This window comes from Salminus brasiliensis, chromosome 25 (assembly GCF_030463535.1).
Source record: "Salminus brasiliensis chromosome 25, fSalBra1.hap2, whole genome shotgun sequence".
Lineage (NCBI taxonomy): Eukaryota > Metazoa > Chordata > Actinopteri > Characiformes > Bryconidae > Salminus > Salminus brasiliensis.
This window is the reverse complement of record NC_132902.1, coordinates 23,566,277-23,638,365: the sequence shown is the minus strand read 5'-3', so window position 1 is coordinate 23,638,365 and position 72,089 is coordinate 23,566,277. Positions and strand designations below refer to the sequence as shown.

Below are 72,089 nucleotides of genomic sequence, written 5' to 3'. Positions count from 1 at the left end.
GTCCAAGTTCACACACAGGGTTTTACATAGCACAAGCACAAAAAGTTCACATTACATGATAAAAGTGGCACAAATATGGGGCACAAATCAGATTTTTTCCCCATATAGAGATATGGGGCACAAATCAGGATTTCGTGGCCTATAGCGATATGGGGCACAAATCAGATTTTGTGGCCTATAGAGATATGGGGCACAAATCAGATTTTGTGGCCTATAGCGATATGGGGCACAAATCAGATTTTGTGGCCTATAGAGATATGGGGCACAAATCAGATTTTGTGGCCTATAGAGATATGGGGCACAAATCAGATTTTGTGGCCTATAGCGATATGGAGCACAAATCAGATTTCATGGCCTATAGCGATATGGGGCACAAATTAGATTTTGTGGCCTATAGCGAGAAGGGGCACAAATCAGAGTTCGTGGCCTATAGAGATATGGGGCACAAATCAGATTTTATGGCCTATAGCGAGAAGGGGCACAAATCAGAGTTCGTGGCCTATAGCGATATGGGGCAGAAATCAGATTTTGTGGCCTATAGCGAGAAGGGGCACAAATCAGATTTCGTGGCCTATAGCGATATGGGGCACAAATCAGATTGTGTGGCCTATAGAGATATGGGGCACAAATCAGATTTCGTGGCCTATAGCGATATGGGGCACAAATCAGATTTCATGGCCTATAGCGAGAAGGGGCAGGTTTTAATATATATAAGAAAATAGGTTTTAATCAAATTACAGGTTTGAATAGTACAAATAAGATATTCACACTGCAGGGTTTAAGTGGCACAAATCAGATGTTTTGGCTTATGGCTATGTTCACATTACAGGTTTAAAATAGTACAAATTTAACTTCCTTTAAAACTATGTCCACATTACGGTGCTGGGGCCGCAGAAATCTTTATTGCTGTATATATTATATACGTTCATATTTTAGGATTTTTGGCATATGTCTAAGTTCACATTACAGAATGTAAAGGGCCCAAATCAGATTTTCGTGGCCTATGGCTACGTTCACACAAAGGGTTTGTAAAAATCTGATTTTATCCGGAAATATGTTTCACATTACCGGGTTCAAGTGGCACAAATAAGATTTTTTGCTGTAGGGGGTTTTAAGGTTTACATTAAAACACTGAGACGGCACACAAATTGTGACAATATAGTGTCCCAGAAAAGTCTAGACATGAAAGTCTGTATGGACAGCACATGAAGGCAACGTCTTTGCACGACACAATGCAAAGAAAACAACCTGCAATAGCTGGTCACAGCCACAGTGTAATGAAACCTGTGACTAGAACTTACTGCCGAATATCTGTCACTGCATCTTGGCTGCAGACCTAAGACTCTTTCCAAGACACACAAAAAAATCCCATAATATATTTAAACCAACTGACAAATAGAAGGGTGTTCATTCAGAGATTATAAGCATGGTTTACTAAAGCTGTCACACGGCATTACTGCGTAAAATGACACAGAATCTAAAGGACGATTGGAAAGCGTAGCCGCTGACTAAGCCTTCAAAACAAGCCCGGATCAAAGTGTGCAGTACATCCACATAACAAGAAGACTCATATGGAGTTTGACACATCAACCACACGAGTTCTTACCCAGACAAAAACTCTCTTCTCTTTGTCCCCTGCATTATCTTTTATGCTCCAGCTTCTCTATGTGAAGTTCTCCTTTTCTGATTATATCACTGGGAGGGCTCGGCGGTGGGGTCTGGAGTGTGAAGACGCAAAAGAGCCTTTAAGAAACTTTACTTTGCAAGATGTGGGACTGTTTCAGAAAACAGAGCTGCTGCAGGATACTAAAACATTTGTATTACAGGGTCCAAGTAGAACACATCTGATGAGGTAGCTAAAATGTTTTTTATCCTAAGACTATTTTGACATTACAGGGTTTAAGTGGCACAAATCAGATTAAGAAATCTTAGAAAACGAACAAAAAGTTTTTGGCTCATGGCTACATTCACATTTTAGGATTTAAGGTTTTTGGTCTATGGCCTGTTCATCCATTCACACACCGGGTTTGATAGAGATAGATATTTTGATCTATAGCTACATTCACTAAGTTTAAGTGGAACAAATCATTTTTTAAGCCTGTAACTGTGGTTTAAGGGTATAAATAGCGCAAATCAGATATTTTGGTCTAATGCCACAATTCACTCTGCAGGGTCTAAATGGCCCAAATCAGATTTTTGGTCTATCCCCATGTTCACATTACAGGGATTAAATTGTATAAATCAGATTTTTCATATTATAATGTTTAAGAAGCACAAATCCAACTTGTCCACATTGCTGAGGCTGCAGAACTCTTTATCGCATAACGTTTTCAGCTTATAGCTACATTCACAGTTTAGGATTTAAATGGCATAAACCAGATTTCTGGCATATGTCTAAGTTCACATTATGGGGTTTAAGTGGCACAAATCTGATTTATTTTGTTCTATGGCCACGTTCACACACAGGGTTTAAATCAACAAATCAGATATTTTCTACACTTTCTAAGAAAACTAAGTTTTTGGTCTATGGCCACGTTCACACACAGGGTTTAAATAGACAGATATTTTGGTCTAATGCTACATTCACTAAGTTTAAGTGGAACAAATCAGATTTTTTACATTACAAGAGTTAAGCAGCACAAATCCAACTTTCTTTAAAGCTGTGTCCACATTACAGTGCTGAGGCAGCAGAACTCCTTACCCCATAAAGTTTTTTTGGCTTATAGCTACAATCACAGTAGAAGTTCACATTAGAGGGTATAAGTGGCACAAATAAGATTTTTTGGGGTTTATGTTTATGTTCACACACAGGGTTTCAAGACAATAGCATAAATTAGACATTTTCATTTTCAAGTTTCTGGCTCATAGCTACATTCACATTTTAGGATTTAAGGTTTTTTGGTCTATGGCCACGTTCACACACAGTGTTTAAATTGCACAAATTAGATATTTTGTAAAACATTTTCTAAGAAATCTGAGTTTTTGGCTTATTGCTAAGTTCACATTTTAGGATTTAAGGTTTTTTGGCCTATGGCCTGTTCACCCGTTCACACACCGGGTTTGAATAGACAGATATTTTGGTCTATAGCTACATTCACTAGGTTTAAGTGGAACAAATCAGATTTTAGGCCTGTAACTGTGTTCAGGGTTTAAGTGTATAAATAGCGCAAATCAGATGTTTTGGTCTAATGCTACAATTCACAGAGGTTTTGGGGTTTAAGTGGCCCAAGTCAGATTATTTGGTCTGTGGCTATGTTCACATTACAGGGTTTATGTTATATATATATATATACATATATATATATATATATATATATATATATATATATATAAACCCTGTACCTTATATATGTGTATATATATATATAAACCCTGTACCTTATATATATATATATATATATAAACCCTGTACCTTATATATATATATATATATATATATATATATATATATATATATATATAAAAACCCTGTACCTTATATATATATATATATATATATATGTATGTATGTATGTGTATGTATGCATGTATGTGTATATATATATATATACACACACACACACACACACACACTAGAGAGATATGCTAAGGGGTTATGTTAAGATCTTAAAAACCCTAAATTGGTTAATTAAATAAATGAATGATTAAATAAACAAACAAACAAACAAACAAACAAATTTACATTCTCTTCTCATTCACACATCCATTACAACCATGGTTCTGTTTTGGGCACTGCTTAAATAACCCCCTCATCCACATTTTAAGAGTGCTGTATATATAATAATGGCTTTGGATTACCCTCAAAAACATTTTAATGGATGATTCTTTACAAAAACAGAAAAGCATGCTGACACTGCCTCTAGTGCTGCTAGCTCTCCAGCTAGCTAACGGCCCTTCACAGCAGGCTTTGGGGGAAGCTGGTTCTCTGCTGCATCAACAGATTCATCCAGGAATCATAAACACTTCTCATTTTTAAAGCTCAGGCTGAGTAGAGTAAGACCTTTTTGGTTTAAAACATCGTAATATATTAATATGAACAATAAAACTTAATAAAGATTTCTCTCCGACTATTTTCCAGGCGAGTGAAGGGCAGGGCAGGGCAGGGCAGGGCAGGGCAGGGCAATGTGCTAGGTAGCTACAGCTGGAGGCTACAGCTAGCTAGTGCTAGTTAGCTATCTAGAACCATTACTGGGTTTAATACAGACAAGCGGTGATTAACTCAAATTAATTAATAAATTAATAAATACATAGCTACATGTCTTTGGGGTCCTTCTTGTGAACCAGCTTTAAACCACGTCCATATTTGAGTATTAAAATGATCATGCAGATATAATGCACTTTATTCATCTAATTAATAATTATATATATATAATATAATAATAATATTTTTAAGTATGAAATGAATATATTTGGTATATATGAAATGGCCAATGAATAATTTTATGTTAAATACTATTTTAAATATGTTTGTTTTAGTTATCCGTAATAAAAAAAACAAGATATGCCACATATCTGTTATTAATATTTTCCCATAATTTGATAAATGATTCATGTACCTATATATCTGTATATCTGTACCTATATATCTGTATATCTGTACCTATGTACACGTATATCTGTACCTATAATACTTTTTTGTTGCAATATTTAATTTTAAGATATGCCACATATCTGTCTTTAATATTTTCCCATAATTTGATAAATGATTCATGTACATATCTGTATATCTGTACCTATGTACCAGTATATCTGTACCTATAATACTTTTTTGTTGCAATATTTAATTTTAAGATATGCCACATATCTGTCTTTAATATTTTATTTTATTTTATGCGTTATACTTGATTAAATTATTCATTTTTAGAATTATTTTTGTCTCACAAATGTGCACTACATCGCCAAATGCTATAAAATAGTCACCATTTTCACTTTTTGACATCATTAGAATCTGGCAACATTTCATGATGAATGGACCAATGGAAATGCTTCAAAATAACCAAATTAAATAAAATATTTTTTACATTGACTTCCACTGATATAAATAACAATTTATGACGAGAAACTATGAAATAATAAATTAATCAGATTTAATTGTATTATTCAACCAAGCATGATCGTTTGTGTTTCCAGTGTTTGTGAGAAAGTTGGTCTGGCCGTGCATTCAGGGCCTGCTGGACAGATATATAGGCCTGGTTTATTGTACAGACTGTTGGAGAGGCTTTATTTGATATCCTCACACTTTATACGTGATCCGCACAGCTGTGGGTTATCAAATAAATTAAACGTGAGTGTGAAAAACCTCTGTAATGTTACAAAAATCCCTTTTTACATCACTAAGGAATCTCCATATAATGTAAAGGTTAGATACCAATTAAAATTTATGTTCTCTTGACCCTCACAGCCAAGCCAAGAGCCATTTAGGAGTCTCTTTATTTTTAAATGTGTGAGGAATTGCTTTAACAATAGAGGATTATTGTCTAACAGCCCTTTATACCAACACACACACACACACACACACACACACACACACACACGTATACACACTATATTCTCAGGCACACATAACCCCTCCAACTACACATATACACAGATACACATCCTCGTAAACACAGATACCCATAACACACAATCCTTTTGAACCCGACACACACACACTCACACACACATTTACACATTTCCTAAGAGAGCAAGGTGTTAATTTCCTTTCTCAATGTGCTTTCACTTCCAGCTCCATCTCCTCCATGTTTCTGGACTGAATGGGCACCTCCACCGGTCAGCGCTGAGCATTCACGCTTCAGTGTCTGTGGGAGTCGCTGCGTGGGCAATTATGTGGATGGAAAATGCAGCACAATGACCAAAATTGAGCAATCCTTATGTTTGTAAAATGGCATCCACTACCACACCCTGGGGAGTCGAGAAATGAGGGGTGAGGTTAGTTAACAATGACATAGAACATTTCAACATCATGCTCTACATTAACAAAGAGCACTTAATGAGAGAGAGAGAGAGAGAGAGAGAGAGAGAGTCTAGTAGCACAGGATAGGAGAAACTCCAGCCAAGACGAAGGGCCAGTTTAAGGGGTGTCAGCGGTGACCAAAGAAATGCTTTATAGCCCAGATGAAGTCCAAACTGCTCTATTTTGGCATCAGATCGGTCGGTTGTTCTCTCACCCTGCCTGGCGAACTGCAGGGGTGGAAAAGGTCCAGAGAAACTATGCTTTAGTAAAAGTATGTATGAGTGCTGTGTCAGAACTTTATTCAATTAAAAGCAACAGTATGGGTCCAAAAACAGAGCTGAGTTAAAATCAACAAGCTGCAAAAAGTAAATTACACAAAAAAGCCCCATAGAAGATCCAGTGAAGACATTTACAATAGATGGATCTTTAAGGAGCAATTGTCTGAATGAAGTGTGAGAACCTTTTTACATGTTAAAGAACATCTACATAACATAAAGTACAGCTATAAAGTATAACTACAAAGTGCAACTACAAAGTACAGGTACAAAAAAATACTTACAAAGATTACAAAGTACAATTTACAAAGTACAAATACAGGTACAATTATGAAGTACAATTTACAAAGTACAGTTATGAAGTACAATTACAAAAAAAGTAAAATTACAAAGTACAATTCACAAAGTACAAATACGGGTACAGTTACAAAGTACAATTTATGAAAATGTATTAAAAATTACAAAGTACAGTTCTGAAATACAATGACAAAGTACAATTACAAAGTACAGTTATGAAGAATAATTAGAAAGTACAGTTCTGAAATACAATGACAAAGTACAATTACAAAGTACAGTTATGAAGAATAATTACAAAGTACAGTTACACAGTACAGTAACAATGTACAATTACAAAGTACAAGTATGATGTACAATAACAAAGTGCAGGTACAGGTATAATTAAAAAGTACTACAAAGCCCAATCCTGAAGCACAATTACAAAGTACAATTACAAACCATAATTAAGAAGTACCAATTACAGTTACAGTTAAAATTACAAAGTACAATCACTCCAGTATTTTTCCATCCTTGCGAGGTGAAGGTTAGCTTGAGGCTGAAGCTTAAGAGGTACACACACACACACACACACACACACCAATTCTCCCCTACACTCCTAGCAGAGCCCCCCTGCCGACATCCTTAGTGATATGCGAGTGGACAGGGATTGCTCTTTAGCCTAATGGCTGGACGCATTGCTCTTCTGTCCTCACTGCAACGTCTGGCCTGTGCAGTTAATCCAGAATATTCATCATCACTTTGCTTCAGTGCATTGAAACGGACACACCAGCACTCGAACCTCCACACAGGCCAAATGTATCATCTAAATTAGAGCCAAGAAACTGCAGTAATGACTCAGGCGGTGATTAAGTAAAGATGTGTTTTCAGCCCGCGAGTGTAGTGTACATCTGAGGAGCGCCACTAAGTGGACAGATGTTTGATGGATGCTAATTTGCGCTGATGAGATCTTTTTTTGTGGCCTCATTTCCTGTCTCAGGCTCTCAGGGCTATTTATTGTAAATACATACATTGTTTTCTACATGTGTTCCCCTTTCTCTCTCTCTCTCTCTCTCTCTCTCTCTCTCTCTCTCTCTCTTTCTCTCTCTCTTTCTCTGTCTCTCGCTTCCTTTTCTCTCTAACAGGAAAACTAACTGCTGTCCACTACAGTCATGAGCAACACACACACACTCCATTCCTGGACCCCCTATCCCTCCATGGCCCAGGCCTATGCTCTCTGCACTGTAAATCCTGATGCAATGGCTTGCAGGTGTCAGCATTAAAGAGTACTCACACAGGACCTCCCTCCAGCCGGGCCACAGCTGGGATCTCCTTCTGCCAGTTCCTGCTTGGCTATTTGTTTTGCTCTCTCTCTCTCTCTCTCTCTCTCTCTCTCTCTCTCTCTCTCTGTCCCTGTCACCCATTGATTAAACAGTACCATTGTCATCGTGGAGAAGTCAATGGTACAGACAGAGAATTATACATGTCCAAATATTTGTGGACACCCCTTTTGATGAACGCATACAGCTACTTTCAGTTGAAACCATTGCTGACACAGATGCCCATGATCATTGAGCGGTAGAGCAGTGGAGCTGTGTTCACTGGAATGATGGATGGTGCTCCATCCAATACTTTTGGAATGAGTTGGGGATAAGGTTGGGTGGGGATGATCCAACACACTGACCTCACTAATGCTCTTGTCGCTGAATTCAATCAAATCCTCACAGCGAATCTCCTCCACAATTTAGTAGAAAGCCTTCTTCCCTGGACAGTAGAGACAGTTACTCCAACAATAGCCTTAATTGATGAAGAAACAATGAATTAGCAGGTGTCCCAATACTTTTGCCCATTTAGCATACTTTATTTGGAAGACCTGTGCACCTTCTACTTATGCAATTATCTTATCAGCCAATCTAATCGGTCTAGAACCGCTGATTTTCTGGAATTTCAACTCAACAGTCTCTAGAGTTACTCAGAATAGTGGAATCGAGAAAACACAGCCGGTGATTAGCAGTTCTGCAGACGGAAACGCCTTGTCGATGTGAAAGGTCAACCGAGAATGGCCAGATTGGTTGAAGCTGACAGACAGGCTGCAGCAACTCATATAACCACTGTGGTGATTAGAACAGCATCTCAGAATGCATAACAACGCGTCCAAGCTTGAGGTGGATGGGCTCAAACAGTTGAAGACCACGCCAGGTTCCACTTCTTTCAGCCAAGAACAGAAAGCTGAGGCTGCAGTGGCTCAGCACAGGCTCACCACACCTGGACAGCTGAAGACTGGAGAAACATGGCCTGGTCTGGTGAATCTGGATTTCTGCTGAGGAACACATATGGTAGGGTCAGAATGTGGCACCAACAGCATGAATCCATGGAGCCAACCTGCCTTGTACCAACAGTCCAGGCTGGTGAAGGTGGTGGTGTGATGGTGTGGTGGTGTGATTTCTTGGCTCACTTTGGGGCACTTTGTTGAGAAACACTGGGCAAGACGACTGGGTCAGAGCATCTCCAAATGATCAGGCAGGTCTTGTAGGGTGTTCCTGGTATGCAATGGTCAGTACCTACCAAAAGTGCTTCAAGAAAGGTCAACCTGTGAACCAGCGACAGGCCCATTGATGCAATCTATGGACATCCAAACCTCACAACGTACATAACTTACAGATCTGCTGCTAACACCTTGATGCCAGATACCTCAGAACACCTTCAGAGATCTTGTGGAGTTGTGGTGGCACAAGGTGGACCTTCTCGACCTTCTCGATGTCCGTCCGGTACTAATGTTATGGCTGATGGTGTATATTATGTTTAAAGAGGTTTATGCATCAGCGCCCTCCCTCTAATCATCATAATCTACACATGGCCTTCCCACCGGCCTGCACAGAGCCAGCGCTGGCTGAGCTGACCCTGGCCTGAAGCCAGGCATGCTATGATTGATAAATCCCCACTGTCACCTTCACACACACTGCAGAAACGCAGAGAAACACAGATTGTAAAATGAGAAATCAGGACAATAATCTTTATGTGTCCCCTGAGCAAAACACTGGGTATGCGAAAAGTCTGACAGTTAACTGCTAACTAGGCCCAATCCATGTTCTAATACACAGTCTGAGGAAGAACCCAGGCCTAAATCATCTTAAAGCTGTCACCAAAGCGCTCTAATACCTGTTTACTCAAGCGTAAAACGGCACAAGAGGGAGGGAGGCAGGCTGAAAGACAGGGGGCAGTGAGCCAGAGCTAGTGGTAGTTCAGCCAAAAATCTAATTTACACATATTTCCTGTTAGCCTAAATGTAGAACATCAGCCAAGACACGTTTGGTGTCGTAAGTTTGCTCTGCGCTGGAAACACGAGGCTAATGTAGCCTTTAACTTATAGCTATCAGTTAGTGTTGTGCAAACTGCAAGCCTAAATCATCACGCACTCGCCTTGAAGCATGGTGGGTTCTTCAGTAATCTCTAATAGACGCCTTTATGCAACTTCTGACACTGTATGTATATATGTATATATATATATATATATATATATATATATATGTATATATATATATATATATATATACATATATGTTGTGGAGCTCAAAACAGTACTAGCAGCTACCTTCAGCTGGAGTCTGCATGATGCTCATTGATGAGGTAGAAGCGTTCCCTATTAGCTAGCTCTTGACTGGAGAATGGACCAGACCCTCCGTACTTGAGGGCGATGGTCAAAAGCCGATCTGCACCAAGAGCCCTTCCAGCTTCAAGTATGGCTCGGCTCGACCCCGCCATCCCTCAAAATCCATGGAATTCATTCACAAGCGTCCAGGCTTTTTTCTGTCCTGCACCAAAGTGGTGGAACGAGCTTCCCCTGGGTGTCTGAACAGCAGAGTCCAGCGCTCGCTGTCCTCAAACCCAGACTGAAGACCCTCCTCTTCTGAGAGTACTTAGGTGAAGAGTAGAGTACTATGGTCTCCATATTGACTTGTGTTTAGTAGTATCAAAGCTTTGAGGGATCTAGTCTATTCAAACTATCTGAGGTTCTTCTTGAGTAAACAGTGAAGCACTAGAGTGCTAAATGCCTTAAATGTAAAGGTGTGATTTAGTTGAATTTGATGGTTAAGCTGGTCTACCTGCCTGACCGACCTGACCAAAACGGTCAAGACCAGTATGACCAAGTTTCCCAGTTAACATGCTCATCTGGGGCTCAAAGGGTTGGAATGTGAGCTATGTAGGCTCCAGGTGAGAATGGGCTGTGAATGGGTCTGTACATATGTTGTTACTGGGACCCAGCTGGGCTTCCCAAATGGGTCCCATCATTACAGCTTACTCTAATCTCAAATTGGTCCCATCTAGACCCAGAGTAGGCCCATGTTTTACCCCCTTCTGCTCCCAACACTGACCCTGGTGGGCATCCATATGTATGGCCAACATGGAAGCCGTGGATAAAACTTTCTGGCTCTTTAATAGTTGAGTGTGCTTGCCCAGCATGACCAACTTGACCATGCTGGTTGACCAACCTGACCAACATGTCAACAAGCTTGGTCATGCTTGTCATATTGGTTGACCAGTGTGGTCAGGCTAGTCATTCTGGTTGACCACACTGGTCAACCAATATGACAAGCATGACCAAGCTTGTTGACTAGCATGACCATCATGACAAGCCTGATCATGCGGGTCCATCAAAACGGCCAGCTTGATGACCAGCTTGGTCCAGTTAATCACGCTGATAGATTGACCAGCTAGTCTATCACCTGGGTGACCAGCTTTTTTAGCCAGCTTGACCAATAAAGACCAGCTGAGACCATCTAAAATATTGAGCAGATTTTTTTTAGCAGGGTTATAAGCTACGTCCAGTCCAGTGTAACTGGTTACCAGCACTTTGTGTCGTACTGTAAACTGTAAAACTGGACAAAAGTCCAGACAAACTTCTGGCAAAATAATATATACTAACCTAATGAACCTAGTCTGACAGCGTTTGTCGCTATGTGACAAGCTGTTCATTGTTGTAAGCTAAACTAGCTGCTGAGACTGAAGACACAGAGACAGGAGCCCCCACGCTGGGCGACTCTGAAGTGTCTCTGAGGAGCTTCTCTTTTGTCACATGAGAGAAGCTCCGGGCGAGGATGAGACAGAGAGACACTGGGTTCTGAAGGGGGATTTTTAAGAGCCAGACTAAAAAACAACAATAGAAAATCTGCCTAGCCGTGTCTTATTCCCAGCGAAGTGACAATCAGCAGTCGTTCCAGCTTTAATGGCATCAAAGGCTGTCAAAACATAGGCCCGTCAGACCGCAGGAGCCGCAGGATGAAGTGGCCTCGGGGGAAGCGACTGAAGACATCATCATCAGTGGAGACATCACCAAGGAGAACAGCTCAATGATGTTCAAAGCAATGATACGGACCCAAGCGCTCAATCGTGGAGCATCAAAACTGTGTAGAAGAAAGAATTCAGTTCCACTGTTTCAGACCCACCGGTCCAACCTTCATAGTTACACAAAGCAGTGCAGGACAGTCCATCTCTAAAGCCTTACTGGAACAGGATTAAATGTACATGGGGTACTGAGGCAATTTCCTCTATAACAGGTGCTTCTTGGTGATTTTATATCCATTCGGATCTGCTGTCTGTGTTTTTCTTCTGCCTCCCTTGAGGAAATTACAGACTGAATCACCTACTCAGCGGTGCTCTGATCGTTTTGGCCCCATCTGGATACACATGTCCATGATTCTTTAAGCAGATATTGCCTCAGGTTAAAAAAACGAAGCTTTTCTGACTGTGCAGAGAAGAGGTTCTACCCCCCAGGTCAAGCAAACTGGTTGAGAGACTTTTCTAAAGCCATGCTTCCCAATCCTGGTCCAGGAAGAGCTCCTGACCTGCACTTTTTTACTGTTTAGCCCTGCCTGAGTTGGAGGTGGTGTGCTAAAGCAGGAATCCACTAGTCCAGGATTAATAAGCATGGCTTTAGAAAAGTTGAACCCCAGTCTCCCACATCGTGTGGTAGCTTAGTGGCAGGTAGTGGCATTATCTGTTGCACCACACCAACCACACAGTGGTTACATACGTGGACAGAATTGTTGGTACCCCTCGGTTAATGAAAGAAAAACCCACAATGGTCATAAAAATAACTTGAATCTGACAAAAGTAATAATAAATAAAAATTCTATGAAAATTAACAAATGAAAATTATTAACAAGCATGTTAAAGGTAAAGGTTATAAGACCGTCTCCAATTAACTTGATGTTCCTGTGACTACAGTTGCACATATTATTTAGAAATTTAAGATTCATGGGACTGTAGCCAACCTCCCTGGATGTGGCCGCAGGAGGAAAATTGATGACAAATCAAAGAGACTGATAATAAGAATGGTAACAAAAGAGCCCAGGAAAACTTCTAAAGAGATTAAAGGTGAACTTCAAGCTCAAGGAACATCTGTGTCAGATTGCAACATCCGTCATTGTTTGAGCCAAAGTGGACTTCATGGGAGACGACCAAGGCCGAAAAAAGCATACAAAAGCCAGACTGGAATTTGCCAAACTACATGTTGACAAGCCCCAAGCTTCTGGGAGAGTGTCCTATTGACAGATGAAATGGAACTTTTTGCCAAGGCACATCATCTCTATGTTCACAGGAAAAATTAAGCATATCAAGAAAAGAACACTGTCCCTACTGTGAAACATGGAGGAGGCTCTGTTATGTTCTGGGGCTGCTTTGCTGCATCTGGCACAGGGGGTCTTAAATCTGTGCAGGGTACAATGAAATCTTAAGACTATCAAAGGATTCTAGAGAGAAATGTGCTGCCCAGTGTCAGAAAGCTTGGTCTCAGTCGCAGGTCATGGGTCTTGCAACAGGATAATGACCTAAAACACACAGCTACAAACACCCAAGAATGGCTAAGAGGAAAATGTTGGACTATTCTAAAGTGGCCTTCTTTGAGCCCTGACATCCTATTGAGCATCTTTGGAAGGAGCTGAAACATGCCATCTGGAAAAGGCACCCTTCAAACCTGAGACAACTGAAGCAGTTTGCTCATGAGGAGTTGGCCAAAATACCTGCTGAGAGGTGCAGAAGTCTCAGTGACAGTTACAGGAATTGTTTAATTGCAGTGATTGCCTAAAAAGGTTGTACAACAAAATATTAAGTTAAGGGTACCACCATTTCTGTCCGGGCCTGTTTATGCATAAGTATTTTTAAATAATTCTGTTGAAGCATGGTTGAAAAGCAATGTCTGACTTTCACTGGTTAATTTTCATAGCATTTTTATTTATTATTACTTTAGTCAGATTCAAGTTATTTCTGTGACCATTGTGGGTTTTTCTTTCATTAACCAGGGGTGCATAGGGCAGGCCTATAGGACACAATCAGCAGATCTAGACTGCGGATGGGTGGACCCCTGATGAAGTGTGAATTCAGCAGGGCTTTCAGGATGGTCTTGTGTAATTAAGGTCGCCACTAAGAGTCATTCTGGGTTGGGTGTTAAAGCACACATGTTAAGATGAATCAAAAAAACTGTAAAAGATAAACCAGAGCAGGTCATTCAGTGTGAAAATTCAAAGAGCAAAGATGGTTAAAAAATTCCATGAGACGAATGAAGGCTGCATGGGGAAGACATAGAGAGTTTATATGAAACCTATTTGAGCAGTTCAGGGAATAGTTGAAAAGAATAAGACCGGGGTGATCAGTTTTGAATGAGCAAAGGGAAAAACAAAGGCAAACAGAAAGAGATGCAAAGTTCAAATGAGGCAAAGAAAAACTATAAAAAGAGAAGAGAAGTTAGAAAAGGAGAGGAAATGAGAGGACAGCAGATAAGACGATGTGAGAGGAAAAGGTGTGGTGTTAGAAAAGAAAACTTGAAAAAGAGAAATGAAAAAGATGACAGGAAAGAAAAGGAGATGAGAAGACAAAATTAAAAAACATGCAAGGAGTGCAGAGGGAAAGAAAGGATAGGAGAAGAAAAGAGAGGAGAACAGCAGAGAGAAGAGAAAAACAGCTGAGAGAAAAGAGGAGAAGAACAGCAGAGATAAGAAAACAGCAGAGCGAAGAGTAGCAGAGAGAAAATAGGAGAAGAACAGCAGAGATAAGAAAACAGCAGAGCGAAGAGAACGGCTAAGAGAATCAAATGAGAGAAGAACAGCAGAGAGAATCAAATGAGAGAAGAACAGCAGAGAGAAGAGAAGAACAGCAGAGAGAAAAGAGGAGAAGATCAGCAGAGCAAAGAGAACATCAGAGAGAAAAAAAGAGAACAGCAGAGAGAATCAAATGAGAGAATAACATCAGAAGTAATAAGAGCAGCAGAGAGAACAGCAGAGAGAAGAGAAGAACAGCAGAGATAAGAAAACAGCAGAGAAAAGAAAAGAGAACAGCAGAGAGAAGAAAATGAGAATAGCAGAGAAGAACAGCGGAAGTAATAAGAGCATCAGAGAGAACAGCAGAGAGAAGAGAACAGCAGAGAGAATAAAAGAGAATAACAGCAGATAGAATGCAATCAAAGAACAGCAGAGAGAATAAAAGAAGAGAACAACAGAGAATAAAAGAGAAGAACAGCAGACAGAGGAAAAGAGAAGAACAGCAGAGAGAAAAAAAGAGAACAGCAGAGACAATAAATGAGAAGAGCAGCAGAGAGAATAAAAGAAGAGAACAACAGAGAATAAAAGAGAAGAACAGCAGACAGAGGAAAAGAGAAGAACAGCAGAGAGAAGAAAAGAGAAGAACAGCAGAGACAATAAATGAGAAGAGCAGCACAGAGAGAGGAAAAGAAAAGAACAGCAGGGAGAAGAAAAGAGAAGAACAGCAGGGAGACGAAAAGAGAAGAACAGCAGAGAGAATAAAAGAAGAGAACAACAGAGAATAAAAGAGAAGAACAGCAGACAGAGGAAAAGAGAAGAACAGCAGAGACAATAAAAGAGAAGAGCAGCACAGAGAGAGGAAAAGAAAAGAACAGCAAAGAAAAAAAAGAGAAGAACAGCAGAGAGAAGAAAAGAGAAGAACAGCAGAGAGAATAAAAGAGAAGAACAGCAGAGAGAAGAAAAGAGAAGAACAGCAGGGAGAAGAAAAGAGAAGAACAGCAGAGAGAATAAAAGAGAAGAACAGCAGAGAGAAAAAAAAGAGAAGAACAGCAGGGAGAAGAAAAGAGAAGAACAGCAGAGAGAATAAAAGAGAAGAACAGCAGAGAGAAGAAAATAGAAGAGAAAGCAGAGAGAAGAAAAGAGAAGAACAGCAGAGAGAAGAAAAGAGAAGAACAGCAGAGAGAAGAAAAGAGAAGAACAGCAGGGAGAAGAAAAGAGAAGAACAGCAGGGAGAAGAAAAGAGAAGAACAGCAGAGAGAATAAAAGAGAAGAACAGCAGAGAGAATAAAAGAGAAGAACAGCAGAGAGAAGAAAAGAGAAGAACAGCAGGGAGAAGAAAAGAGAAGAGAGGAAAGAAGAGAGGAGGGAGATATGCTTTCTCCTCCAGCTGCTCTGCTTTCTATTACTCTAAATCGTGGCACCTGTACGGCGAGTATTACCATCCGGAGGCAATGAGCGATTGCCAAACTGTGATGCATTCTTCATTTGTCACGGTCCTGTGTGTAATTCTATTTAGTTTCACATTGGCATCGAACAGAAAAGCACAGGAAGGCAAACATCCCGTATAAATTTGGTTAAAAGGCTAGACAAACACCCCGCCCTCTGAGTCACTGCCGACCCCCCATAACAGCGACAGCACGAGCTTCATCAGAGACCTTTCCCTTTCAGTCTCAGTATGTGCTGAAACCCCAAACTCTGACTATCCATGGGGGCAGGAAGTGTCTGGGTCTATAGCTGTCACTGTCACAATCAGAACCACGTAACCCAAAACGTTCCAGTTCTACTCTGTACACTCTTTACACGGGACACTGCTTCAATGGTAGGGGTATTGGGTATTGGGAGGCTGGGCTGGTTTCTTGGGAACACTCATAAAAATAAAGGTGCTTCAGACGGTTCTGTGAGTGATGCTGTAGAAGAACCACTTTAGATCCTTCAAGGACCATTTCGCTGCTGTCCAATGAAAAACATGTATCTCCATTTTTTCTGTTTTTAGTTTTCTCAGTGGTTTGAATCCTGTAGCTGCTTCTGGCATATCACTCCACTGCTGCTTTCTCTTTACTGGCTTCCCGTAGCTGCTGCCCGCATCAGATTCAAACCCCTGACTCTGGCCTACAAAGCCAAGACTGGACCAGCCAGCGCCTCCGTACTTGACAGCAATGGTCAAAAGCCTGATCTGCACCAAGAGCCCTTCCAGCTTCAAGTACGGCTCGGCTCGACCCGCCATCCCTCAAAATCCACGGAAGACGAGCGTCCAGACTTTTTTCTGTCCTACACCAAAGTGCTGGAACGAGCTTCCCCTGGGTGTCCGAACAGTAGAGTCCAACGCTCACTGTCCTCAAACCCAGACTGAAGACCCTCCTCTTCTGAGAGGACTCAGGCGAAGAGAAGAGTATTATGGTCTCCATATTGTCTTGTGTTTAGTAGAGTCTAAGATTTGAGGGATCTCTATTTAAACTAGCTGAGGTTCTTCTTGGGTAAATAGCAAAGCACTTTTGTAAGTCGCTCTGGATAATAGCGTCTGCTGGCAAGTAATTCTGAATAAATGGACCAATAGAAATGCTCTAAATGACTTGGAGTAAACTCTTGTTTACACTGACTTCCATTCAAAGTTCAGACATTTCCACATTTTGGAGATACATGTTTTTTTATTGGACAGCAACGATAGATAGAGATGCGCAGGTGAGAAGAACCTTTACATTAAATGTAGCTTTTTTAGACCTTTAAAAGGGTCTTTAAAAGGTTCTCACGCTCACATCTCATCTCCAGCACAAACCAGCTATCTCTCCTGGCCGTCTCAGAGAAAGTGGGCTTTCCCTTTCTGTGTTTTTCATTAAGCACCGCACAGAAGCTCTCGCTGACTTCAGCGAAATCCTAAATCCTCAGGTCAAACAACGTCAAAAAAGGCCGAAAGCGCGGCACGAAGCAGCCGCAGAGTCTACACAGTAGGTTAAGAGCGGCATGAAAGCAATCAGGAGAACTGTAAATTAAACACCATTAGCAAATCTGAATCTCCACAGCTTTCAACAGCTTTAGATGATTATGGCTTGGACCGCACTTCGCTCCTTTATTGGAAAAAGATGGAGCGTGCGCTGAGAGGAGGGGCAAACACTGAAAGTCACTTCCTGTTTTTATGACAGAGGTTTGGAAACAAGATTTATGTAAACAAATAAACAAACAAATGGGTGGATGCAACACCCAACGACACACACACACACACACACACACACACACACACACTGTATATCAGTACATGCGCCTTGCAGTCTCCCTTGACACACTACACCCTAGTGAAGCTATCAACCACCCAGAGCTACAAACATATACACAGACGTGTTGGTTTTCATACCATGTCAGGCCATATAGTAATATAATATTTATATATATATATATATATATATATATATATATATATATATATATATATATATATATGCTTTGTTGAAGCACCTTTGGCAGCCGTGCTGTTCACCTGGATTTGGGGATTTTCTGCCTTCTTTCTCCTCCGCAGACCCTCTCAAGCTCTGTCAGGTTGGATGGGGCCTGTCAGCGGACAGCTATTTTTTTAGGTCTCTCCAGAGTTGTTCCTAAGCCACTCCTATGTTGTCTTGGCTGCGTGGAAGACAACCCTTCGGCCCAGTCTGAGGTCCTGAGCACTCTGGGTCAGGTTTTTTTTTAAATTAGGAATATCTCTGCTTTGCTCCATTCAGCTTTCCCTTAACCCTGACCAGTCTCCCTGTCCCAGCCTCTGGAAAACACCCCTACAGGTGATGAGCAGTGCCTGGTTTCCTCCAGACATGATGCTTATAATTGAGGCTGGAAAGTTGTTGGTCAATCTTGTTTCTCACAGTCTTTCATGTGTGTTTCACTCAGAAGAGGCTTCTGTCTGCTCACTCTGCCATGAATCACAGATTGGGGGAGTGCAGCGGTGATAGTTGACCTTTGGGAAATATATATATATATATATACAGACAGAATTATATACTGGACACACAGTGACCCTGACCAGAAAGAAGCGGATAAGGGAAAAAAATATATATATACACAACATCTTATATTTCAAATATCAATGTCAAATCAAAAAGATTTTAGTTATTTTGGAGCGTTTCTATTGGTCCATTCATCAACTCATATTATACCAAATACATATTTATAGTGTCCCAATACTTTTGTCCATATAGTAGTACAGACAAACCTTCCAAAAAACTTTACAGGAGAAGGTAAAAAACAGAAAATTGGTCCAGTCATCATAAAATTGGAAAACTACAGAGATAGAAGGTTTTTGTATGCCAGTGATGATATATTTGCTTCATATTAGATCACGTTATGAATATATATTTCTATACTGAGAATTTCCCACACTAAGCCTAGTTGGAAACCCACCTCTATTGTTAACATCAGCACTCAAAACGAGATGCTGGTATTGTAGGTTAGCCCTGTTTTTCCCTAGATTTCTTACAAGGTCTGGGCATATTTGTCTTGGAGACATACTAAAACACACACACACACACACAAACACACACAAGCCTCAATCAGAAACACCAGGGCTTCCAGCTCTCACAAGGCTGCTTTGGCATGAGCACAAGACTATAGTACATAAACAAGCATTCAGTTCCATATCGAGGCCCCATAATCGCTCTGAGCTGCGTTTTTACTGTACACTTTTATCATTGCTGCAAAACACAGGCTCTACACAGAGCGCTGGACAGGCCGTGACTGTGTTGCTCATTTGTTGCTCACTGATTCTGAACATTAAAAAAACAGTAAAAACCAACAAAAACAAAAGTGTAGTACATCTCGACACAGTATCCACTGAAACGAAGGGAAACTGCAGATCCTCCACTTTCACTTTACACCACATTTGTATTTATAAATAATATATGAGACGTTTTTTTATGATCATTTGAATTTGATGAAGATGCATCGTTATGTACTTACGTTTTGTATTTATTTTTTAATTCCTCCCCAATTACCACATAATCCTCCTGAGAGGGTGAAGACTGACACACGCCTCCTCCAACACATCCAGCACAACCAGCCACCGCCTCTTCTCGAACTGCCGCTGATGCAACATCACAGGAAAGCGCTGGGTACCCAGCTCTTATGCATCGGCTAGCAGACGCCCGTGCTGACCAGCCCAGCATCACACTGGAGTGATGTGGGGAGATAGAGATAGCCCTGGCTGCTGATGGCAGGCAGCATGACCTGGGATACGAACCAGCGATAATAGGGGCATAGTGGCAGTGGCGTAGTCTGCTAGACCACTCTAAGCCTAAATATTATTTTAAATAATTTTATTAAACAATTTTTCTTGGTTTTGACTTTTTTTAATGGAAGGTGCTGGGTACCCAGCTCTAATGCATCAGCTGGAGTGATGTGGGGAGATAGAGAGAGGAGATAGAGAGAGGAGAGAGAGAGAGAGAGAGAGAGAGGGAGAGAGGGAGCCATCTCCCCACCTGGAGAGAGCAGGTTGTGCCAGTTGTGCTCTCTCAGGCTCTGGCTGCTGATGGCAGGCAGCATGACCTGGGATATGAACCAACGATAATAGGGGCATAGTGGCAGTGGCGTAGTCTATTAGACCACTCTGAGCCTTTTTAAATCATTTTATTAAATAATTTTCTTGTTTTTGACTTTTTTTAATGGAAAACTGTAAAATAAACTGTATGTGTGAGAGAGAGAGACAGAGCAAGTGGAAAATGGAGAGAAACAAAACCCAGCCTCCACATTTTGCCATGTTTTTGTTATTACTGGACATTGAAACAGATGGGAAAACATCTAAAGTGCAGCCTCCAACCTGCCAATGCAGCATCGAAATGAACGTTAATGTAGTTCCTTACGTAACTCCGCCGCTCATGCAGCTATGCTCTTACAGCACTGTCATCATACAGACCCTCCAGGGTTATTTACAGACAGCATGCAATTCAAAGAGTCTGAAGTCTGGCCTTCAACTTGTCCCTCAAACCCCCATCAGCTCCTCGCAGGGTCTCCTCTCTCACACCTGGAACGCAATAAAGTGAGCGGGCCGTAATGATATTTGACATGTCGGTGGTTGTATTTCATGACCCTTTAAATGAAGTTAGCACTCTCCATTTGTAATGGCTGGCTCTGTTCCCCGAGTAGCTGCTAATTCACACTCCTGGTGCTTGTCAGTTGGTGCATTCACTAATGAGGAAGCATGATTTCACTTGAATAGCACGAAAATAATTAAAACCAGCATTTACATTGTGTTCGTCAAGCCTCACTCAGTGACAGCTTTGGACTGACCTCATGTACACATGCAGCAGGCTGAGCGGCCCATTGCTTGGAAGTGCCACTCGGAGCCTTGGAAACCGGAGCGGGTTTCTCTTAGGCGCGAGGCGGAGGGCTTTTCTGAAATTATGCATGGATCTTCTCCCTCTCTTTTGTACGAGCTATGGACTAACCTACCTACTGGTGTGAACTTAAAGCCATAGTTTGGGCTAAAGAACTCATTTACATAATTCAGCCCTTTATCCAAATTGGTAGACGATGAACAGCATGACACATTTCTACCTAAACATGGAGGAAAAAAAGACATGGCAGTGCATGGCTAACAACCAGTGGTGGTGCTTCAGTTGGGCCTAAAGTCCCAGTTTAAACCAGTTTAAGCGTAACTATGAGTTGTGTGCTAAGCAGCGCTCCCTCCTGAGCCTTCAACACACTCTCTAACACATCTAGGAGATGTTTATTCTTCTTCTTTTGGACCCAACCCCCACCCTGAGGAGTGAGATTTGAATTCGGCCCACCCGCCAAATTTGTCATGCCCATCCAAAGCAGCAGTCCTAGCACTGCCACTGGAAATAACCACTTTGCTGCTCTATTTTTGTCCATTTTTAGAAATAATAAAAAGTCATTTTCAGAAACAACATAAGCAAGCCTGATAGGGGTTACTGAACATCTGCCCACAGTTTAACTCCTTATTATTACTAAGAATCACGATTACTAATCGGTGAGTAAATGAAAAGCAGTGCAAACTGGCTGAGTTGTTCCTAAGTTAGTTAAACCAGTGGGGAAAAGGCCAGGAATTACTGGTGGTTCCGAGGAGTTTAAGAGTTTAGAAGAGGAAGATGTGAAGATGCTTATTTTACCATGAGGATTTCTAAGTATTGTGCATTTTCATATATATGGGTATATAAGGGTGGGATGGGACAGGGTAGGATGGGATGGGTAAGGGTTGGGTGGGATAGGATGGGTAAGGGTTGGGTGGGATGGTATGGGACTGGTAAGGGTTGGGTGGGATGGGATGGATAAGGGTTGGGTGGAATGGGATGGGACTGGTAAGGGTTGGGTGGGATGGGATGGGTAAGGTTTGGGTGGAATGGGATGGGACTGGTAAGGGTTGGGTGGGATGGGATGGGATGGGTAAGGGTTGGGTGGAATGGGATGGGTAAGGGTTGGGTGGGATGGGATGGGACTGGTAAGGGTTGGGTGGGATGGGATGGGTAAGGGTTGGGTGGAATGGGATGGGACTGGTAAGGGTTGGGTGGGATGGGATGGGTAAGGTTTGGGTGGAATGGGATGGGACTGGTAAGGGTTGGGTGGGATGGGATGGGACGGGTAAGGGTTGGGAGGGATGGGACTGGTAAGGGTTGGAAGGGATGGGACGGGTAAGGGTTGGATGGGATGGGACGGGTAAGGGTTGGATGGGATGGGACGGGTAAGGGGTGGGTGGGATGGGATGGGTAAGGGTTGAGTGGGATGGGATGGGTAAAGTTTGGATGGGATGGGATGGGTAAGGGTTGAGTGGGATGGGATGGGTAAAGTTTGGATGGGATGGGTAAGGGTTGAGTGGGATGGGATGGGTAAGGGTTGGATGGGATGGGTAAGGTTTGGGTGGGATGGGATGGGATGGGTAAGGGTTGGATGGGATGGGTAAGGTTTGGGTGGGATGGGATGGGATGGGTAAGGGTTGAGTGGGATGGGTTGGGATGGGACAGGGTAGGTTGAGATGGGACAGGGTATGATGGAATGGGACAGGGCACGATGGAATGGGACAGGGTAGGATGGGATGTGTGGGATGTGTAAGGGTTGGGTGGGATAGGTAAGGGAGGGATGGGATTGAAAAGGGTGGGTGTAGATGGAGGTTAAAATAATAATTTTGTATATTTCATTTTATAATGTTGTATATTTGATTACAAAATAAATAGGTTATAGTGAATGTGGACACGATTTAGGCCTGATACCTCTATTTTTTCTCATATTCTCTTAGTTTGGTGCTTACATTTATGGCATTTTATCTGACACTCTTACCCAGAGCGACTTCCAGGGTTACTCGTATTACAGAGGAGGGCCAATGTAGTGTTAGGAGTCTTGCCCAAGGCCTCTTATTGGTGTAGCGCAGCATACAGTCACCCAGACCGGGAATCAAACCCCAGTCTCCCACATGGTATAGTAGCTCACTGGCAGGTAGTGGTGTTATCTGTAGCGCCACACCAACCAAAGCGTAACTATGCACTACGAATGGGTCTTAACACATGTCTCCTTTGATACATGTAAAGCCAGCCACGCCTCTTTTCGAACTGCTGTCGACACACCGACGCAGCTGACCCACTTGGAGGAAAGCTCCGGGTCCCCAGCCTCAGCTAACAGACTCTTAACAGATTTGAGGGGAGAGATCGCCATCTACCGACCCGGAGAGAGCACGGCCAATTATGCACTCTCGGAATCTGGATACTGGTGGCAAAGTGGCAGGATGGCTTGGCTTGGGATTCGAACTCATGACCCCCACATCATAGTGGTAGCACATTAGACCACTGAGGTTCTACAAGGTTCTACAAATGGCTCTTTGAGCAGTTCCATAGAACGAGCTGTGAGTGTGAGGAACCTTTAAGGCGGCTTCTTTAAACATTTACATGGTTCTTCACAAAACTCTATCACTTAAAGAACCCTTTGTAGCACATTTTTACCACAACGTTAAGAAAGTCCATTCAGGAAAATGTTCAAAACCATCTGCTGTATTTGATTTAGTGAAGAATATCACTTTAACCACCCTCTCCACAGCTGATTTGCAAAAACAAAAAAAAGAGTGAGAAGGGGCTCAAGTAATACAAAGAGGTGGGAGGTGAGGGAAGGGTGGAGGGTGGATATATAGAAGTGCATTGTTGTTACATTAATCTGGATACAAGAATGGGAATTTTCCTGCTCATTATGGCCCTGCTGCTGGGCAAGCGGCTCGGGTTTCTCTCCCCCACCGTGCCCTGGCACCCTGGCACCTCCCCGCTGAGACGGCTTCCTCACAGTGATGAGTTTTTGACAGGTCTCAGAGCTGCCCGCTTAAGGCTGTGCCAGGCCAGACGCTGGGCGGCTAGAAAGATGGCAGCTTCTTGGCCACCGTTGTACTCCACACATTTCTGCCCATTTTCTCCTTTGCTTTTCCTGGTTCTCTCTCTCAAATCTCTCTCTCTCTCTGTTTTCTGGAGATCGAGGAGACAGAACAGCCGCCACGTAATTGTTCTGCAAAGTTCTCAGAGCAAGTGCTTGCTCAGGCCCAGATGTGGACTGTGGTTTGAAAGCGGGGGATATCCCTGGATTAGGGAAAGCTCTGGATTTTGTCTGGAGAGATTGAGATTTAGGTTTATCTGATGTAGACTGCAGGTGCTCCTCTCCAGCTATTCCTCCTGTCGTGTAAGACGGATGACGAAGAAAACGAAGCAATAAAGAGATCATCAACGTCTGCTTGAAGGAATACTCCCGCATCTGTTCAACCTAATCTCAATCTGCTGCATCTGTGGTGTACAACACCCAGCCAACATGCTAATGTGGGGCTCACGTGGGTGGAATGTGGGCTAGCTGGGTTCTGAGAGCATGCGTTTTTACTGGGACCCAGTCGGGCTTCCCAAATGGGCCTCATCGTCACAACCCACCTCAACCTCAACATGAATCCCATCTAGACCCTGTATGCAGTGTACAACCCAGATGGGGCCCATGTTTAACCCCTCCTGGTCCCATCGCTGACCCTGGTGGGCATCCATTTGTGGAACCCAAGGACAAAACCTAGTCATACAGGCCGCTCATGGACATGTTAGCTGGGGCAGATTAGCATGAACAGTAATCGTGAAGACATTCTCTGTATTTTATTTTCTGGTTATTCAGTAAATTTAGAAATCACTGCCTGAGGGAAGTGTGTCTCTGAATCCAGATAAAGAACAGTGAAACAGAACAGCTACCAAACAGTGTTTTACTTCAAAGTTGGACCTCAGGCTTGGCTAAGGGCTAATTCTTACTGCATGGAGTACAACGAACACACAAAGATAAAGCTGTTGCTGCCATCTGGTGTTCATAAAAGGTACATGCTCTTCTAAAAATGATCAAAAATATGCCATGAGCAAACTGAGAATCTTCAGATATTACAATTATGGCTACCATTTGTACTTAATTAAAAATTACATGAATGAATAAGGCCTAAATTTGCCTTACTGCCTTACTAATGTGACTACCCTCACACATGGCTGGACTCCCAGCCTTTTAAGCCTAGGCCAACATTTCACCACTGCCATTGCAATTTAGTCCAAGACTAGGCTTAATCCATATCCAGCACATTTGGTAGGTACTGACCACTCCATAAGTGGTCTGATGTTTTAGAGATGTTCTGACCCGGTCGTCCAGCCAGCCCAGTTTGATTCTTGTCTTAGATTGGCTTAGATTCTTACGCTTATCCATGTTGTCCAACACATCACAGGAGGCCAGATTATCAACATTATTCACTTCACCTGGCAGTGGTTTTAATGTTATGGCTGATCAGTGTAATGAAGTGTCTGAACAGTCAGGTCTTGTAATTCTAAGTCTTGGCTGTAAAACAAAAGGTAAGCCTAAAGACCTGAGCCACTCTGACAAGGGCTAGCATCTCCAAAACAGGAGGTCTTGTTGTGGGCTCCTGGTCAGCAGTGGTCAGTATGTACTGGCTATGGTCTGGTAAGGTACAAACTACATGGGTTCATCAGTGGATGAGGGCGAAGACGGCTAATCCATCTGGATGGAGCAGACAGAAAGCCTCAGTAATGTTTATAATGACGGTTACAGGAGGTATGTGTCACAGCAGACGGTGCTGCGCCCCCTACTGTGTATGGTGCTGCACAGTTAGAGTGACCATGCTGACCCAAGTCTACATTTGAAAGCTCCTATAATGGACACACAAGCATCAGAACTGAGGAAGGTGGCCTGGTCCACGACAAGAGTGTCAGTGAGGTCAGGATGTTGGATGATCACCACCCACCTCATTCTTTCCAAAAGTATCAGATAGAGCACCACCATCCATCATTCCAGAGAACACAGTTCCTCCACTGCTCTACAGCTCAATGCTGGGGGGCTTTATACCCCTCTAGCCCACGCCTGGCAGCCTTTAGGCGAAATCTAAAGTAGCTAAATGCGTTCAATAGAAGCGGTGTCCACAAACATTTGGACATATAGTGTATTTTGGATTCTTTCAATGGTCTGTATGGTTTGTTGATGTTCTGTTAAGTCTATTTTTATAGTTCGGCCTTCTGTCAAAACTCTAATTACTCGAATAACATGAATGGAAACTGGGATCAGGGAATAGTTTCCTCTCTGCCATGCGTCTGAATTCAAATACAGATTTAATCACCCTTAAATATTCACATGGACTTGATGAAGAAGCAGATGGAGAAGCTGCACAGCCACGCTGGCTGTGTGAGTGTTTGTGTGAGTGTGTGTGTGTGTGTGTGTGTGTGCTGGAAGACATCAGGGATGACATAAGCGGTGTTTCTCTTCACAGCACTCTCAATCACAATATCCTCACTTTCCAAAAGTCTGGAGCGCCAGCCGTCCAAACACAGCCGTTTCAGCAGCCTCAACATAAAGCCATCTGACGGCCAATCACAGAGCATCTCACTCCCAACCCTGACATCTCTCTCTCTCTCTCTCTCTCTCTCCATAGATTTACAACTGTCGAAACCATTTCAAGCAGCAGATCACACACAGGTAATAATCCTGTCTGCTTATCTGTCTGACCATATCTGTTAGACATTCCTGAGAGTTCCAGAGCCATAAAAGAGACTTGTGTTACTGTTCAAAAGTTTGGAGATCAAATGTTAACGCTATGAAAGTGGTTAAGAGTGAAGTAATGGTACAGCCTCAAAACACAAGGCCTCAAATTTCAGAAATGTTGCCAAGAAGTATGACAATCCCAGCATGTTATATATATATATATACATACACACACACACACACACACACACACACACACACACACACACACACATATATATATATATACACACATACATACACACACACACACACACACACACACACACACATATATATATATATATATACACACATACATACACACACACACACACACACACACATATATATATATTTACCATTATTGGTCATTGCAATGGTCATACATGGATCATAACATAAGTCTGTGATAAGTAGAGGATCATAAAAGAACAAAATAGACTTACTTTGATTGAAAGTTCAAAAGAATGTCTCAATCTCCAGAGAAAATGCCATTTTGATATGATATATAATGATATACAAGGTTATACCACATGCATTATATTACAAAAGGGGTTCTATAGTATAGCTTAGCATTGTATATAGAACCAGGACAACTCCACAAACAGCCCCCTGCTGACAAATGCTGCTGAAGACCAGCTTTTACAGGTAATCTGACCTAATCTTTGATGGTCAAGGTGATTGAAAAGTCATCCATGCAGAAAACATACCCTATGTTTTCTAACTCAAAACTTGGTGATTGTTTAAGGATTGGTGGTTTTTAAAATCGTGCTTAAGCTTTGCACTGTATTTAGGTCTATTTTGGCCATTACACTTCCTTCTTGAGGAACAAATCAAACTAAGTGAGATATCAGCACCACCTGCTGGGCTGGCATGATCACACCAGCGTTTTAAGGCTGTTTTGTGTTCTTCTATGGACAAGTGACATTTTCAGAAATGCTGCTGGAGAAATGTAGACAAGCTAGGAAGCTGGGCGGCTTCCTAAAATCGTTCACTAGGTTTGAGTGGAAAGGATGTCAGTTCTTTTACTAAGCACAAGGAAATGCAATAAAAAATGATGGTGCATGATGAACTACAGATAGAGCTGATAGAGATTAAGCTGCAGTATTTCTTTCTCCATGGCCTTATGCATATGAACCTATTTTTGTGTGAAGCCTCTTGGCACTACAGGTTCTGCTCTGAAAACAGTCCTGAGCCACTTTGACAAGGACCAAATCTTTATGTCCAGAAGACCAAAGTCCTTGTAGGCAAGTCTGTTCACTAGACAGCCATCTTTGCAACAATGTCAGGACGTTATTTCCAGTCGTACGAGGCCAGGCTCCTACCTGTATGAATGGGAGGAGACCAAAATACTTAAAACTGAACCTTCAAGTTACGTTTTTAAAAAGATTTTTTTAATTATTAATGAAATATGATGAAAACCTTGTGAGTAGTTTGTAGCATTTGCCTTAAAATGCACAAAACATGATTTTTTTGGCTTGTTCTGGCTAGATCAAGATTTACGGGTTACGAGAGCTCCCATTCATATTTCAACCAGAGGCTGGTCTCCTCATTTTTACCGTCTCTGAGAAGACGGGGTCAGAGCATCTTCAGACAGCAAGGCTTGTGCGGTGCTCCTGGTCAGCTGTGGTGGGTAACCTGTGATTTGTTCATCATTTTCCTGAAAGCTATTCTGGAATTCTGGAAAGGTCATGTCATGTTTTGACCATGTTTTATGTGAAGCTTAGCTCTTGGCTCTACGGGTTCTTTTCTGAAAACAGTCACTTCACTGAACCTCCTTGTTGCACAGCCTGCTCTGAGGGAGATTTACAGTGAAAGCAGATCCCCAGTGAGGCAGAAGAAAGGAGAGCAACTCCCACATTCTGCAAGGAAATAGACACTGACGCGTATACTTCACGAACGAGGCATAAATCAAAACACCAATAAAAGACGGCAGGAAAACCTGGAGGATGTAATTCAGTTGTGTCCAAGTGGAGAGGAGGAGATGGTTTTAATTGGGTTGAGGAGATATAGAGTGAAACTCAATCTTCAGGAAGCTGCCGAAAATTCCCAGAGCTGCATTATTTCACCTTCAGCTCGAAGATGCTTTGAAAACCAAGAAGGATAAGAAGTAAAACACTGTGGATGAAAGCGGAATGATCTCAGACTAGCGAAAGAAAGGAATGCAGCCGTTCCCCTGGTGGTGCAAGCGGAGACGAGTGCCAATACATACATCATACGCTCTCCACATAATGCCATGCTGGCAAGTCTTTAAAAAGACATTCCCAGAAATTATATACACTTATTGTTTAACTCCCATTCACTTCCCAGAGGTTGTTCGCAGCCCCGGAGGAGACGTGATTTCGGACGGGCTGTTTGGAGAAAATCACTAGCAGACTCCACAAGCACTTTATTAATCTGAGGCAATGGGTGTGGAGCTGGCTGGGAGTGCAAACAACCCGACGAGTTAAAGGGCCTGGCTTTGGAATAAGATGCTCAGTTTCAAGGAAGCCATATCAGCACCCATGGGTGACGAGGAGAAACGACCAATTTGGATAATTTGGATAAATTGGTAACAGCCTCCAGTGCTTCTCCAAGCAAGGTGGGCTTTAAGTGACACCAGTGCAGAGAAGATCCATTCTGGACAGGCCTATTTATCTACAGCTCGGGAAAAAATAAGGAGACCACCCTACATGATCAGTTTCTCTGGTTTTACTGTGTTTAAAGAAATTTATGTTTGCGTTGTATTACATAAACCATGGAGAACATTTCCCCCAAATTCCACATACAAATATTACTACTTAAAGCATTAATTTATTTGTAGAAATGACAACTGCTCAAATAATGCAAAGAAATGATTATAATAATTATAATGTAAATTTATTAGTCAAATTTAACCAACATTTAATATTTAAACTTTGAGAGCATTCAGAAATCACTATGGTGAAATAACCTTGATGGTCAATCACAGCTCTCATGCCTTGGCCAGCTCTCCACTAGTCTTTCACATTGCTGTTGGGACTTTATGCCATTTATTGTCTGCAAATTCAGCTAACTCAGCTTTGTTTGATTAAATATGTGGAATAAAAATGGCTGCTTTTAGCGTAGAGATGCAAATTTAAGTGGTCTCTTAATTTTTATATATATATATATGTATGTGTGTGTATGATACAGCTCTGGAAAAAAAATACAATTTATATATATATATATATATATATATATATATATTATATACACATTCTGTGCTCTGGAGCTTGTCACAGTAAACCTTATAGACACGAACATGCAGATGTGTGTGTGTGTGTGTGTGTGTGTGTGTGTGTGTGTGTGTTACGCGACACGGGCAGCAATCAGTAGAGGTTATCACAGAGCATCAGCCCAGACTTGAGCCTCCACTTATTTTCGCGTCAATCACACTCCTGTTTCAGACCTGAGGATTCCTAAATCATGTCTAAAGAAACAGTTCAGAGAAAAATCACATGTGCCCAGTTTCAACAGTTTCCATCCTTCTATATGAACATGTAGCTCACTAGCCTTAACCATCACACTTGCGTTAAACTACAACATCGGTTAAGTGAACCCAATTAGATCGGATTATGCAGTTTCTGACACTTTCTGATATTCTGTTCTAATCAATAAAACAGGCTGAACGTTTGTAGGAAAGTGATAATAACAAGCTATAAAAGCAAGCAACAAATAGCACAATGCTAACAGTATGTCAGGCATGTGCATTAAACTACGACATAAGGTTATATAAACTCAATTAGATCTGATTATGTAGTTTCAGACACTTTCTGATATTCTGTTATCAACAAACCAAACTGAACATGATGCTAACAAGCTAACAAGGTATATCGGGTACACCTGGGTATGTCTGGAGGGGGTGCTCCACCATTGCAGTTAAAAAAAAAAAAAAGGTTATGAATCAGGCTCAAACACTTTAAAATTATTATAAACAAAAAAATATAAAGGTTTTAGATGGTGTATGACCTTCCCCGTTAACTTTGCTGCATAATAGTAAACAGAAAACATCAGAAATCAATATTTAAATGATTTAAAACAGTTTAAAGTGAGTGTGTGATGAAAATCATACACTTTAATAACTCCACAACTATGGGCTTCCATTACTGGTTAGCTACAGTACTCAGACCTCATCACTCTAGTAATCCTCCTCTTCCGGGGTCCTCATTAAGATTCCTGAATCCTCCTTAGAGAAAGACTCCTCTGACATTTACAGAGAGTCTGGAGAGATTTAGTGTGAATGAAAGCTCTGGGAGGGCTCTTTTGTGGCTGCTGGCGTTTCTTATCTGCACGTTAAGAGCAGGGATTGCATTTGCCGTATGTCATGTCTGTCTGCTGCCGCTGCTGCCGCCACTGCTGCTGCCATCCCGGCCTGCATTACCACTCTGCGCGGGAACACGACCTAAATGCAGTCCAGATGCAATTCGGTAATTGGGCCAATTCTTTTAAAGCCTCAGTACTTCACACTGCATAAATTAATCACTGGAGGCATGTCACAGATTTCTGCACTGATAACATCACATGCTTTCAAGATCTCAGAGTCACGGCTGTAATCAAACCGAGAGGAGGGTTAGCAAAACAATTCCGGAAAGAAAGAAAAAAAAAGGGAACTTATCTCAAGCTGTTGTTGCTCTCATATGACATAACATTAAGTGCTTCCACATTGATGTCTTTGGAACTGTGTTTTTTTGGAGCAGATGGTAAAACACTGCGAGTCAGATCACAGGCTTGGGCTGTCAGGGTTATTTATTTTGACTACACACTGCAAAAGAGGTCTTACAAAAATAAGAATCTGTTTTTCATGTGATATGTCTCAATATCTCACACAGTTCTCTGTGTCGCTCTACGCATTTCACGGTGTATTTTCTTATAGAGCTCATAAAGGGGGTAGTAATGCCCCAATGAGGTGAATGAAGGGTATAAAACACAAACATGTGCATTAAAGGAATACTCCAGCAGCTTTCAACCAAATCTCTGTGTAGAACATGGGCAGCATATGGCTGCCCATAGACAGGGCCGTTTCTAGCTTGCTTATGATGGTGCTTCTCAAATCAGCCCTCAGGGACTCATAGATGGTCCAGATTTTTTGCTCTATCCCTATGTGTTGGAGGTTTGGTTGAAGCAAATCATTTGGACCATCTGAGGGTCCCTGAGGACTGGTGTGAAAAAAGCAGTAGGGTTCTCTGGTCCATAGGGTTCTTGTTTTTATAAATATACTGATATCAACCTATAAAATTTCTAATAAAAGACATAACTGATGATTTTGCTTCAAAAAACAAAACAATAAACAACCAATTATTTGTATTTATGTACTTATTTTATGTAGATAATTTAGTTATTACAATATCTAGTGTCTCTTTTAACAGAAATTCTAGTATTTATATATTTTTCCTACTCAAAGTGAAGTGTTAAATAAGAATAATTTATTATATTAAAATTATAAGACCAAACTGAATGGGGAGGGGCGTAGCAGGGTGTAGTATAAGCCCCTAAATGTTCCAAAATGACCCCAACCAGACAGCTGCCATGAAATCCAGGTTGAAAAATGCTGGACTGCTCCTTTAAGAGTGCTCAACATAACACCTAAACTGAGTTTTCCGTTCCACCTGATCCTCTTCAGAACATCAGCAGCTGACGAGACGTTCCAGATAGTGTTTAACTGCAGGTTTATCACCATCAGAACCGCCAGATTATTCTGTTCTGAAGTGGGCAGAATGAGCAGAGCAGAAGACGTCATCAAGGTAGTACACTCCCATGTGAGCTTCTCCCCAGTCTCTGAGCTGAAAGCACCCCTCTCTCTCTCTAAAGGCTGAGGTAGGAAGCCAGAGCCAACACTAGTCTGGGAGCAATGGTTTTCACTCCAGGAAGTGCTGAACAGTCAGACCTCTGGATCAGTCTTCCTCTGAGAGGGCCCCATCATCATGCACTTCTCTGTAGGTACCAAGAGCTCCACCTTCAGGATTATAGCTGTTCATAGTGACAGCCAGACCCTCGGCCAGCTTCTGGGCAGCCAGTTTGGCTTGCATCTCCTGAGAAAACACACATAAGGACTTTTTTAGCATACGGTTATCAAGACATTGTGAAGATTTTTCGATCTGGAGGACATGTGGACCCCTGAATAAGTGTAACTTACACAACACCCAAAACACTAAATGCAGTTAGGGTTGTGTATCGGCACAAATCATCAATACTGTGTTTCTGAGATCAACACAGTATTGCAAAAAATATCACAATACTGTAATATATCAATATTTTCTTACACCCCTAGCTACCTCACTGTATGTCCAAATGTTTGTGGACACCCCTTCAAATGAATGCATATATTTTTAAGTTGCAGCCATTGCTGACATGCACATGCACATACACACACACAGCTTGTCTAGTTCCTGTATTGAAGTACTGCCAATAGAATAGGACTCTCTGGAGGAGCAGATAAACATCATGAACCTATTGGCACTATGCTGACTAATGCCAGGCGTGGGCTAGAGGGGTATAAAGCCCCCCAGCACTGAGCTGAGGAGCAGTGGAAGAACTGTGTTCTCTGGAATGATGGATGGTGGAGCTCCATCCAGTACTTTTGGGATGAGTTAGGGATGATGAGGTGGAGTGGTGATCATCCAACATCCTGACCTCACACTAACGCTTTTGTCGTTGATTGCAATTAATTCCTCACAGCAATGCGCCTCCAAAATCTAGTAGAAAGCCTTTTTCTTCCCTGGACAGTAGAGACAGTTACTCCAACAAAAGCAGGATCATCTTTTTTAATACCTTTGATCTCAGAATAAACAATGACAGTTGTTTATCGGTCATTGTCCCAATACTTTTGTCAATTTAGTGTATATGTAATATGTACAGTTTAGGTAATAGTATTATTGTTGTGTGTTCATATATAAAATCACATCCATGGCTTTTCCCTACCTGCTGTTTTCTTGTCTGCTCTCGCAGGAGGGCGGCTGACTCCTCCAGCGTGAGCAGCTGAGCAGGGCTGTGGTGCAGTGGGGGAAGTTTAGCGGCAGTGATGTCATCAAGGTGCTTTCTGTCCCGCTGTCTCCGCGCCTCAGCAGAGAGAGGAGTGACGCTGCCAGGGGAGTGACCAGGTGAGGAAGAGCTCGACTCTAGTAGTCTGAAACAGACAAAAACAACCCCAAAATATTAAATTACAATATTTTGATATGACAGTGATGAAATATGCAGTCATTTTAATATTTAGCAGGGGGGAAATATTTGCCTATAACATGTAAACAAGTAAGTACAGTGCTGTGCAAAGGTTTCAAGCACCGGTCAAAATTGTGAAATATGTTTATGAGGTCAGTAAATCACTGATATTAGAATAAACACTAATAATAACACTCCTACAGAAAGCTGTGGTTGGAGGTTCTCCATCACTGTGTTCATCATTAGAACATCTCCAAAGTTCTCCTCTCTCATGGAGTCTAGTATTATTTAGAGTTCTCCTCAGATCAACACCTTGTTTGGTGGTAAATCAGGGCTTAATGATGGTAAATCAGGTGAGCTGCTGCTGCTGCTGCTGCTGCTGTTGATTGAACACATCCTCCACGCTGTGCTGGCTGGACTGGGGGGCGTCCAGGAGAAACCTGGAGGAACCGAGCTCTGTTCTTCAGACTAGCTCACCGACAAGATCTCACTACTTTCTTTCTTCAGAATGAGAAGCTCTTGTTTCTCCTTTTTACTGGATTTATGCTCACCTGCTTTATCTGTTCTGCTGAGATCTGGAGCTTCTACTGTAGAAACTCTCTTAAAATAGTGTAAATTAATGGGATTAGGAGCCTAAAACCTCTGCTCAGTGCTGTATGTGTTACTGCTTTGGGATGAAACTTGACTTTACTCACTGATTGGGCTTAAATCTGTGTTTTTTCACGTTTGCATCCGATCTCTCCAAGACTTCCACGTAATGTGGCTTCTTCTGAGACTGTGTGGCACTGAAGGGATTTGGAGGAGGAGAGTTGTTAACAGTGTCCTTAAGCGAGCGAGTCTTTTTCTCAGAGAGAGTGACCTGTTCAAAAGCCTCCACAAGGTCTTTTGCACCGCTTGTAGTTGTGGAGGCTGCTGTCTCTCTACAGGACGCCTCCATCACTTCAGGGCTTTGTTCTGGGAGAGACTGTACGCCCTGTAGAGCCTCCCCACCGCTGGTAGCGCCTCCTGTGTCCGCGCTTTTATTAGCGGTTTCTCGCTCAGCATGCCTGCGCTGAGCGACAGCCTGCTGATATCTGGCCTGAAACTCTGTTCCAATAGCCGACAGGCTGGCCTGCTTCTCCTCGTCTTCGGCCAAGGCTGCAAGCGCCTGCCGCACCTTCTCCGCAAAGTCAGAAATCTTCTTCCCTTTATCTGGAAGGGTCTGAATGAACCTCCTGTAGAGAATACAAAAAGTCCTTCAGTGAATCTGATACACAATCTTTATAAAATCTCAAAAAAAACAGAAATTGAAATGCAATATGAAGCTGACTGTATTACCCTTCCCAGCATCCCCAGCCTCTTTTAATGTATTCTCTAATCAAAGTTATTGATAGCAGGTGCTGACCACTAGGGGCCAGTACCTCCTATTTTTACAATTTGTACCAATGTTACGGTCCGGTGCACGGAGATACACTGTAAACGACTGACTGTACCTTCAGCTGTCTTTCCTTTCCTTATTCTTCATCTCTCAGTGGTCTGTCTGCACTAAAAACGACTGAAAATAAACAGGAGTTTCCGACATTCTGGCCTTTTTCCTCCTTCTCTGAGCTCATGAAATCATGGTGGATTAGACAAGGATGGTGTGCCAGTGTTGCAGGATATGTCTGTTGAAAATCGATCGTATATGTATCGGTATCGACCGATTTAATCGACCTAAAAATACGGCTAATACTTAATAATATTTCTCTAATTAGTTGATCAGATACTATTCGGGAGTTAGGGATTACAGCAGCTCTGCACCAGGCTGCAGTTCCAGAGCTCCCAGCTCAACCACTATCAGCTCATTTACAACCATTGTTGTACTCAGCTCCATCAGTCTTGCGTTTTATTACCTTAAATATTTATTTATTTATTAAAAATATTTTAATCTACCAAATCTGACTCAAACTCACATATTTGTACTAACTAATGTTCCTCCTGGAGGAAGCAGGGTAAAGACATTTTAATAGGGCTGGGTAATATGGTAAAAAATCTATATCACAATATTTAAAGGCATTTTTATAATATAATTGTACAATATTTCTCACGATACAAATAAATCACAGACTAAAAACATCAGTGGCGACAGATTCTTATAAACTACAGTTCAGATCCTCTCCTGTACTGAATACAGTGATTTCTACTCAACATCTGCTGCTCTTCATCTAATTAACCCTTCAGTCTGATTACACTGTTAGTAATGAACCCTGCAGCTGATCAGTGTTTATTAAGTACTGACGATGTCCTCGACATGCTTAGAAAAGTATATTTAGTGTGTATCATGACAACAAATTTATCGCAATACGATAAAATATGGTCAAATTGCCCAGCTCTACTTTCTACCGCTCTATGTGGTACATTCCTCAGCCCAGTGCAGTGAGTATCAGAACACAGCAGAAACACAACAGACACGGCTTTGTACTGACCGATCATACCGAAAGACAATCAGCCATCAGTATCCACCCAAAAACACTGACCGGTCCATCTCTAACGCTAATGTTTACCTATTATTGTTCTTCAGTGCCCTACACTACAGGCTGCATGACCTACTCCAGGGGGCGCTACACAACACTAGGTTGAACAAACTGCAGTAGAGTAGTTTTATGTATTTGGGGTGTTTTGTCGCTTTTATCACTCTGTATATATAACAGTTGTATTAAAACGAGAAGTCCAAACCGTAGTGTGAATCGAACCGCGACACCATTACACCCCCTGACCCCTAATTATCTTTAATTAATATCCTAATTAATTATTTAGTAATTAGACATGCTTACAGGCCTGAGAGGTTTATAGTAGAGAACTAAAGGTGTGTAATATTGAAAAATAAGATATTAAAATAGAATTAATGATTATTAAATTACAGTAATGATTTACTAAGCTAAGGAAATGATTTATTACATAGAGAAAATATCATTAAATGAGGAAAACAGTTATTAAACATATTTTTATGATTATTATGATGATTATTATTAATAATCCACACCGTGGAGAGTTAATAAAGAGAAGAGAAGAAAAGGAAGGAGGAATGAGGAGCTGCTGACCTGTTGAGCAGTAGGTTCTCCTGTCTGCTGAGGATCTCCTGCAGCTCCTCTCTGCTCCTGCTGCCCAGCTCTCCCACCCGGCCCTGGCGCTCCGTCCACCAGCAGGACATCTCAGCAGCTAGCTACCCCTCCGCGGACTCAGGGCGGACTCAGGGCGGACTAGCAGCGGGGTCACTCATATCAGCTCTGAAATCCCCGAAATCAGCCGAGAAACATAAAACCCATCACCCGCTCAGAGCCGCAGAGCGAAGCCTGCTGACAGCGTGAGCCACACTGACACATTCAAACGTCCGGGGTGAAGCTTGCGATTATACGACATTTTCTTCAAAATAAAAGTCCCATGCCAAAATACAGAGTGTCAACTAAATGCTCTGTCTCTACAAACAGTACTAAAAGCAATTCAATTTATTAGTAATGTATGTAATAATAGTATTATTAATAGAGTAATATAAGTAATATTAGAGTAATATAAGTAAAAGAAATAAAAAGAAGCAATAGCATTAAAATTGTGATAGTACTTTTTAAATAATATTTTCCATATATATGTCTATATATATACATTTAATTATTTATTGTTTATTTGACATGTATTGCTACTATTATATAAATGATCAATCCTACACTACAATCACTATTTTTTTTTATTGTACCCAACGAACAATGTAACATTAATGTGAACCATTTTTTTATTATTAAATAAAAGGCCCAATAAACAAAATGAAGAAAAATATTAATAATGAAATATATATATATACTTAACTGTTTATTGTTTATTGTTTATTTGACATGTATTGCTACTATTATATTTATTGCTACTATTATATAAATTATCAATCCAACATATCACTATTATTTTTTTATTTTACTTTTTTGCAGCTACATACTCATTTTTATTATATCATATTACAATTTTATTCGTAGCCTCCACAAGGTCTTTTGTTATGTTTTATATATTTATATGTATATATTAAATATATGTTATATATATAACATATAAATTTAACATAAAAAGAGTAGTCCAGAGTACCTCAGGCAGATTCTTGTATGCCTTATATAACCTTTAATATGCATTCTTGTTATATTTATATTAAATCAAACATCTACATGCATATATAGACAGAGAGTATGTATAGACAGCGTATATATATATATATATATATATTTATTTTTTCATATATATTGTACATATAATATATATATATATATATATATATATATATATATATATATATATAATAATATATTATATATATGTTTTATATATAACATATAAATTAAACATAATAAGAGTAGTCCAGAGTTCCTCAGGCAGATTCTTGTATGCTTTTTATTACCTTTAATATGCATTCCTGTTATGTCTATATTAAATCAAACATCTACATGCATATATAGACAGAGAGTATGTATAGACAGCGTGTATATATATATATATATATATATATATATATATATATTAATGTATTTATTTATTTTATTTATTTATTTATTTTTTGTCTTCGTGTATTTTGAGTTCTGATATCTGCTTTTTTCCTCAAGGTGGCGCTGCAGTGCCTTTTCATGTGTTCTACAAGTGTCCTGACAGTTTCTTGTTTCGAATCAGGAGCTCTCACACTTTGTGCAGTTAATGTTTTTATTAAAGAAGTACCATAAGAAACATACACAGTGGCAAAGTGGCAGGGTTTGGTCCTCTTTCTCTCCTGGCAGTGTAAATGATCTGATGCCATTGGCACACTTACATCAGTCCACCACATTACTGACCATCATAGTGCTGTGTTAGACCCGAACGTCTGTTTGATAGAGAGGCTATTACAATGTAAATGGTGTTACACCAAATGATATTTCTGTAAGAAAGTTGAAATTGGAAGTTTCAAAGCCAAAACATGAAAGAAAATAAAATAAAAATATAAAACTGTGAAATACAGAGGATGTCCATCCCATAAGCCATATTACTATATGTGTATTTGTAAACAAAGTGCAACACAAAGCTACTGAAACACAATAAGTTATTCACAGATCAGGAGATAATTTACCATTTGTTAAAAAATGAACAGGAAAAACATACAAAAACAAATGAACCTTCAGGGAGTGGAATTCAGGGAGCTGAGGTCTGGGTACTAAGTTCAATCTATATTCAGCTTAGATGTGATCTCCATTAGCTTCATAAACGGCGTGTAGATTCTGGATGGGTTGGATGTGGCTCGACTGCTGCTGGAGGAGGACAGTTCTGAATCTGAGGGGGGTGATGATGTCACTTCTTCATCACTGGGCCGGGCTGAACTTGTAGATGTGGTGTTTTCCATAGGACTGGTAGCAGTGTCTCGTGTGTATGAGGAGAGCATGCTGCTGTACTGTATAGGTGTGTATCGGAGCAAACTGTACTCCAGTCTGCTCGGATGTCTTGGTGCTGATGGGGCTGGCCTGGACTGGACCGGAGTCTCATAGGCCTGTGTGTCAGATTGGCTGTAAAAAGCAAAAAGAAATGGGACATGCTTAAGAAGCTGCAGTTGGATTATAGTGGCCTTTAATTTGCATATTCATGCTCCGCCCACAAATCTTAATGAATTGTGTAATAACTTGGCCAAGTGGTTTAAATTAATGAGAAAATTTGATCACAGTCAAGTTTTTATTTATTACTAATACAATTATTTTAGAATTGTTTGATTATGCTGTGCTGTATTTTTGTAAAACATGCAGAAATAAAATCCCAACAAACAATATAACATTACAAAATAACATATTGAGGCCACAAGATCATATATTGGGAGCACAAAATAATATATTGAGGTCATGAGACAATATAATGATGCCACAAAATAGTTTCAAGTGGCCACAAGTTAGTATACTGAGGCCACAAGTTAATATTTTGAGGCTACAGATAATATATTAAGGCCACAAAATAATATTTTGAGGCCACAGGATAATATTACGAGGCCACAAGATAATATCCTGATGCCACAAGATAATACCCGAGGCCACAAGATAATATACTAAGGCCACAAGATAATATTATGAGGCCACAAAATAATATCCTGAGGCCACAAGATAATATATTGATGCCACAAGTTAATGTACTGAGGCCATAAGTTGATATTTTGAGGCCACAAGATAATATATTGAGGACACAAGATCATATATTAAGGCCACAAGATAATATTATGAGGCCACAAGATCATATATTAAGGCCACAAGATAATATTATAAGGCCACAAGATAATATATTAAAGCCACAAGATAATATATTAAGGCCACAAGATAATATTATGAGGCCACAAAATAATATCCTGAGGCCACAAGATAATATATTGATGCCACAAGTTAATGTACTGAGGCCACATGATAGTATGTTGTGGACGGAGCATGGACAGGTCAATTTCCAATGCAAGTTGATCCACCGTTCGTTACCTAATGGGCAAGTCGCAACCCACTCCAATGTCTCTGGTGAGGGGTTTATCCTCGGTTGCACTCTGCACAGACATAAAATACTTCAGCTTGTCTTCTAACTCATTATTCTAGGAGAAGGAGCAGAGCAGAGCACAGTCAGATCAGAGGACAGATTCTGCCTGATTAGAGACAATCAGACAAGCACAGAGATCTTCAGCTCTTGTCTGAGATCTGTGCTTAGGCATGCTCAGAGTGAAACCTCCACAGTGAAACAACAGTAAAGCACAGAGCACACAGATCACAGCAGCCAGAATGGGGATGATGCTGTTCAGCAAGCGCCATTCTGGACCTGGTTCAGGTCAAAAGCACAACCTGCAAGCTTCCCCACTGCTTTTACCTCACACTCCACAATCGCTATCCTGTCTAGGAGATCTGATATGTACATGTCCTTCTGGGCCACACTAGCTCGCAGGGTTTCCACCTGAGGAAAAGGGAAAACAAGACTGAAGCTGCAGAACAGATGAAAACGATGTTTAATGAAAGAATGAAGAGTCGCTGTTTTGTGATTTTTTACGTTCTGACAGATGTTCTTAATATTGTGATGAATCGACCAATAGAAATGCTCCAAAATGACTGGGGAGTAAGATCTTTTTACATCCATTAAAAGTAAAGAAATGTTTTTCCTTCTCCTCTAAAGGATACAAAAAAGATATACAAGTTTAATTAATCATATACACTAAATTGACAAAAGTATTGGGACACCTGCTTATTTCTTTTGAAATCAAGGGTATTAAAAAGAGTTTCTCCTGCTTTTGTTGGAGTAACTGTCTCTACTGTCCAGGGAAGAAGACTTTCAGTTTGATGAGTTTGAAAGAGCACTGCTGTGAAGATTTAATTGCATTCAACTACAAGAGCGTTAGTGAGGTCAGGATGTTGGATGATCATCACCTCACCTCATCATCCCCAACTATCCAACTCAAAAGTCCAAAAAGTACTGGATGGAGCTTCACCATCCATCATTCCAGAAAACACAGTTCTTCCACTGCTCCACAGCTCAATGCTGGGGGGCTTTATACCCCTCTAGCCATAACATTAGCTGGCATGGTGCCAATGGTCTCTTGCTTATCTGCTTCAGCGTGTCCTGGTCTATTGGCAGTTCCAAGCCATAGCTCTAACTAACCATAGCTGAAGTCTGAGGAGACCTTGGTAAAAAGTTATACAAAGGTTGGAACCCAATTCTTTGCACTGTGCTTATTGATTTATTGATCCATTCTAAAACAGTACAAAACAAGAATGATACACAAATCCTATTTAATAAAAAAACATTACGTTATGATAGATCATTTTTGGCTCCTCACAGTAACAGACATTTTCCACAGTATATAACTCCACTGGACAGTGCCATTGTGAAATTGGACCACACCCATGACAACTAGCCACTGCGTTTATCTAATTCAGGCATGCTGAATAAGCATAGCGTCGTTGTCCAATGAAACACACGCATATCCAAATTGCCGACTTTACACAAGAATGGCCTTAAATCTGAATGGCAGTCAATGTACAGAGTTAATCCCAAGTCATTTAGAGCATTTCTATTGGCCCATTCATCCAGAATTATTTACACAGTGTACAGAAGCAGCTACAGGGATCAAACGATGGAGGAAACTAAAAACGGACAAAGATGGAGATACATGGTTTTTATGGGACAGCACGTTATATACTCAATCAGTAAGCTGATAGGAGATCAACCAGACAGAAAAACCTAAGACCCCCCAGCGGGCTGCCAAAGACGACAGGGGCAAGGAAAACTCCCTCAGAGCTGGAGGAAGAAACCTTGGGAGGAACCAAGACTCACAAGAGGGACCCGACCCGTCCTCCTCTGATCAGAACTACTCATTAATCATTGATAAAGGTCACTGTAGATGAATTTCAGCTCTGCTGGTTTTGTATGAGTGTTTAGTAAGGGTGGTGATGATGTCACACCTCTTCTATCATGCTCTTAACCTTCCTCTGCTGGCAGAACACCATATCATTCAGGTGCTTTATTCTCTCTTTCAGCTCCAACACCTCCCTCTGTAACTGGATCTGCTCAGACCTGGAACACCATCATCGTCATCATCATCATTACTATTATATTATTATTATGAGAAATGTTTTATATAATAATTTTTAATTCCCTAGATATTAAAACAGTGCATTCAGATGTGCTTTCTAGCAGGACACTTCTGAGCCACCTAATGATGGCCACTACTTACCTTTTGGCAACTACTGAGTCTATTTGGTCTTCTCCATTCAGAGAACGCAACCGCTTTTCATATTCGCAGAGTTTCTGGGTGAGCTGGCTCTTTTCCTGCAAAATAAAAGCAACCTCTGGATGCAGGAAGGCTGTTTAGGCATTGAGATGCAGTGCAAAGTTCACCCACAACAAACACAATTCATTAAAATAAGCTTTTTATTTATTTTTATTTTTTTTTGCAGCTGCAGTTGTAATTCAACAATCCTGACTGTAGGAAGTGCTGCAGCTCCATCAGCACCCTCATTTCCATAGGCCTTCCTGTTATGGTCACTACACCCTTCATATATAGAGGCCAAAGTGCGGCCTGCTGCCTTCCGAAAGGGTAATGAGCTTTACAGAGGGTTACGGGCCGAGCTTTAGTTTGTGTGACTGACCTGAGCCATGCAGTGCATCAGCCGCTCCACCTCGCCGATCCTCTGATCCCTCTCGGCAATCTTCTCCTCCGCCAGCTTCACGTTCCTCTCGGCCTCCTCCAACCGCCTCATGTACTCCTCCAGCTGGGCCTTGAGGCAGTCAGAGCAGACAGCGTTCACACTCACTGCCTTCTACATATGGACTTTTTTTTTCCAAACGGAGACTTCAGCGCTCAGTTTCACAACAGTTTTCACTTTCAGTTTGAGGGTTTTTTGACCCTGCCTTCAGAAACATCTCAAATGTCCCAGAATGTTCTTGTAGCTGCCACTAGGAGGAGCAAGCGGTCAGAGACAGGTCATGTCCATGTTTCATATTTAGCCTATTGCTGGTGGTCTATTCAGAGACTTTGTGCAGAATGGGTGTGCAGAATGCACATGCACTACATGGACAAAAGTATTGGGACACCTGCTCATTTGATGTTTCTTCCAAAATCAAGAATATTAAACTAGAGCTTATCCTGCTTTTGTTGTTGTTGCTCTACTGTCCAGCGACTTTCTACTAAATTTAGATTTAGGGGCATTGCTGTGAGGATTTGATTGCATTCAGCGACATAATATTGGATGATCACCACCTCACCTCATTACTCTCAACTCCCTAACTCATTCAAAAAGTACTGGATGGCGCACCACCACCATCATTCCAGAGATCACAGTTCTTCCACTGCTCCACAGCTCAATGCTGGGGGGCTTTATACCCCTCTATAGCCCACACCTGCAGAGAGTCCTATTCTATTGGCAGTACTTCTCCTCCGGGACTAGACAAGCTGTTGAAGTGTGTACCTGTAGAGCCTGGATCTCCTGTCTGTGTTTGTTCTCCTGTTCCTGCAGCTGCTCCTCATACTGCTGCTGCAGTTTAGCACTCATCTCCTTCACCGCTCGAGCACTGGCCTCCTGAGATGACTCCACCTACACACACACATATACATACACACACACACACACACACACAAATACATATGTGACATTGGCTCGAATAATTGTGCCTATTTGGGAAAGTCAGTATGACCACTTTATGAAAGCACTGTAGCCCTTTTGTAGACGGGTATATGTGTCTGTCTGTTAACCCTTTAAAGCCAAGTGTATTATATTTGATACATATGTGAGGCCTCTGTGATAAAATAAATAATAATACAAATAAAGTAAATAATAATTAATGGCATTAATAAGAAAAGAAAATAAAAAAACAATGCAAGTTACGTTTTCTGCCCCATAGTGGATTAACCGTGTACTGCACGCACCACAAAAATACATACAGATTTCTGAATGAAATTACTTAGAACGCAAAATTTATAACAAATAAAAGAAATTGCTGTGAGCAATATTTTGACAATTGGTTCAAGCTTTAAAGGGTTAATAGGAACCAAAAGCCCACAGTACTATGAGTGACATTTTGTGGATTTTGTCATTGTGGGGATATTTGGCTGCTCCACCCCTTACAAACCCCTGTTAGATGTCTCCACGGACGGCCGAGGCCACAGCTGATCTTTTGGTTGCTTTGATTAAGGTTAGGATTGTGTTAGAAAAGCATGAAGGACATGGACACACTCTCAAAATGTGTGTATGTGTGTGTGTTTGTTTATATGGGTGCATATGTATGAGTGAGTTTGGTACCTGTAGTTTTAGCGCCTGGTTTTCGGCCTGGGCAGCAGCCAACTGTCTCTCCCGCTCCCTCAGTCTCTCCTCTGTCTTCTCAAAAGAGCTGCGCAGAGCCCTCATCTCCTCCCGGTTCCCCACGCGACCATTACAGGTGTCCAGCAGGGCTTTCTACAACACACGGAAACCAAAGGCTCACTCAGGAACACAGCCTGGACTACCTTAACCTTACCTTCTCAGACTCGTTATTTGCCTTAAAGCGATGGTTTGGTTTCACTTCTTACCTGAAATGTAGTCAATCAGCCAAGAAAGAAACGACTGGTGTCTAGAGTTTATCCTTTATGTTTTGCCTCAAGGCTATAAGGCTAATATAGCTAACACAGAAAGGAAAGGTGTGTATGTCCTATCTGCACGTCTATGAGTCATTTCCTCCGGCCGTGTGGATTCATGTACAATAGACTTGCTTTTGTGTTTTCTAACACTGTACTGTATGTAGCTATAAACATGGACAAAGGCAAAGTGCATACAGTAACCCAGTAGTAGCAGCCGTCCTAAAGCTCACACATTTCTAATATTATAGATATAAGTGCTCTATGGTCTCGGAAACCACATAAGACATCCTTAAAATATAAAATTAGTCAAAAACGTGTCACAAGTTGAGTCAAACAGACGTGCAGTTTACATAACACTAACTCGGTGACTATAAGCTTTCATTATTTGTTAGCTACATTAGCCTCGTAACTCCAGTGCCTAACCGAAGAAGCAAACCTCAGACACCAAACATGTCTTTGGCTGATCAACTACATTCAAGATGAGGGGGAAATTGAGGGAGTTTGATATTTGGCCCAACTTTCACTTTAAGGCTTCTTATCCTGTATACTGTTACACTCTAGAACAACGGTGAGCTGTGTGTGTGTGTGTGTTTGTGTGTGAATGAGGGCCAAAAAGACAGAATAAGCACATCTAAGGGGCTTTACAGTCTACAATTGTCTACACAGATCAGCCATAACATTAGTACCACTGACAGCTGAAGTAAAAAATATTGATTATCTAGATCTACAGTGGCATCAATCAAGAGGTGGATCTATTAGGCTGCGGATGAAAAGTCCGTTTTTGAAGGTGATGGAGGTGCTAAAGCACTCCACACAGAGACACTTTGACAAGAACCAGACTGTGATGTTCTAGACTAGTCAGACTGGGTCAGAACTTCTCCGAAACATCAGGCAGGTTTTGTGAGGTGTTTCTGGTATGCAGGGGTCAGTACCTCCAAAACAAGTGCTCCAAGAAAGGACACCCGGTGTAACGGTGAAAGGGTCGTGGGCACCTAGGGCTCATTGATGCTCATGGACGCTCATGGAGGCCCCACCCACCTCACCACTTTTACTTTAAGCCTTCATGGCCTGTAAATTATTACACTGTAGAACAACAGTGAGCTCTGTGTGTGTGTGTGTGTGTGTGTGTGTGTGTCTGTGTGTGTATGAGGGCCATAAAGTCGGAATAAGCACATCTAAGGCTTTTGCTTGGCCCGAGACAATCGATTTCCTGGATAATATCTAACCTACCAAACTGGTTAACCGTTCTCTCCTTCTACCCTCACTTTCAGCATTTGTGTCAACATTTAAACTGCCAATAAAAGCCAGAGCTGGTTCATTTAGACTCCTTTCACGCCCTCACTGACAAACTGGATGGCCAGAGCAACTACGCTATGCTGCTGGTATGCCGTACATCTTATTTCCACAGGTCGGTGATGCTTTCACTGCATTTAAATACTGCCTGTTTCATGCTGTCATGTCCTGTATATTAATTTTACTGTATTTACTGATGTACTGTATTTATTGCTGATTGTAAGACCAACAATCCAGCATGTACTTCCATAATAAATAAAAATATATATTATTTGTATGGCTATATAAATGAACATTTGCTAAGCTTAGAAAGAGGTCATCATATTCACACAGAAAATAAAAATATGCAATAGTGTCGATGGAGTCAAACTGAATGCACTGAACTTGTAGCAGAGCTGTCGTGTTTAGGCACGCACAATGATACTGGAGTAATATCCGTATTGGCAGATTTGCAGAACTGCTTTAAAAATGTAGTAAAATCAGAGAGATGTGCGTATTGTACTCCAGTAAGGCCTACATTTAGGCAACACTGGGTTACTCTGTTGTAAACTGGTACTGGTATTTACAGTTGTGTGTTAGTACCAACACAAAAATATTGGATACAGGCCTATAATTTCTGTATTTCGAATATATGGAAATACTTAATTAGCCTCATGTGCCAAACCCCAGTTTGAAAACTGAATGGATTCCCCTTGCTTGAATGGTTTAAAGCCCTCAGTGTTTACTGGTGCTGATGGTGTACCTGCAGGTCGATGTTGGCTGATATGAGAGAGCTGTTCATCTGATCAACACTATCCATGGCTGCTCTGCCTGTCTTCACCTCCGCCTCCAAATAACGCTTCTGAGAGTTTGTCATCTGCACAATGCACATACATACAGTATTACATTTAGGAGCACAATTCAGTCACTGTGGCAAAATGTACATGTTTTTTTTTAATCTGACCTTTACTAGCCTACAATTACCCAAAGTGAAGTGAAAAGTACTGATTATTTACATCTACAGTGGAATCAATCAATCGATCATATTGGCATGGTGCCAATAGGTTCATGTTCATCTGCTCCAGAGAGTCCTATTCTAATGGCAGTATTTCTCAACAGGGACTAGGCAAGTTTGTGTTTGTGCATTTGCACACCTGTATCAGCAATTGTGCTGTTTGCATTCTTTAGAAGGGGTGTCCACAAACATTTGGACATGGCTCATGCCTGAGGACCTTCATCAGGAGTGGCTGACCGGCTGTGATGTTCTTACCCGTAACTCTTGAGAGAGTTTCTGCATGGATTGCTGCATTCCTCCGAACTGGCCGTACATCCGCTCCCTGACCTTCTCTAGAGAGTCTCGCACCTGCAAAGTAAACGTCATTTAGCAATGTTACCTGTGCACTAGGTTTTTACAGTGGCTGACATGTCCAGATGGCTTATTCTGGAGGTAAACCAGCAGTTTTTTTTCACTTTTTGACATAACCTGAATCTGGCAGTGGTTCTTTATATTGTATTTATATATCATGATGAATGGACCAATAGAGATGCTCCCAAATGACTCGGAACTAAACCTTTTTACATTGACTTCCATTGAAAGTTAAGATGTTTTTTCTGCTCCTGTAAAGTTGCCATTTTGATAATTCAAGCTTTTTGCATAACACTGAAGATATGCTTTTTATTAATGTAGCTTTAATAGTATCAAATAAACTGCTTTATTAATGCAGATTTATGGACATTATAACATGAGCATAATCTTACTGTCACAGAAAAACCTTGTGTCTCCATTACTGACTTCTTGAAATAATGTAAGTCTGGTAGCTGTTCTTTTTACAAAATTAAATGTCAAATTAAATGATGAACGGACCAATAGAAATGCTCCAAAATGACTTGGAATAAAATCTTTTTACACTGACTTCCATTTAAGGTTTTTCCTTCTCCTGTACAGCTGCCGAGTTGCAATTTTTGGAGATACTGGGTTTTTGTGTGACAGTGACGATACAATAACCCAAACAAATATGATATTTTAGACATATTGCATAGCCTTAGCCGACAACGTGATGCATCCCTGACCTCTCACATCTCCCTACCCAATCCCTCTCTGAGAGAGTGTGTACTCACCTCTCTGATGTACCTCATCTCGTCTCTCAGATGATTGACTGGCCACTCGCGGGCAGTCACTTCCTGCTGCTGCTGCTCGCCCGTCCGCTGCACCACCCCGTACACTCTGGGTCCAAGACCATTGCTCACACCAAAGGAGTGCTGAGGGAGACAACACGGGTCAGGTTTCCATCTATGTGTGTGTGTGTGTGTGTGTGTGTGTGTGTGTGTGTGTGTGTGTGTGTGTGTGTGTTTTTAATAAAACAAAAGTGAATAGGGCTAACCTGGAGGGCCAAGGACTGCCCCAGGCTTTGTAGAGGATGAATTCCTGTTTAAACTCCTGTTATATTTGGTTCACTGCTCCACAGCTCTTGGAGGGCCTTTGTAGCTATCTAGCCCACACCTGCCATTAGGTGGTGCCAAAAGTTTAAGGTTTATCTGCTGAGCTGGGGAGTCCTATTCTATTGGCAGTACTTCTCTAGTGTAATTAAATATTGATAATGATATATATTACATATAGGATACATATATATATACATATATATATATATATATATATATATATATATATATATATATATATATATACACACATCTTTCTAATAACAGATGTGTGTATGTGTGCCTGTCTGAGAATGCCATTGCTGTGTGTGTATATCTGTGCAGGTGTGTGTATGAGCACCTTCCATTTTTAGATGCACTTGTGAGTGTGTGTGTGTGTGTGTGTGTGTGCATACTCAGGGGCTTTGTGCTGTGCTGCTGAGTGGTCAGTTTTGGAGGTTGGGAAACAGACAATGACAAAAAGTCCTAAGTGACGGTGTTGTGTTTCTGCAAGCCAGCCTACAGTATAGAGAGCGTGCTGCCTCAGTGCTGCATACACACACACACACTCACACACTTTATTCTTGATTGTATAGTTACTAGAGGTTCCTCATGGTCCAATACTCTAACTGGCCAAATTCACTGGATCGGACATCGGTAGACAAGTATAATCCAATCCATTCTAATCCAAAAATATCAGCTAAATGCATGGTTCAAGCCTACAAGCCGGTCTTCCGGGCCTCATAACCCAGGATCAGAGTAACTTACAGACAGATACACACATTATAACGAGCAGCAGTACTGACCCTATCCAACATCCTCATGTTTTTACAGTCTTTACAAGCAGCACTGTTACTCCCACTGCAGGCGTGAAGTACATTCATGATCAAAACATGGTCAGATCTGTTCAAATATCTAAAATCTGTTAATATTTACAACATAGTCAAGCAGCCTAGAGTCTCCTGAAAATAACACGGCATGTCCGACTGCCTTTTTTCTTTTTTTTTTAAATTTTAGTCAAATAAAGTATCAAAAAAACACACAAAATTGTTCTAAGAGTTAAGAGAAATCTGTATCGGCAGATACTCAAGGTTGCAGGTCTTGGCTTTGTAGACCAGAGTCAGAGTTTGGAATCCTGACCTCACTAATGCTCTATCGCTGAATGCAATCAACTCCTTACAGCAATGTTCCAAGCTCATTTTCAGCAGATACTATCATTAAATAATTATTGTTTTCTGGATAATAGATAAATAGATCACATTAAAGTTCACATTAAAGGAAATAAGCCTAAGGTTTAAGGAGTTCATCAGATTCTGGATACTTGGAGCTTCTAAAATTCCAGATGTTAAGAAATCTAAAACAAGACTGGGTACAGGTTTATTATAATACATTTTTACATTATATATGTATCTGCAGACAGTCAGCTTTCATTATAGTGATAATCCTCTGGATTATCTAAGAGCAGGTCAGGCTCATGATGTGCTTTTAAAGTCCTGCTCTTATAATGATGAATCCCATTGTCCTCAAAACTAAACAAATACTAAATAAGACTGGTGACTGCGACTGGAGGGCTGGTGAACGTCAGAATCTTTGTGAAAACTGTGGGTTTTCAGAAGAAATGTCTTCTTAAATAAGTCGCCCAGTGCTTCCAAGCTTCCGAGCAGTAGTAGTAGTAGTAATAGATGAAGGCAGCTTTCCAGAGCTCACTATTCGGCCTCTATTAACATCAACACTGTGATCCATGAGATCCCATCGATGTTGGCTCCTGCTCACCTAGTCGACTCTGCAGACATGCAGTGAAAACCTGCAGATTTGTTCACAATATCAGCATCACAGTTTATACAGCTCAGCCACATCCTGGTGGCACCAAGCCACTGCTTCTGATTTTACACACTGCCACTATCTGAACACAGTATGTTTGAGGAAACACCTGTCTCCATTAGGTAAGTTATCACACTGATAACATCCGGGAGGGCTCCAGATCTCTAAACGCTGTGTGTGAAGGTGAGATGCGTGGAGAGATGGGCAGAATGGGAGAAAAGGGGGCTACTTTAGTCTTTGGCAATGCAGTCTGTAGTCTTACCCTGTAGGCAGGGTTAACTGTGATGAGCTCAGAGGCTACTGTAGTTGTAACAGGCCTTAAAAGACTGGTGAAATGATGCGAACACAGTGGACACATTATCTACAGGAAATGAAAAAGGCATACATTGCAGATAAATGCCTTGTTCTTTTCATGTATCCCAGCTTGGAAAGCCAGATCTGAGCACTGGGTCCGCCATGCTACAGTACCTCTGGAGTTAAGGATCTCAAAGACCCAACAGTGGCACCTCAGTGGACCTGGGTATTGAACCAACAATGCTGTGATCAATAACCCAGTCATTGTGTTCAGCATGAGCCAAGGTCATACCTTGTCTTCTACAGGTGACTCTCTGCCTGGTGGTCTCTCTCTCTGCATCAGGCCATTCTTCTTCATCCAGGACCCATTCACCATCTTCTGCTCCTGCAATAACAACACACAGCAGGAGGTCAGACCACGTATGTCTACAAATCACACTGAGGGTCAGACATTGAGGCCCAAAGGGTCCACTATAAGTCCTAATATTTGTGGACACCCGTTCTGACGGACGCATTCAGCTACTTGAAGTTGCACCCATTGCTGACACAGATGTGCAAATGCATGTAGAGAAGTACTGCCATAGGACTCTCTGGAGCAGATAATCATTAACCTATTGGCACCATGCTGCCTAATAATGCCAGGCGTGGGCTAGTAGAGGGGTATAAAGCCCCCCAGCATTGAGCTGTGGAGCAGTGGAACTAGCTGTGTTTTCTGGGATGATAGTGGTGCTCCATCCAGTACTTTTGGGACTGTTGAGTTGAGTTGAGTTGGAGGGTTGGGGATGAGGTGGGGTCGTGATCACAGCAATGTTCCATGCGCCAAAATCTAGTAGAAAGCCTTCTTCTCTGGACAGTAGAGACAGTTACTCCAACAAAAGCAGGATCAACTCTTCTTAATACTCTTGATTTCAGAAAAACAACAATAAATAAATAGGTGTCCCAATACTTTTGTCCATACAGTGACGTACTATATAGTGATGGTGTGAAGTGAACAGTAATTCCAGATGCGTCGAGAGTCATATTTACTGCTGCAGCTTCTCAAATTTCATGAGAATCAGTATCATTACTGTAAATCAGACACTCACCAGGTATGTGAGATTGTGTGTGTGTGTGTATGAGAGAGCCTGACTTTGCAAAAAAAATGCTGTGCAGCAGGTACTTCAGGAGATCGCTGCTCTCGGCCAATTGAAACGCTCCATTATTATTGAGATGAGTGAAAGGCAGAGATGAGTTGGACTGAAAGCGGTTGATTCAGACAGGCTTGTGGTAAAGACTCTCAGCCTGTAGTTCTCCCTATCTGCTACGAGAGCAGAGCGAGATCCGGATTAATCAGATCCAGCTGTTCTGTGCTCACACACGCAGGACACGGTATTCCCCTTTTTCAGCTCAGCACATATTTTGTTACAGTAGTAATGGAGTTCATGTAGTGGCCGCACCCTTTGCTGTACCGCTTCCAACACAATGCAGAGAGCGAGTCAATGCAGACAGCAGAACGGCAAACTCCACACGCCCCCATGGCTTGTGGTACACATAGTACACTCTTAGAGGGCCCCTATGATTATTTTTTCCCTAAGGTTGAGTTTTTGTTGATGTTTGCATGATTTAATGTGACAGAACCAGTCATAATTCACCTGCCGGACCATTTTCAAACCTCTGCTCAGCCTTTAGACTTAAACTGAAAGTGTGAGAAAGGCGACATCTAGTCTAGTTTTGCCGGACCGCCACTGGCCTCATAGAATCGTCAATGGCATTTCAACAACGGGGAGTTTGTGAAAAAGATTCTGTGGCATCAAATGGCATCTATTACGTTTAACATACCATTTCATGTGACCCTGCCTGGTAAAGGACTCAAGCCTTGCCCTCAGAGCCGTAGTTTTTAGAAGACCTCATCCTCGGCCCAGTCCAGCATTGCCACCGTAGTGTTAGTAAACACTATGGCACTAGCATTGCTACAGCAATATTAGTATCGCCACTGTGAAGTTGGCATCGCTATCATGCCAGCTGCCAGCCCATGTAGTAGCAATGCAAACACTGTGGTAGCGATGTTGAGTAGATATGCTATCGCTACAGACATTGACACATACATTAATTCCTTTTCAATAATATGTCAAGCAAGAAGACCCAACCTAATGCTTACTCATGCTCTTTTTGCTGAATACAATCAAATCCTCACAGCAATGCTCATCCAATATCTAGTAGAAAGTCTTCCCTAGACAGTAGAGACTCCAATAAAAGTAGGATACACTGTTTTAATACCCTTGATTTACGAAAAAACTATGAAAGAACAGCTGTCCCAATACTTTTGTCAATTTATTGCATGTTAACATGCATCATCAAGTTCTTTTATTTAAAGAAAAAAGGCTAAATTCAGTTTTCCATGATACAGGCTCTCGATAAATGGCGTGTAAACTGGTTATTGAACCTTTACAGATTCTTTAAACCAAACATGCAAGGAACCCTTTCTGCTCACCGATGCTCTTCCAAAGGACACGCTCTAGGTTAAATACTTGAGTAATGAGCTTCCCTCAGAAACCACTACTTGAACCTCTTGAACCACAGAGCGTGGGGCGAACACCAGTCCAACAGAAAGATAAGAGAACAATGGCAGCAGTGTTTCTCATGCTCCTCTGTTCTGGACGTCTCAGCTCTCTGAAGATTACCCACTAAAAGCAGGTGGAGGAGACATTAATCTGGATGGCTGAGTCCAGGCAGAGGAGATCTGAATGGAGAGGCTCCAGTCCACCAAAGTGAATCAAAACCAGCCCTGCTTCAAAGCACTAAAGCAGAGTGTAGCAGTCATTCCCAACAATGCAGGCCTTTTCTCTGTTCTTGGTGATTCAGTGAAATCTGAGAGTAGAGCTTTTCATAGAGGTTCATCATTAGATGTTTGATCTTTGAGGAGACTTCTTGATGTTCCGGATGTAACCTCAGACAAGCTGATAAGATGCATAGCATAGTGTTTACTACTGAACCATTACTAAAGAGGCTCACAACAGGCACGTTTCTATAGAAATCTCCCTAAACTGAAACTACAGCTGATCCCAGTGATCTACAGAGCTCTGCAAAAGTCAAGTACTGCCGGCCTTAACGACTTCAGGTGATTCCACCGTCGCAGACTAATTTCCAGTGTCAGAATAACATCAGTAGAGTCTTGCTAGAGTCTTCATCCTTGGTGTAAGGTGGTCAGGATAGCTGCCGTAACCCAGTCTTTTTTTTTGTTTTGACATTTAGATAAAATCAACTGCGTTTATTATCAATATCTAATATTAACATTAAAAGTTGGTAGTTTTGGCTCATGTACGTTGAGACATGGACATTGTGAATAACCAATAGGAGAGCTCACTCCAGCACCGGGAAGGAGCTACAGGAACATCTCTGGAACATCAGACTTGGGGGGGGGGGGGGGGGGGGACACATGCAAATATTTTATTATTAAAATAATCTGGAAATAGTAAAATATAATAAGAAATGTTTTTAAAATCTAATATATTTTTTTAAATAATTAAATAATCGGGAAACTAAATTAAAACTAAATTAAAAATATAATACAAATGATCAAATAAAATTAAAATCAAATAAAAATAATATATAATAGGGAAATAATAAAATATAATACAAATGTTCAAATAAAATTAAAAACAAATAAAAATTATAAATAATAGAAAAATAATTAAATATTATGTATATATATATATATATATATATATATATATATATATATATATATACAGAATATAATACCAGATAATAATACGTCTAAAATATGTACGAATGAATTAGCAATATATACACTAACTTTACATAATGTAGAAAATAAGAATAAACATTAATGTGCATTTTATTACTAACAATTGTATTATTTTATTACTTTTTATACTTGTATTAATATTAGTCATTTTCTGCTATATTACTTGTATATCACTGTTACTATATTACTATATTCTGAGTAAATAAACACATACTGCCTAATTGAACAACTTTTTAACATATATAAAATAAAGTATAACTGTTTTTCAATGTGAATGAGCTTTTCGTAAAGTTGTGGATTGAGCTCTTCAGGCTCTTTAGGTGTTAACAGCCCTCTTGGCTCACGCAACTCCATTCCAGCGAAGGTGTTAATGCCCGTCTGCAGGCTCTGTCAATTCACATTCAACAGGTGTCCATTCAAGCTGGCCTGAGACTGTTAAAGGAGCACTGCAGTGTTTTCCACCGAACCTGTATGTGCTGTATCTGTAGCACACAGCCTATTACCACACACAGGTTTTTTCATTAGACATCACTGAAGCAACCCTGTTGCTTCAAAAACAAGTGGGCCGGTGCCGGAGCGACTGCCCATTGGCTGCAGTTCTAAGCTTGTTTTGAGTCAACAGGTCTTATGTGTTCTTTCACTAATTACAGAGAATAGAGGGAAATGGCTGTTTGTGGTAAATGACTGTCTGCTACACGTACAGCAGGTACAGATTAGGGTTAAAATGCTGACGTATTCCTCTAACAGGGTTTCTGGCCAGATGCTAAGTGTGGGGGTTTCATCTGGGAGGACCTGATTCCAGATCAGTCTGAAAGAAGAGCTGTCAGAGGGAGTGCGGCAGCTGTAACATGGCCCGTTCAGGCCATCGTCTCCCAGAAAGGGTTGGGTTACGCCACACACACCCTATTTAATTTGGTGGTGTATCACTGTCAATCTGTTATTGTTGTGCCAGTAACTAAATATGTTCTAAACGCAAGACGGCTCTCTTCCGGCTCCTCCTGCTCCTCAGCTATCTCGTCTTGCCTGTTTTCTCGCCCTCCCTGTGTGTTTTGTCGTCACTGACTCTTTTGTCTTCAACCCTGCCCTGGTTTCACTCTGGTGACAGTGTCAGTGATAATTAAAGACTATGCATGTTCAAAAATACCATTTTGTTTACGTTACTTTTTTGGACCAGTGGTTACATTTGACTCGGGTAAGGCCGCACCAGTACACCAGATCATGAACTGAAAAAAAAGGTCTTATGTTAGGAGTGATGTTATATACAACAATGCAAAATGTATATTTATTATGAATTTATTACATTATTTTATACTATATGTTCAATTACAACTCGGACAATGTAGACTAAAACCTTACCAACTTTATGGCAAAGGAATTTAGTTCATTTAGATGTTATACTGATTATAACAGGCCTTCTATGAACAATGAGAAGTTATTAAATGATAAATTTACCTGTTAATTAAATTTACCTGCTGTGTAATTGATTTTGACCAGCATGTTTGGTGAAGTATTCAGGATATTCATTTATTCTTAATGCTCTTTTTCTTTTTTCCTGAAAAATCATCTGTACCTTCATCGCTCATTCAGGACTCCAGTTATGTAATATAACTAAGCAAAGAACCATTTAACTGAGCAAAGCAACTGAGGCACAAAACAACACGTCGGTGAGAAAGATCACACCCAAGCCGGACGAACAGGTGTTGTGCCTGACTACAGTGGATGTGAGAAAAATTCTGCGCAGAGTCAACCCACGGAAAGCTGCAGGACCAGACAACATCTCCGGCAGAGTGCTCAGAGAGTGTGCAGACCAGTTGACAGATGTTCTCACGGACATCTTCAATGTCTCCCTGTGCAGCTCCACTGTCCCAACGTGCCTCAAGACCACCACCATCGTCTCCGTGCCGAAGAAGTCCACGGTGTCCTGCCACAATGACTACCTTCCTGTTGCTCTCACGCCCATCATCATGAAGTGCTTCGAGAGGCTAGTCATGAGGAACATCAAGACCCAACTGCCCTCTTCATTGGACCCCCTGCAATTTGTATATCATCCCAACCGCTCCACGGACGATGCCATCACCACCACCCTTCATCTCTCCCTTACCCACCTGGAGAAGAAGGACGCCTACGTCAGAATGCTGTTCATATACTTCAGTTCAGCATTCAACACCATCATCCCCACCAATCCCACAGAATTAAGCTTGCTGGGCTTCAACACCCCCCTCTGCAACTGGATCCTGGACTTCCTGACGGGGAGGCCCCAGTTAGTCCGGTTCGGGGACAGCATCTCCAGCACCATCACAATGAACACTGGGGCACCCCAGGGCAGTGTACTGAGTCCTCTGCTGTTCACCCTGCTGACTCATGACTGTGCTGAGAAACACAGTTCTAACAGCATCATAAAGTTCGCAGATGATACAACTGTGCTGGGTCTCATCAGCAAAGGCGACAAGTCAGCATACAGAGAGGAGGTGCAGCAGCTGACAGACTGGTGTACAGTCAACAACCTTCACTGGAATGTAGAAAAGACCAAGGAAATGGTTGTTGACTTCAGGAAACCAAGACACGACCACTCTCCGCTTAACATCAATGGCTGTGGAGATAGTTAAGAGCACCAAGTTCCTTGGTGTCCACTTAGCGAAGAACCTCACCTGGTCGCTGAACACCAGCTCTACAGCCAAGGAAGCCCAACAGCGTCTCCACTTCCTCTGGAAGCTAAGAAAGGCCCGTCTCCCTCCACCCATCCTCACCCTCTTCTATAGAGGGACCATAGAGAGAGCATCCTGAGCAGCTGCATCACAGACTGGTTTGGGACCTGCACAGCCTCTGACCGCAAGACCCTCCAATGCATTGTGAGGACAGCTGAGAGGATCATCGGAGTCTCTCTCCCCTCCGTCATGGACATTTACACTGCCCGCTGCATCCGCAAAGCAACCAGCATTGTGGATGACTCCACCCACCCTTCACACAGACTGTTCTCCCTCCTGCCATCAGGAAGAAAGTACCGCAGCATCCGGCCCAACATGACCAGACTCTGCAATAGCTTCTTCCCCCAAGCCATCAGACTTCTCAACTCCAGAGACTGAACTGATGTTTTTTTCTGTTACATGCACTCTCTCTCTCTCTCTCCAACCATTTACCCCAGATAAAATGGGAAGCATTTTTTTGCACAAAGCATTTGCACTAATAACTTTACTACCTCACTGGACTCTATATTTATTGCACACTGCATAATTTGCATACTACCGCCAATTATTTATTATTCTCTGTCTGTACTGTGTTGTGTTGTCTGTCTGCACTTGTATTGTGATGCACTTGTGTTCTGTATGCACTGTGTCTATGTTGCACCATGGTCCTGGAGGAACGTTGTTTCGTTTCACTGTGTACTCTGTATGTAGCTGAAATGACAATAAAACCCACTTGACTTGACTTGACTTGACTTGACAAAAGAGCCATTTAATCAAGAAACAACTATAAAACCAGTAAAGAACCATTAAACAGGGTGAAGGACTATTTAACTACACAAAAACTGTTAAACCAGGTTAAACCATTTAACCATAAACCTGTTAAAACATTTTAACAAAGCAAAGAGCCGTTTAAACAAGCAAAGAGTCACATAACCAAGCAAAAAGCCGTTTAACCAAGCAAAGAACCATTTAACCAAGCAATGAACCATTTAACCAAGCAAAGAACCATTTGAACAAGCGTAGAGCTGTTTAAAAAAGCAATGAACCATTTAACCAAGCAAAGAACCTTTTAACCAAGTGAACAACCATTTAACCAAGCAAAGAGTCGTTTAACCAAGCAAAGAGCCGTTTAAACAAGCAAAGAGCCGTTTAAACAAGCAAAGAGTCATATAAGCAAGCAAAGAGCCGTTTAACCAAGCAAAGAACCATTTAACCAAGCAAAGAGCCGTTTAACCAAGCAATGAATCATTTAACTAAGCAAAGAGCCGTTTAACCAAGCAAAGAACCGTTTAACCAAGCAAAGAACCATTTAACCAAGCAAAGAGCCATTTAACCAAGCAAAGAACCGTTTAAACAAGCAAAGAACCATTTAACCAAGCAAAGAACCATTTAACCAAGCAAAGAGCCGTTTAAACAAGCAAAGAACCGTTTAACCAAGCAAAGAATCATTTAACCAAACAAAGAGCCGTTTAAACAAGCAAAGAACCGTTTAACCAAGCAAAGAATCATTTAACCAAGCAAAGAGCCGTTTAAACAAGCAAAGAACCGTTTAACCAAGCAAAGAACCGTTTATCCAAGCAAAGAATCATTTAACCAAGCAAAGAACCATTTAACCAAGCATAGAGCCGTTTAACCAAGCAAACAGCCTAATAGATGTGCTACACACTCACAACATGCTTATAGATGTGCTACACACTCACAACAGGCTGATAGATTGTGCTACACACTCACAACAGCCTAATAGATGTGCTACACACTCGCATCAGGCTTATAGATGTGCTACACACTCACAACATGCTTATAGATGTGCTACACACTCACAACAGGCTAATAAATGTGCTACACACTCACAACAGGCTAATAGATGTGCTACACACTCGCAACAGGCTGCTACACTACCTACAAACATGCACATTCTGCTATTGGCCTCAGGGCCAGTTGATAAGGACATTTTAATACTCATCAGAACACACTGACACACCAATTGGTTGGTTGTAGATGACCTACAACCATCCTTCTGGATGACGCACAGTTACATCAGAGACCTTTTAATTTTTAAACTGATAACAAGCACATTTTCACTCTTTGCGTTTGTTGGCGTCTGCTGTCCGTCAACAGAATCCCACTGAAATCAATGGCCAGAGCTGCGTTTCTGACAGAGTCCTACAGATGTCCATGTGAAAAGCCTTATTCCATAGCTGCTACACTTCTGTAGAGCTTAGCTTCGGTTCTCAAAGTCTGCTGACCTCAATCCCTGAGGTATCCATCCATCCAGACACGCATAACATCCCATAATAACCACACACTATCAGCTGAACACCAAGCTGCTATCAGTTGAACTTTGATGAGACAGAGGTGTGGAGTGGATTTGGTGAATAATTCAGTCATTGTATACAGCATTAGTATTATCGTCAGTATCACTACCGCCATAGTGAGGGTGTACTGAGAATGGACTTCTTGCACATTGAGTGCCTCCCAACGGCATAACAGCAGGGCCCCTAACTCGGAACATGAAATTTTGAATTTTGAATTCGGAATTTAGAATTTGGAACTCGGAACATGGAATTCAGAATTTGGAACTCGGAACTCGGAACATGGAATTTAGAATTTGGAATTCGGAATTTGGAACTTGGAACATGGAATTTAGAAATTGGAACTCGGAACATGGAATTTAGAAATTAGAACTCGGAATTTGGAACTCGGAATTTGGAACTCGGAATTTGGAACTCGGACCCTGGAATTCGGGACTTGGAATCCGGAACATGAAATTTAGAATTTGGATTTCGGAATGTGGAATTCGGAATTTAGAATTTGGAATTCAGAATTTGGAATTCAGAATTTGGAATTCAGAATTTGGAACTCGGAACTCAGAACTCTGAATTTTGAACTTAGAACTCGGAACATGGAATTTAGAATTTATATAGAGAATAACCTGCAGTGAACACACCTTCCATCACCTAATACAGTCCACACTACGAGGTCTCACTAGTGGTGGCTATTGCCACTGTTAGGTAGGTGATCATACTATTCTAATAGGACACACACACACACACACACACATATATATATATGTATAACTTACAAATGGACACTGCTGTCATGCTGTGTTATGATCCCTGTCTCTCCTCACCGCCACATCCTTTAAAACACTCACATGTCACAGAACTACCACCACATCTGCAAACAAGCTCACAAAATGCTCCTGCCACCTTAGGTAAACAGGCTGCCTGGCTTTAAGGAGATTAAGTGCAGTAGAGAGATTTTCACAGTGTGGGTTACCGTACGAGCACGAGGGAAACAGGTCAGAATACAGAGCACATGTGACAGGACACTCTGAAACTTGGGCTTTTAAAGGGCCCGTATTCTAAGTTTTTCCCCTCAACAACTTTTCTGTGGTTTAATGTAACAAAACCCAGTTTCACACTCTTTCTGTATCCGTAAAAATTAAACAGGCTATTTTTTCGGGGTACTGTGCCTTTGAGACTGATTTGTGTAAATGAGCTCTGTTCTGATTGGCTGCCTTGTGCCTTAGTGTCTCTTTCCAGAAACAGTCTGGAAACTTTTAGACTGAAACTTTAAATAACTTATTTTTGAATGTGCAGAACGAAACTGCTGGACGACGAATAAGCAGATTTTTAAAAACACAAATATGTAAATATGTTTTGTGACATCACAAAAGCAAATAGTTTACCCTAGTTCACCTCTATGGACTGCACTACAATGTTCAGCAATGCTTACATATAACAACAAGCTTTCATATAAAAAATGCAATGAACTGGTCAGAATCTCGGGTCATGCTGCTCGCCATCAGCAGCCGCACTCTGAGAGAGCACAATTGGCCTTGCTCTCTCAGGGGGGGACAAGAGAAGAGACAAGACATTTTCACCATTAGTGTTGGACACTTGAAATTTGGCCTCTGCCTTTAACCCATCCGTGCAGTGAACACACACACACACACACACACACTAGTGATCAAACACACACAGTGACAGTGAGTACAAGTGGGCAGTCATCACTGCGGCACATGGGGAGCAGAGCCTTGCTCAAGGGCCCAACAGTGGCAGCTTCCCGAGCCCGGGTATCGAACCCACAACCTTGTCTTCAACAGCCCGATGCTCTCACTCATAGTGTGATGTTGTTCAGCACAGGTGTCTGTTAGCTGTTGTATCAGAGCTGGGGTTTAGCATGCTGGTTAACTAGCAGGGCTTCATCAGCAGCAGTTGGACAAGGCAGTGGCTGGCTTCCGAGGACACATGCTCCTAGTTTTGGGGGCATTGCTAGTGATAGGGGGAGTTAACATGAACGGATTGGGTAATTGGCCTTCCAAATTGGGATACAATTAGAAATAATGATAAAAATACAATGAAAATTGGATTTCCATGATATCGGTCCTTTAAATGTTTAACTAGGTTTGTTGTATTACCTTGTTTTGATGACTTTCTTCATGCATGTTAATTGTCTTATGCTTTTCTATTATTGTATTTGAGCTATTTTGATCATTTTATACCCCCTAATCTCCCCGTGGTGCTCAGCCTTACTTAAAAAAGCAAGGTTCTCCTCAGTGTAACGCAAGCTGACATAAAAGACATTGAGCAGACCTGTATCCTGACCTGCTAGAACACTGTGAAAGTAAACATTTGAACAAAGTAAAGTATTTGTTAGCATGAACTCATTAAGTCTACGTTACTAAAGACACTATTTACATCTTGCAAACCACCTGCCCAGCAGCTCTCTAACCGGCCGGCTGTGTCACCTCTGTGAGCGTGTGTGTGTGTGTGTGTTATCAGTGAGGGGACATGGTCCACACTGCTTATGTAAGTAAGAGTTGGAGTGGTTATCGGCTCAGAGCTCAGTGACATTGCTTTATCATTTTCTGTTGGTAATAGAACATGCTAGACCAAACTGTTGCTTGAAGGCAGTACACACGGATTACATCACTCAGACCAGTGCTTGTGTGTGTGTGTGTGCGTGCTTGTTTGCATGTGTGTGTGTGTGTGTACCACACCCATAATTACAAAAAAGATAAGCACAGTAAATCTGTTCTTAGGCCACACTGTTCTTTTCAGCCCTGAATTTACTTGAATAGACATACAGTATATGACAAAAGTATTGGGACATCTGCTCATACACTGTTTCTTCTGAAATCAAGGGTATTACAAAGAGTTTCTCCTGCTTGTGTTGGAGTAGCTGCCTCTACTGACCAGGGAAGAAGGCTTTCTACATGATTTTGAAGGAGCATTGCTGTGAAGATGTGATTGCATTCAGCGACAAGCGTGTTAGTGAGGTCAGGATGTTGGATTATCACTACCCCACCTCATCATCCCCAACTACACATCTCTTCCCAAAAGTATTGGATGGAGCACCACCATCATTCCAGACAACACAGTTCTTCCACTGCTTCACAGCTCAATACTGGGGGCTTTATATCCCTCTAGCCTATGCCTCGCATTGGCATGGTACTTATAGGATTCTCTGCTCTAGTCCTATTCTAATGTCAGTACTTCACTACAATGATCTAGACTGTATCTAAGCTGTGTGTATATTTGCACATCTGTCAGCAATGGGTGCAACTTAAAGTAATAAAGTAAACTGAATGCATTCATTATAAAGGGTGTCCACAAACATTTGGACATAACTATTTTTATACCATATATATCCAGAACTGATTCAAGTTAGTGTAAAGTCCTGTGGTATTACTCTACTGCCTCAGTCCACATGCTCCTCTACCTTCAGATGCTGCTTCTGGAGCTCTCAGCTTGTCAACAAATGCATGTGTACATCTGTCCATGAGGGTGTGCTTAAAGCGTGATTTGTATTTACAGCAGTGGAGTATAAGTGAATTATACTGCCCCCTGTAGGCATTATGTATGCTGCTTATTGATTAGTCATGTCCAGTTCCCACCAACTTGTTAGGACCCCTCAAATTACTCAATGCTACCAATGCTAGGAGGGTAAAGGCTAGCATGTGCTTCCTCTGAGTCACACGACACCCACCCACCCAGAGAGAACAAGGCCAGTTGTGCTCTCTGGGACTCACACCCACACATGGATGGCTATGGCATCACCAAGGCCCTCCTAATAATAGGGTCGGCGCTTAGACAGTTGCACCACTCGGGAGCTTCTGTCACAGCTTATTAAACTCAAATTCCTTAATTATTCACAATACTGATCAATTGCTTTCACATTTCATTCATGTGACAGTGACATGCCTGCATGTGCACGGCAGGGTTTTCTGCATTTTCTTCTGAACATGATGTGGAGGTAGATGGAGGTATGTAGGGGTGTTCTGATTGTAGTGAAGGAGAAGAAATAAACCTGAAACTTACAGAGTGTGGAGCGTCCTTCATGCTTTCTTTCTGTCTACTGGGGCTGTCATCAGGGCGCAGGGTCAGTCTGAGCCGCGTCACTTCCCTCTAAAACAATCACACAGATGATCACACGAGTCAAAATGAGTCCAAATCCAACTTCAACGAGCACAGCACAGTTTATGCAGTTTATCTCAGTCTCTGTACTTTCAACTTCAACCATCTTCAACCATTTATGGCTTTGCAGCAGTAAAGTAAACTGTATGTCCAAATATTTGTGGACACCCCTTCTAATGAATGCATTCAGCTACTTTAAGTGGCACTCATTGCTGACACAGATGTACAAATGCACACACACAGCTTGTCTACTCCCTGTAGAGACGTACTGCCAATACAATAGGACTACCTATCAGCACTATGTCTAATGCCAGGGGTGGGCTAGAGGGGTATGAAGCTCCTATCTGGGAAGAACTGTGTTCTCTGGAATGATGGATGGTGCTCCCTTGAATATTTTTTTGGGATGAGTTGGGGAGGCATGAGGTGGGGTGGCGATCATCCAACTTCCTGATCTGACTAAAGCTTTTGTCACTGAATCCAATCAAATCCTCACAGCAATGTTCTTTTAAAATCTAGTAGAAAACCTTCTGCCCTGGACAGTAGAGTCAGTTACTCCTACAAAAGCAGGATAAGTTCTTTTTAACAGCCTTGACTTAAGAATAAACAATGAATGAGCAGGTGTCTCAATACTTTTGTCCATTTAGAGTATCTTAGATGATTAAATGGCTGTGATGATGGCTTTATCATGAATGCCGTTCTTCCGTCTTGACGTTAATTGTTGAAAAGCTCAGGAATGAAGAGTCCTTCGAGGAGAGATAACGTTTCTTCGGCTGAAGTCACTGAATACCGAGAATATAATCTAAAGAAGACATCGGAGATGTTCCAGTAAAATTATGGCCTCATTGTGGCTCACTGCATTTTAGCAGTAAAACACCTTAGAATATCATATTCTCCAGCTATATCAGATCCTAGCCAGGTTTGTACTGGAAATTGGGAGTTCGCTAATCAGCTTGGTATTTTTCAAACTAAGTTCCAGAGACAACAGATATCTGATGCTGCTTCACTTTGATAGCAGTGTTTATGAGACTGCAGAGGAGTATAAATGCTCTAGAACTGCTCTGGTGAAATCAGTGTAATGCACAGCCTTGAGGGACCTGCTGCTTTTTAAACAGTAACAACAAAATACAATACAATAAAAACCAATTAATAAGTGCTCAATTCATAATTATGTTATATGATTATTAGAAATACTTCCAGTAATCATATCTTACAACAAGCCATGTATTTTGTTAACAGCAGGTCATGGTTGCCAGATGACAACAGTCAAACACTGTCGACACTGTTCCAAGTATAAGAAATTATTTAATTTAATCTGAAGGTGCTTTGAGAAACCAATGTTCCTCAAAGTACCTTAAGAAGTTCCTCCACTGTTTCAAATTGAAGAACCTTCAAAGGTTCCTCAAGCATCGTATACTTTTAACAGTGTACTTGATGCAGGTGGCATTCAGTGACGTCTGAATTCAGTGTCTGTTGCCATTGGTCTGTTTTCTGAAGGCAGCATAGATTAATGCTGTGTTCCATTTACCTCGGAGGTCAGGTGTCGGGCCTGGGAATGATGTCACACCTGCGTTGACCACGTAATTATTGACTTTTTGATAATTGCACCCTATTTCAGAACATTTCCAAAACAGACTACAGACTTTAGAGGTAACCACAACTGGTTTGACGATGCTTTACTGGTGTTTTCTGACTAATCTGACCAAATTGAGGCCAATTAAGGTTTTATGTCCCATTTATTCCCATGTTTATGTTAGCATTGTTAGCAATACCAGTTGATAACACATTGTGCGTATGTTCTATTCATGGACGTGGTTGGACAGTACTGTGTATACTGTGTATGACTGATTTAATGACATACAAACAGCTAGAAGTGCTAATAAATATAATACTACTGCTTTTATCACTGTTGATGTGCAGTGCGGCCATCTTGGATTTCGAACTCGGGCTTGGTGAGCCTCTCCCGACTTTCATGCAGGAAATCTGACTCCAGTTAAACTGTCCTACTTGGAACTTGGAAAATCCAACATCCCATTTCAAATGGAACGCAGCATAAGTATCCTTCACTGACTTACATTTCCCATAGTCCTGTGCATTAATACATATGTGGTAAAGGGAAAAGCAGTGAAGACCACAGTGGAGAAACAGCCCAGACACTGTTGCTCTAAATAAAGAACAAAGCCTATAACATTTTTATTCATTTCTTATTTTTATTATTCGAATTTTAGTTGTTTTCATTTCAACACGGCAAAGCTATGTAATCCCGGCCAGTAGGGGGAGCTGTGTAGTTAACTCTAAATGTTTGGCTCATGAGCTTCTGTATGCTTTCTTTTTATTGGTTCGCTGTTGAAAGATCTGCATGAAACAGTATGTGCTTCATGTAAATGATATACAAACGAGGAGCAATGTGGGCGTGTCATTCACAAATAATATGTTAATGAGGAACACAGTTTTATGTAACAGATTTGAATGTGGCTCGGCCAATCAGATTTCAAAGAATCAGAATATATAATGTATAAAATGCCCCTAAACTGGTTAGAAGGAAAAGCTGCACTGTTGAAGACTTAACAGAACACTTAGCCTCAGGCTAACTGAAAGCAACTGTAGCGAAAGTCAGCGATGGCTCGGTTTGTCTGGATTGGAGTCGGGCCATTGTTTACATGTTTCAGATGCCCAGTGGAACAGGAAATTGGGGAGGCTTGAGCAATGAGCAAACCCGGCCTTTGAGAAAAATGAGGCGCATCCAGGCTAATTATCATACCACTGTTTTACAGCACTGACGAATGCCTTCAGAGAAATCACACTGTGGCTACTGATGAAAGTGAAATGCACCAGGCTGCTGGGAACTGGACATCTGTAGTCTCTAACACTTTGTGGTGCAAACAAATTCCACCTATTATGCAAATACAGCGCGGTTTCATACGTGTAGCACTGCCGTCAATACACATCTCAAACAACATGACTATCACTGCAGGCATCAGGACAACTGAAACCAAATGACCCATATGAAAGTCATTCAGGGAAGACTGTTGTACATGAAACATTACAGGAACAGTCACCTCTTGACTGATAGGGTTGTGTAAACTCACCGGTGCATTGTGAGTTTGCAATTAAAAACTACTATTCTGTAGATTTTACAGTTAGAATCTATTTTAATATACTTGAATAAAGTATTTTTTTGCTGTCATGCAAAAATCCTGTATCTTGGTTTTGTCAGTTTTCACTGTTTTACATAATTGGTCATAGCAGACATGGATTATTTATATTAGATACTGAATGTCATAGTAGATATTTAATAGTTTAGATTAGTTTAGATTAGATCAGTAGATACTGATTAACTGATATCTAGACTAGACTAGACTAGACACTAAATATCCCTAATAGATATTGAGTATCATAGCAGATACTGAATAATTCATAGCAGATACTGAATAATTCATAGAAGATATTAAATAGCATAGCAGATACTGAATAATTCATAGTAGATACTGAATAATTCCCAGAAGATATTGAATATCATAGCAGATACTGAATAATTCATAGTAGATACTGAATAATTAATAGAAGATATGAAATATCATAGCAGATACTGAAAAATTCATAGCAGATACTGAATAATTCATAGCAGATACTGAACATCAAAGCAGATTATGAATACATAATTGCAGATACTGAATAACTGATAGTAGATATTGAATAATTCATAGTGGATACTGAATATCATATCAGATTATATAATTATCATCTGAATAATTAATTACATATACTAAATAATTGATATTAAATACTAAATACCATAGCAAATCCTGAATAATTCATAAGAGTTACTAATTCATAACAAATACTGAACAATTCTTAATATTTAATAGTTGATACAGAATATTTCATAGCAGACACTGGAATATGAATATAGTAATAGGAATTTAGAAGTTCTTCATATTGTATCAACCTTTCACATAAATGGACCAGTAGAAAAGCTCCAAAATGACTTAATATAAAATCACAAGTCTTTTTACATTGACTTCCCCTGAATGTTAAGGGGGTATTTGCTGTCTTCAAGACAAAGTTTTACCTTGACAGTGATAATTTGCCTATTTTTGGCCAAAACAAGATTCTTAGGTGATTTTCAAATGAATAAATCTTGAAGGGGGAATATTATGTAATATTATATTATTACTGTGTAAAGTAATCACTTCCTCAAGAATCGTGAACCCCTTATCTTTATGCATTTATACACACCCAATATAGAGCAGTGGGTCTGGTCATAAAAAGACTGTTGTCCATTGTCTTCTGGATGCCTTTTATGAAGCTAAACTGAGCGGCCGTATGCTGATTAGCCATGAGAAGGGCTCTCAGCAGCAGCTGACTGAGGCTGAACTCAATTCAATGCCATGCACTGATAAAATAAACATGACATGGCTCTGGCCCTCACAGAGATGGCTCTTATTACACCCCCCCCCCTTGCACCCTCCACCCCTCAGTGCTAAAGATATCCCTGAACTAGAGTAGGGACGCTGAGGATGATTAGCAGTGATGGGCACAGGCTATTAAAACTTAGCTTAGAGCGTGAGAGATGGACAAGGTGGCTCGAGCAGTGAGAAAGCAGCCTTTTGGAGGACAAGTTAACAAACAAATCCCACCGCTCAAGGGTCAGGCCAGCGCTGAGAGCCGGAGCAGAAAGAAAGTGAATGAGTGGGAAAGAGGCACAGAGGAGCTACGCCATTGTTTACGTGTTTTGGACGGTCAGTGGAAATAGAAAGTAGGAAAGCGTGGGCTGTAAGGAAACCTGACCTCAAAAACAAGACACATCAAAGCTCCTATCAAAGTTTTACAGCACTGAGCTGTGCCTTAACCTAACCCCTTAAACTATAAAAGCCTGGACGTGGCCCATAGATCAGTTCCTCTCATCAGTGCAGAACTTACAGATTAGCATCATAATATCAAACACTGTAAAGTAGTTATTGAATAATAAGTATTAAGATTAATACACTGAATATTGAGCATGCAGCCCAACACCCTGAATCTGAAAGTGTCATATGTGGGTAGTTTCATAGTGTTTACTGAATCATTTCTAGCAGCTGCAAGAGTAGAAGGCTTAAAATGAATAATTTTATAATAAGGCTAAGTGTTAAACTCCACACTTTAATATTTCAGGCTCAGACCTATTTTACATATTTGTTGCATTGTAGATAGTGAATACTTTATACTAGATACTGAATAGAAAATGCTGAATGTCATAGTATATGCAAAATAATTTATAGTACGCATTAAATAATTCATAGCAGACACTGAATACATCATAGTAGATGCTGAATACCACAGCAGGTACTGAATCATTCCTAGCAGATACTGATTAACTCATAGTATTTACTGAAGATCACAGAAGGTACTGAATAATTCCTAGCAGATAAGATAAGATAAGATAATCCTTTATTAGTCCTGCAGTGGGGAAATTCTCAATACTGGTTAACTCATAGTATGTACTGAATATCGCAGTAGGTACTGAATAATTGCTAGTAGATACTGATTAACTCATAGTATTTACTGAATATCGCAGTAGGTACTGAATAATTGCTAGTAGATACTGATTAACTCATAGTATTTACTGAATATCGCAGCAGGTACAGAAAAATTCCTGGCAGATACTGATTAACTCATAGTATTTACTGAATATCGCAATAGGTACTGAATAATTTCTAGTAGATACTGATTAACCTATAGTATGTACTGAATATCGCAGCAGGTACTAAATAATTTCTAGTAGATACTAATTAACTCATAGTATTTACTGAATATCGCAGTAGGTACTGAATAATTGCTAGTAGATACTGATTAACTCATAGTATTTACTGAATATCGCAGTAGGTACTGAATAATTGCTAGTAGATACTGATTAACCTATAGTATGTACTGAATATCGCAGCAGGTACTGAATAATTTCTAGTACATACTGATTAACTCATAGTATTTACTGAATATCGCAGCATGTACCGTTTGTAGAGTTTGGCCCAGTAATGCAGAGAATACATGTTTTTCAGCTTCTGGCTACTGCACTTTCTCAGATCTCCACATCCAGGGAAAGCTTTCCCCACTAGTATGTCGACCCTCCTTTGCTCGCAGTGTAACCAGCAAGCTGACTGTCTCTTTTTATTGAAGGGCGGGACTTCATCTTGTTGAGGATTACGAGAACTCCTGCTCATATTTTGATGAGTATCTGCTCTCCTCATTTATAACGTCTCTGGTTGAACTTGATACTTGGACAGTTCTGCGGTTCTATCTGTACCACAAAACATGAGTCTTACAGTATCAGCAGTTATCTTGGACCGTGTACAGGGCTGAACAGGTACCTTCACCAACCTCCACTTCGTCAATTCTGGTTTTGGTATTTTTACTGTAGCGCAGCAATTAGTCATTTGTCGTGGATCTACTTGTTGGTGGAAGAAGCTGACAGTATTAAACCGTATTCTCGTTTGTTTCTTCGTTTTGTAAGTGCTGTTGTATAAGAGAACAGAACACTCGAGGTTGTGTGTTATCGTGAATAACATCACTGCTGTGATGATCTACGGCCTTTGGCTCATGCCTGCGGCCAAATGACAACCATGGTGTTATGTGTGATAACACACTCCCTGTCGAGTTTTATTGCTTAAGTTGGTGCTAAATATGTCATAGCAGATACTGAAAAAGTAATAGATACTGAATATGGCATAGTAGAAACTAAATAATTCATAGTGCATACTTAATAACAAGTAGATACTGAGTATGTAAATACTAAATAAGTAGCAGATACTGAATAATTCATAATAGGTACTGAATAATTCATAGCAGATACTGAATAATTTATAATAGGTACTGAATAATTCATAGTAAATACTGAATAATTCATAGTAGATACTGAATAATTCATAGTAAATACTGAATAATTCATAGCAGATACTGAATAATTCATAGTAAATACTGAATAATTCATAGCAGATACTGAATAATTCATAGTGGATACTGAATAATTCATAGTAGAAACTAAATAATTCATAGTGGATACTGAATAATTCATAGTGGATACTGAATAATTCATAGTAGAAACTAAATAATTCATAGTGGATACTGAATAATTCATAGCAGATACTGAATAATTTATATTAGAAACATAATAATTAATAGTAGATACTAAATAATTCATAGTAGAAACTAAATAATTCATAGTGGATACTGAATAATTCATAGCAGATACTGAATAATTCATAGCAGATACTGAATAATTCATAGCAGATACTGAATAATTCATACTTCATAGAAACTTAATCACAAGTAGTATAGTAAATACTAAATAAGTAGCAGATACTGAATAATTTCTAATAGGTACTGAATAATCTTTAGTAGAAACGCACTACTTAATAAATCACAGTTATTTATAGTAGACATTGAATAGTAAAAGTTACATATTAGTTCCACAGAAGTCATTTATAATAGTTTTAATACCTGATATTTAATGTTGTAAACACCCCCTTCTAACATTCTCTTTCAATTTCTCTAACAACTCAAAGTTTGGAAACACTCATATGGCATTGGGACTGCATTGTGCTTCATTGTAATTCCAGAATTACTGTCTGAGCTGAACTGAACTGCAGTCTGTGAGTCTGTGCATGCAACCATATACAACCAGACATACAGACAAACAGTCTCTTGTCATAATAAGCTGCGTCCACTGTCAGAGTGTGTGTATGTGTGTGTGCTCATTAGCCATGTCCTCCTTACCTCATGTCCCTGATCCAGAGAGGCCGTGGTAGTGACCGATCCAGCTGGGCCGTTTCTCAGCATGTCTCCGTCTTATTGTCCCCTACAGTCCACGACAAACACTTATACACACAAACACACACTCAGTGCCACCACCTGCTCCCCCCGCTGTGGGCAACTATCCTCTGAAGGAGTGACTGAGTGAGCGAGTGAGCAAGTGTGTGTGTATGTGTGTGAGAGAGAGAGAGAGGAAGGGCTAAGGAGAAAAAAAAGACAGTCCCCCTCTGGGCAACAGGCCTGTTAGAATTCCTTCCTCTGGATGATAGAGTCGGGCGAGAGACAGAGAGATAGAGACAGCGAGAGAGAGACTGAGGTATTCCAGCTTGCATACAGCAGGGTGTAAAGCAATACTGCACTGTGTAGAGAAGTGACAGAGTTACACACACTCCCACACGCACACACATGCACACACACACACACACACATAAGCACACATGCACACCCACTGACAGGCTCCTCCTGACTGAGCGAGAGTGAGAGAGAGAGAGAGAGAGAGAGAGAGAGAGTGAGTCAGTGACAGCTCTGTGGCCTCTCAATTATTTATTCTTCTGTATTAGTATCAATAACTAATAATCATAAATTTTTCTTTTATTTGAAAATGGTAGAGAGACAGAAAAAAATAACAGAGAGAGAGAGAGAAAGTGGTAGAGAGACAAACAAAGGCTTATAGAAAGGGGTGGGCGTTCCAGAGTGCATAGAACAGATGGAAAAGCAATAGAGAAGCGAGAGAGCACGAGAATGTAGATGTCCAAATGTTTGTGGACACCCCTAACCTCTACATTCAACTACTTAATGTATCACCTATTGCTGACACAGATGTGCAAATGCGCACACACACACGCACACACACACACACAGCTTGAATGAACAGAACTC

At 41.0% G+C, this 72,089-nt stretch overlaps 2 protein-coding genes across 3 annotated transcripts; both read right to left on the bottom strand.

Annotated features, from left to right (window-relative positions):
• Positions 1 to 31,265: 31,265 nt before the first annotated feature.
• polr2m (RNA polymerase II subunit M) lies at positions 31,266 to 37,018 on the bottom strand. Its single transcript, XM_072671491.1, has 4 exons — positions 36,752 to 37,018; positions 34,388 to 34,906; positions 33,456 to 33,660; positions 31,266 to 32,566 (listed from the first exon to the last, which is right to left on the bottom strand). The coding sequence occupies exons 1-4, from the start codon at positions 36,859 to 36,861 to the stop codon at positions 32,429 to 32,431; spliced, it is 972 nt and encodes a 323-aa protein (XP_072527592.1). The 5' UTR covers positions 36,862 to 37,018; the 3' UTR covers positions 31,266 to 32,428.
• Positions 37,019 to 38,363: 1,345 nt separating this feature from the next.
• On the bottom strand, positions 38,364 to 71,546 carry myzap (myocardial zonula adherens protein). 2 transcript variants are annotated; one of them, XM_072671489.1, is made up of 14 exons: positions 71,175 to 71,546; positions 63,330 to 63,416; positions 50,864 to 50,956; positions 48,157 to 48,297; positions 47,309 to 47,401; positions 46,802 to 46,915; positions 44,453 to 44,605; positions 43,622 to 43,747; positions 42,803 to 42,931; positions 42,388 to 42,482; positions 42,116 to 42,227; positions 40,530 to 40,613; positions 40,154 to 40,260; positions 38,364 to 39,211 (listed from the first exon to the last, which is right to left on the bottom strand). In XM_072671489.1, exons 1-14 carry the CDS (start codon positions 71,235 to 71,237, stop codon positions 38,872 to 38,874), a joined length of 1,737 nt encoding a protein of 578 aa, XP_072527590.1. In that variant the 5' UTR covers positions 71,238 to 71,546; the 3' UTR covers positions 38,364 to 38,871. The 2 variants fall into 2 exon arrangements, with proteins under 2 accessions (XP_072527590.1, XP_072527591.1); XM_072671490.1 differs by having other exon boundaries at positions 40,154 to 40,215.
• Positions 71,547 to 72,089: the final 543 nt, after the last annotated feature.

Coding starts and splice junctions, on each gene's coding strand:
- polr2m (XM_072671491.1), bottom strand. CDS start 36,861: ATGTCCTGCTGGTGGACGGAGCGCCAGGGCCGGGTGGGAGAGCTGGGC. Junction 34,907..36,751: donor GAGAACCTACTGCTCAACAG/GTCAGCAGCTCC, acceptor TATTCTCTACAG/GAGGTTCATTCAGACCCTTC. Junction 32,567..33,455: donor AGCAGACAAGAAAACAGCAG/GTAGGGAAAAGC, acceptor GTGTTTTCTCAG/GAGATGCAAGCCAAACTGGC.
- myzap (XM_072671489.1), bottom strand. CDS start 71,237: ATGCTGAGAAACGGCCCAGCTGGATCGGTCACTACCACGGCCTCTCTG. Junction 50,957..63,329: donor TGAAGGACGCTCCACACTCT/GTAAGTTTCAGG, acceptor TTGTTATTGCAG/GAGCAGAAGATGGTGAATGG. Junction 42,932..43,621: donor AGGAGATCCAGGCTCTACAG/GTACACACTTCA, acceptor GACTGCCTCAAG/GCCCAGCTGGAGGAGTACAT.